At 39.3% G+C, this 72,089-nt stretch overlaps 3 protein-coding genes across 3 annotated transcripts; all 3 read right to left on the bottom strand.

Moving 5' to 3' along the window:
• Positions 1–4,000: 4,000 nt before the first annotated feature.
• rraga (Ras-related GTP binding A) lies at positions 4,001–16,896 on the bottom strand. The gene is made up of 11 exons (XM_060885092.1): positions 16,714–16,896; positions 14,402–14,500; positions 14,089–14,188; positions 11,756–11,822; positions 9,869–10,091; positions 9,494–9,589; positions 8,701–8,823; positions 8,270–8,361; positions 8,055–8,170; positions 7,347–7,471; positions 4,001–4,584 (listed from the first exon to the last, which is right to left on the bottom strand). Exons 2-10 carry the CDS (start codon positions 14,426–14,428, stop codon positions 7,368–7,370), a joined length of 948 nt encoding a protein of 315 aa, XP_060741075.1. The 5' UTR covers positions 14,429–14,500; positions 16,714–16,896; the 3' UTR covers positions 4,001–4,584; positions 7,347–7,367.
• A 6,197-nt stretch (positions 16,897–23,093) lies between these two features.
• LOC132856413 (fibronectin type-III domain-containing protein 3A-like) lies at positions 23,094–62,892 on the bottom strand. The gene is made up of 26 exons (XM_060886011.1): positions 62,428–62,892; positions 51,702–51,831; positions 44,875–44,950; positions 44,699–44,775; positions 44,323–44,527; positions 42,504–42,737; positions 41,094–41,158; positions 40,804–40,967; positions 40,424–40,483; positions 39,816–39,954; positions 39,627–39,680; positions 39,403–39,527; positions 38,988–39,171; positions 37,399–37,485; positions 35,367–35,505; positions 33,934–33,996; positions 33,658–33,776; positions 33,479–33,584; positions 32,601–32,776; positions 30,825–30,938; positions 30,582–30,731; positions 29,007–29,293; positions 28,713–28,916; positions 25,999–26,165; positions 25,434–25,555; positions 23,094–25,216 (listed from the first exon to the last, which is right to left on the bottom strand). The coding sequence occupies exons 2-26, from the start codon at positions 51,798–51,800 to the stop codon at positions 24,914–24,916; spliced, it is 3,519 nt and encodes a 1,172-aa protein (XP_060741994.1). The 5' UTR covers positions 51,801–51,831; positions 62,428–62,892; the 3' UTR covers positions 23,094–24,913.
• Positions 62,893–63,492: 600 nt separating this feature from the next.
• On the bottom strand, positions 63,493–69,069 carry cysltr1 (cysteinyl leukotriene receptor 1). Its single transcript, XM_060885832.1, has 2 exons — positions 68,847–69,069; positions 63,493–67,621 (listed from the first exon to the last, which is right to left on the bottom strand). The coding sequence occupies exon 2, from the start codon at positions 67,609–67,611 to the stop codon at positions 66,586–66,588; it is 1,026 nt and encodes a 341-aa protein (XP_060741815.1). The 5' UTR covers positions 67,612–67,621; positions 68,847–69,069; the 3' UTR covers positions 63,493–66,585.
• Between the last annotated feature and the right edge of the window lie 3,020 nt (positions 69,070–72,089).

Here is a 72,089-nt window from a genome sequence, read left to right as displayed (position 1 = left end):
CTGTGTTTATGCTATTAATAAAATGTAGCATAATCTGGCCAAAAAAATAACCTTTGGTTTTATTAATAAATAAATAAATGTTCATTTAAAACCAGCACCGAATATGTTGTTAAAAAGAACCATTCATTGACCATATCATCATGCTGAAAACTAAGAATTAGAATAATTGTAATGTGACGGTCTTGGTGTGGAGATCTTAACCAGAGTAAGTAAGTGAGTGGCGGGTTAAGGTGACGTTTGAGCTGCTGCATATCCTCTTTAATCGCATGCCCCGCCCCCTTGCTGTGCTCCTCCTTCACCTTTCTCCATAGTAATGTTGACTTTCAGTCAGAAGATAATTCATAATGCAACATTGTAGATGAGGACTGAGGAGTAGTAGCCACCAGGTGAACACATATCGAAGGGTTAATGTGTAATTTGTCATTTGACTGCTCACTTTGTCCCCCAAACGTCCAACATGGACTGTCCCTCTGATGTACTCGTTCCTAATCCTGTCCAATCTTGTCACACCCAAAGAGAACCTCAACATCTTCAGTTCGGCTACCTCAAGCTCTGACTCCTGTCTCTTCTTCAGTGACACTGTCTCTAAACCATACAGCACAGCCGGTCTCACCACTGTCCTGTACACCTTCCACTTGATTCTTGCTGATATTTTCCTATCACACAGAACTCCTGACACCTCTCTCCACCCACTCCAACCTGCCTGCACTCGCTTCTTTACTTCTTTCCCACTCTCTCCATTACTCTGGACTGTTGACCCCAAGTACTTAAACTCCTGTACCTTCTTCACCTCTTCACCCTGTAACCTTACTGTTCCACTTCCCTCCCTTTCATTCACACACATGTACTCAGTCTTACTACGACTGACTTTCATTCCTCTTCTCTCCAGCGCAAACCTCCACCTCTCCAGGTTTTCCTCCACCTGCTCCCTGCTCTCACTACAGATCACAGTGTCATCTGCAAACATCATCGTCCAAGGAGACTCCTGTCTGACCTCCTCTGACAACTGGTCCATCACTATAGCAAACAGGAAGGGGCTCAGAGCCGATCCCTGATGCAGTCCCACCTCCACTGTGAACTCCTCTGTCTGACCTACAACATGTCCTGCACCACTCTAACATACTTCTCTGCTACTCCTGACTTCCTCATACAGTACCACAGCTCTTCTCTTGGCACCCTGTCATACGCTTTCTCTAAGTCTACAAACACACAGTGCAACTCCCTCTGACCATCCCTATACTTCTCCATCAACATTCTCAGAGCAAAAATTGCATCTGTTGTGCTCTTTCTGGGCATGAAGCCATACTGCTGCTCACAAATTTCCACCACCTTCCTTAACCTAGCTTCCACTACTCTTTCCCACAACTTCATTGTATGGCTCATCAACTTTATCCCCCTATAGTTGCTGCAACTCTGCACGTCACCCTTATTCTTAAAGATCGGCACTAACACACTCCTTATCCATTCCTCAGGCATCCTCTCACTTTCTAATACCCTGTTGAACAAACTAGTTAAAAATTCCACTGCTGCCTCTCCTAGACACTTCCAGACCTCTACCGGGATGTCGTCAGGACCAACTGCCTTTCCACTTTTCATCCTCTTCAAAGCCTTCCTGACTTCATCCTTTCTAATCTTATCTACTTCCTGTTCCACAGAGTTCACCCCTTCTACTCTTTTTTCCCTCTGATTTTCCTCATTCATCAGCTCCTCAAAGTATTCCTTCCATCTCCTCTGTACACTCTCCTCACTTGTGAGCACCCTTCCATCTCTATCCTTAATAATTCTAACTTGCTGCACATCCTTCCCATCTCGATCCCTCTGTCTAGCTAACCTGTACAAGTCCTTCTCTCCTTCTCTAGTGTCTAACCTAGTGTACAACTCATCATATGCCTTCTGCTTGGCCTTAGACACCTCCCTCTTCACTCTGCGCTGTAACTCCTTGTATTCCTGTCTATTCTCTTCAGTCCTGTCCATATCCCACTTCTTCTTGGCTAATCTCTTCCACTGGATACTATCCTGAACTTCCTCATTCCACCACCAAGTCTCCTTATCGTCTTTCCTCCTTCCAGATGACACACCCAGCACCTTTCTCCCTGTCTCCCTGATCACTTCTGCTGTAGTTTCCCAGTCATCCGGCAGCACTACCTGACCACCCAGAGCCTGCCTCAACTTCTGTCTAAATTCCTCACAACATTCCTCCTTTTTCAGCTTCCACCACTTAGTTTTCTTCTCTATCTTTGACCTCTTCCTCTTACAGACCATCAGAGTCATCCTACACACCACCATCCTATGCTGTCTGGCTACACTCTCTCCCACTACCACTTTACAGTCACTAATCTCTTTCAGATTGCCTCTTCTACAAAGGATGTAGTCTACCTGTGTTCTCCTACCTCCACTCTTGTAAGTCACTCTATGTTCCTCCCTCTTCTGAAAATAAGTGTTAACCACAGCCATGTCCATCCTCTTAGCAAAGTCTACTACCATCTGTCCTTCAAGCTTCCTTTCCTTAACTCCAAACTTGCCCATCACCTCCTCATCACCCGTGTTCCCCTCACCAACATGTCCATTAAAATCCGCTCCTATCACCACTCTCTCACCCTTGGGAATACTCTCAATCACCTCATCGAATCCACACCAGAATCTCTCTTTCTCCTCTAACTCACAACCTACCTGCGGGGCATAACCACTAACAACATTCAACATCACCCCTTCAATCTCTAACTTCAGACTCATCACCCTGTCTGACACTCTCTTCACCTCCAGAACATTCCTCACAACTCCTCCAGGACCACACCTACCCCATTTCTCTTACTATCCACACCATAATAAAACAGCTTGAATCCTGCTCCTATACTATGAGCCTTGCTACCCTTCCACTTGGTCTCCTGTACACAGTATATCCACCTTCCTTCTCTCCATCATATCAGCCAGCTCTCTACCTTTCCCTGTCATAGTACCAACATTCAGTCCCTATTCTCAGTCCTACACTCTTACCTTTCCTCTTCTCTCTCTGTCTGTGCACTCTCCTCCCTCCTCTACTTCTTCGACTGCTCACTTATCTCTTGTAATTTGGAACAGGCCACATGATTTATTCATCAGTGAAAGCTTTTGGAAGTGATTTGTTTATTAGATAATTAGCTCACAAAAAATGTTTTAAGGAAGGGATTTAAGGAAATAAAATACTTCAGATCCCTTTCATAACATCCCATTCATACTCACCGGAATTAAATGAAATGCTTTGGTGAGGTTTTAATAAAGATACTGTATGCCTTTTTACATTTTAAACATACTTTTGTAAAATCCTTGGGGTTCTGTGATCAAACTCTAGAAAGGCAATCCATAAATCCATCCACATATACACCGTAATCCATTCATCCATCATGTCCCCCCCAATAACTTTCTGGGAGTGTATTTTACATACGTTTGTAAAAATCCTTGTGCCTGATTAAACTGATAAACTCTCTTGATTTAAGCCACCATGTCCAGGATAAAACAGCTACTGAAGATGAATTAAAAGAATGAATGAACTGCCCACCTGTACATTGTCATGTTAATGAACGTGAAGGTTTGTACCACATGAAATGCAGAAGAAGCTTATCATTCCTTTCCATAGGCTAGGGCGTTCGGTAGCCTAGTGGTTAAGGTGTTGATCAGAAGGGTGTGAGTTCGATCCCAGGTCCACCAAGCTGCCACTTTTGGGCCCCGTGCAAGGCCCTTAACACTCAGTTGTATAAAAAAAATAGATAATGTACGTCGCTCTGGATAAAGGTGTCTGCTAAATGCTGGAAATGTAAATGTAGTTACTGTATGTTTGGGTTCATTTAACTAGTTTGTGACTGCATTTTAGCTTTGGCTATCCCATTAATACAAACAGTTTTTCAGGTTTGAACATATTCCTGTTATAACCAGTTCCTCCATACTGAGTCTTCTAGCAAGCTGTGACCCCAAGTCAAGTGAGAGATTTATGTCATAAGTAGAAAAGAAAAAAAAATCAAAAACGTTGAAAAGGAATATTCTTTGCTTTTATTTGCTTTGCTTTTATTTATGTTGCCAATAAATAGGGAAAATAAACATCTGTATAGAAAAGGAGAGATGTGAACTTTGCTTGTTAAAACGTGGCCAGTGACCACTTTTTAACAAGAATGATAACTTTTTCAGAACAAACCAGACTGTTTCAAGCTGCAGAACAGGCAGCATTTATATAATGCTAAAGAAACACAAGTGAACTCAAAGGAGGGAGGAGGGGATGACAGGATAGATACGTCCACTGTTTGTGCGAGTCGATATAACTTTGCTCACTTTATGGCACTGATCATAGATTAAGGGATATTTAAATGTGCATCATCCTTAAAGTGTTTATTTTAATGGCTTAACATCTCACCCATTTACCAAGATTTTCATGATTAATTCCCAGTTCTTCATTAATCCCAAACAGCCTTATGTTCAAGTCTTGTAAGGAAAGGTGCCACAAAAAAGTTTCTTATCTAAAAATGGTGAGAGTCTCTAGAAAACCCCCCTGGATGCAGTGAAGTCAGCAGATATGAGGAATTCCCCAGGGTTCCATTTCCCTGGCACGCAAGCCCTCTAGCGGATCACAGGAAGAAAAGGAAAAAACAAGAACAAGTGATCAGACACAGGCTGAGAAGTACCCTGAGACACAGTGATGAAACGTTTGTACTTTTATGTCCTTTCTGATGTGTTAGACTTACATATATGACTGACATTTCACTGAATGTCCAATAAAAACAAACACTACAAAAAGAGAAAATATCAAGCCAGTTTTTTCCTGATATTCATAAAAAACTTTGAGTTTGTTTCAGGTCTTGGTATGGTGCGATAAAAAAAATGCACATTAATACAAAGAAAGCACACAAACAAGTGTCAGAAAACACACACACACACACACCAAAGCATCACTTAACATTTAAATATGGCAACTAAAAGAAATGAAGCAACTAAAATCTGGCTCCATGATGGCAGACTGAGCACAGAAGGCAATAAGACATTCATTCATTATTTAAAACACTACACTTGTCACAAACACTCAATTGTGCTTGGACATAAGTATGTCTTGGAGTATAAGGAGTAAGGACATTTTGAAATATCAACTCTACTAGAGCTTTACATATTATTACATCTGCAGACATTAGGTCAGGGTAAATACACACAGTGAGGATTTAAAACAACTGTATACTTGCTCATTTATGCAATTACTGAATCAAACAATTGTGTGGCAGCAGCACAATGCAATACATCATGCTGATACAGGTAAAGAGCTGCAGTTAATGTTCACAGTCACCATGAGAATGGGCTAAAATGGGATCTCTGTGGCGTTGTTGGAACGTATGAGCTGGGTTGAGAATTTCAGAAACTCAATCACCTCCTGGCATTTTCACACACAATAGTCTCTAGAGTGAGAAAAAAAAAAACTCCTGACAGTCAAGAATAAAACTCTGAGGAATAAAACCATCATGGACACAGAATCACCCAAACTAAACATCTGAAGACTGGAAAAAGGGCAGGTACATTTTAAGTATTCAGTTGTCTGGTTTTAGTGAGTTTGTGCCCAGGATTCTTTATTTGAGCCTAAGATGCTTGTTCTTGGCTGACAGAAGAGAAACCTGATGTGTTCTCCTGCTGTGCTCTCCTGATGTTTTGTCTGTTCTCACATGCATTTCAGTTCACCACGGTTGTAAAGAGTGCTTATTTGAGTTACTGTATCTGTCATGTTGGCCATTCTCCTCTGATTGCTCTTACCAACAAGACCTTTTACTGAATTAAATCCTTTATTCTCATAAATACAAGTCAATTGTTTTGTATTCGTTTTGTCGCGCATTTATTAAAATATAATCGTTTTGCATTCATTTATTGTTCTGAGACGTAAGAGCTTGAAGATTCTCGCTTTCCTTTTTCCATGCTATTACTACTATGTACCTAAAGGCCATGCTCCTACAATATACATGCGACTAGTCTAACCGGGCTTTCAGAAACAGCAGCTGGATTAACCGCAGTAGGGTAGCTATATTGTCTTCGATAGGAAAGATGCAGACATCGCAGCCTGTCGGACACTTATGTGGAAGTTGTCAATCACATGATTAAAGCAAAAGCACATGCACTCATCATGCTGCATCGTGCTCACAAGAAAAAAAGAAAGAAAGAATATAATAATACATGGCCTCTTAGGACTTCCGTAGTAAAGTCATGGAAACTGTTGTGTGTAAAGATTAGCAGTTTCTGAAACACTCTAACCTGCTCATCTGGCACTAACATCCACAGCACAATAAACCTCTATCTGCATGACTGTGTATGTTGTGCTTCTGTTGTACAACTGGTTAGTTAGGTAATTGCATGAATGTGTAAGTGTCGAGGTGTTCCTAATGAAGTGTCAGCAAGAGTATGTTTGGTTTTAATCTGGAATTAAAAAGCTCTTTAGTGTTCTAGTGTTTTCTCAACTTATCTGGAGCACTAAACGAGAGGAAGCATCTTCCTTCTGAGCTGCGAGTAATCCTCGTGATTAACAGCATGCCTGCCTGAGCTACACAAAGCTCTCAAGATGTGCTGTTCTGCTTTATATAATCAGCAAGATAAGCCAGAGCTAAACAATTCTTTTTACACATCATAACAGGTCTCTGTAGTCTGTAGACATAACTTAGTAAGCAGCCAGTGTTTATCATGTAAATAACAGAAAAAACTGGATGGTTGTTGAGGCAATCAGTGATGTTCAGCACTACAAGCTGAGCCCAGACACAGGGGTGCCAACATGACTAACATTAAAAACACTAGCAGAAATTTAATAAAGAAAAAATCGACAGCACAGATCCTTATGAATAAGTAAATATGTTAGCGGAGGTTACTTTTAGCACGCTAATACAGCAATATCATAAGGAAATTACCAAAAAAACAAAGAAATCTGAAAGAACCACACATTTTACTCTGCTGAACTGTTTATGTAAAAATATTTGCCCCTTTTGCTACTGGCTTATAAGACTAAGTTTTATGAACTGAGAGGACAAAGTTAGCCTAGACAAATTTAGAAGAAAGAAATAGCATCTGCAATGGAGCCTTTATGTGCTGCATCATTTCCCCTTCAGTGAATTGGCATTTCCAAAGGCAGGATTATATTTGCCTTTGGTCTGAGTGCTGCTTTAACTGAAAAATGCTGTTTTCCGGTGTCTCCCATGTCACTGTAGCAAGGGATCACAAATGACCCCTAACGAAATTCAAGACTACATTCCTCTCTGAATGTTGGCACATCTGCCTAGAGCTGCTGGTATACGGAAAACATTCTGGAGCAGAAACCCAAATGATTCCTCAAAAAAATTCTGGCCGTGTTCTGATCACCTTACCCGTGGAAAGGGTTTAGATGTCTAACGCATGCGCATGTGCAAGCTGTGCTTGGGGCCGTCCACCCTCTCCAGCTTCTCAAAATGCTTCCTGGCATTACGAATGTTGATGAGGGTTGCAGCAGAGGCTAGATGCAAAAGAACAACAAGAAGAAAAGAGAGGAAGGGGAGAGAAGAAAGAGTGAGAAAGAATACAAAACCCAGAAAACTACCATTTCTGCATCTACAAGCATCATATAAAATCTTACCATCACCCTGCAACACCCCAACACACACCCAAACACCCCAACACACACCACCCTTAAACACACACAAGCACAGACTCCCACCCAAACACACACACTGTCCCTCACTGGCCCCCAACACATACACCCCAACAAAGACTCCCACCCAAACACATACACTGCCCCTCACTGGCCCCCAACACACACACCTCAACATAGACTCCCACCCAAACACACACACTGGCCCCCAACACACACCTCAACATAGACTCCCACTCAAACACTGCCCCTCACTGGCCCCCAACACACACACCCCAACATAGACTCCCACTCAAACACTGCCCCTCACTGGCCCCCAACACACACACCCCAACATAGACTCCCACCCAAACACACATACCACCCCTCACTGGCCACACACACCCACACCCACACACAACAGTTTTCTAAGTGAAGCCCGTGATAACCACAGCAGAGTAGCTCTTACGGATGGAAGGGTCGGACATGATCACCATGACGTAGGTGTTGGAGGTGAACACGTCAATGAAAGCAGCAAAGTTGGAGTTGCGCACTTCCATGCTCTGGAAGGAAGCAGCCAATTTACTGTGGGATTAAAGACAAAAATGTTCAGTATCAAAACCATCACAATGTTTATAAGAAGCAGAGAAGGCGAATAAAAATGTAAAGAACCCAAAAAGTCACCTGCAGCTCAACTTAAACTGTTTAATAATGTTGCTGATCTTCTCAAAGCGGTGAGCGTCCCGCTGTTCCTTGCACTGATAGTGAGAGATCACCTGAAAAGTAAAGACGAACATAAGAGAGAATCTGAAATGAAAGAACACAGCTCCATGCTGTCCTTTAGCTGTCACTTATGTTACAGATCAGATTGTTGCCAGATGTCTGTGACTCTACACATCAAAAATTACCTTTGTTGCTTGCCTTAACTGTTGCTACAAAATACCACCCTTTACCAAACGGTCAACATTCGCTCATACGGAGATGTGAGAATGTTTCTTATCTTTTTTAAGCTACTATTTCCTAACTATATCTACGGCTTCACCTAAACACAGCTATAAAAGCAGTAAGTCAAGAAGAAGAGAAGATAAGTGACTTGAATTGAATGTCATGCTTACCAGAAAGGTGGCTCTTTCAAAAAGCAGGACCTCATCTGCTTCAATGATCTGGGCAAAATTGCGCAAATTGGACTCAAGCTGCTGTACATTTGGGATTAGCTGGTAGACAATGCTGGACCACGCCTATACACACACACACACACACACACACACACACCAGTCAAAAAGACACAAAACCAGTGGTCATGTCAGCATAGCTATACATGCTCACATAACTGCACAGGAAGCAAGCAGCATGTCGTCTAGAAAATGAACACTCAATCCAGACATTAGAGGAAAAGCTTACAGAATGTAGGATTCTGATGTGATAATGGTTGTGCTAAAGTTTATTGTAAGACATTGATATAAACTACAAACTGATCTATAGGAATTATGGGGTTGTGGTCAAGCATCAGCTGTGCACACAGAGGATGAGGGTCATAGAGAACTGAACTCAAGTCATTTTAGTCGAAGCCAGATGGAGATGTACCTTCTCTTATTTAACTACAAAAAATACAGCAAGGCTTTTCAACTCTACTTCTAGAAAATGCAGAACAGTCAGGTGTGTTTTTGCATTTTGGTGTTTAGTCAGTTTATCTTCTCTCTGAGGATGGATGTTTGGAATATGTTAATTGTTGTTGTGTCTTTATTTAATCCTGGTTAAATACTAACTAACTAATATACAAGCCGACATGAGTTACTCTAGTGTTTAATGTTCTGCCGATAAAACTTCTGAACATATGTGTCCTGTAGCTACAGCACGCATGATCAGACGTGTCGGAGTTGTGAAGCTAACACGGAATTCGAATGTTACCTTATAGAGTGTCTCATCCCAAATGGAGGTTCTAAAGCAGGTACATAACAGCGGGCGTGAAAGTCTCTTCAGGTCTTCCTCACGTTCTTTAAAGATCTGCAATAACACGTGGTGAGCACAGTTATTGAGACTTGATGACTTAATGCCATAACATTACTGTGATCAATTATGTCATAATACAGTGCTGGTATTGCAGCATATTTTTTAATACATAATTAATTGAATTTGTTTCAGAAATTTGTAGAATTAAATTTTTTTGCCAAATACCCTCCCTCCTTTTCAGCGTTATATATTTTGGATGTTCATTGGTTGTTATGATACATTTTGAAATTGTATTTATTTATTTTGTATTGTTTATGGAGACAGTTTCCTAACCAGGTCCCTCTGATCTTCCTGAACCAGGTCCATTTTGTGCACTAAGCAGAAGACTTTAGCATCAGGTGAATTCTGAAGGATGGCTTCCAAGCAGGACTGGTAGTAATGCATGTCCTTCTCCAACTCACGGCTCTCCACGTCAAACACGTAGATCAGCACCTCCACGTTGCGGAAGATATTATCTCTCTGACTGGTGAAGTAGTTCTCCATGAAGGTATCCTGCCTACAGACAAAAAAATGTGTGAGCAAATGAAAACAACGTGTGCAGCTACACACTGATCATATCCAGCACTCTACAAAGGTAGTAGTTGTCCTAATAGAGTGGAAATCAACACCCTAAATTTGGAAATTTTTGGATTTACGGTCATTGTTTATTTAAACAACCTAAAATATATATTTTCCAGTGTAATGTGATTCCACACAGTAGTGATGATGCTTGTCTGATTCAACAAACAACCCGCTATTCAGTAATGAACCTGAGCAATGCAAACAAATCTAAATGTCTTTTATTCTTCAAGAACACAGAAGAAAAAATGCACCACAATCATATACTTACACCATAAAAAGTACATGGGATTTGGAATTTGGATTTAATATCAATAATATAGAAAATATCAAAATAAGAGAACAAATTGGAAACACTTTTCTGGAATATTGTTAACCTTTATTGTGCAAAATGTGAAGGAATATTAGCTGTGGGTTTTAAAACTGATCTACTAGCATGTTTACATAAATAACCAAGACACCTGAGCAAAGGCTTTCATGTTGCTGGAAAACACAGCGATAAGAACTAGAGCACAGTAACGGCTGCGGCATAAAAGAAGATTAAGAACTCAAACTTTTAAGGGTTTCAAGCTGTAGAAAATTAGCAGGAAGTGTAGAAGTCCTTGTTTTCATTAATCCTTGTCATCACTAGTTTCCTACACGGCTCTGGTGTGATCTTGGTCCACTCTTCTTCTAGTCTGTTCCACAATTCAGTAATTTTATTGGGTTCATTAGCAATAATTTTGTTTTTCCATGGACCGATTTTGTGGTTTTAATGTTACGGCCGAATGATGAAAATTTAAAAGTTTATGTACTAGAACAGTAACAGCTCATGAATGAAGTTTATATAGTGGCATAATAGTGAGCTTGAGAATCTGTTTATACAGTGATATATTTTTTATATATTTATATAGTGAGCTTGAGAATCTGTAACTAAATGATACTTTACATGTTTAATATTTTGGCTTGGTTATGTTTGTCACGTATTAAGAAGCAACAGTAGTTTCAGTGTTACATTTCTGACATGTTTTTATACAAATAATGCAATGCCATAGAACTAGTCTGATGTCTCCACAATCTGGCCTTCGTTTTTAATTTGCCAAACTTTATTGTGGCATTTTATGCCAAAGATTTTGCATAGATTTTTGATTGGGCTTATATCAGGATTCTGAATTGACCACAAGGAACTGCTTTAGTTGTTGCCAAAGGAACTTCTGATAGATGTTTTTAAACCATCAAATCTCCCAAACCACTCTACTGTAACTATTAGTGCAACTGTGAACAATCTTACTATTATTAGATTACATTGAGGTACTGAGATACTAGCATAAAGCCAGAAAAATCTGACATTTTAAAGGAAAAAGAAACTTGACTTTCACTACACCAATTTTTTTGTAATGAAAAAAAAAAAAATAACTTGAAATAATAATAAAAAAAGACCACCCATGTGTCCCTGCTCGGTGCTCTTGCTAAACAGGAATTTGTTGGAAAAAAAAAGAAAATCTTTCAGGAGCTTATAGCGGTGTTGTTAAGTGTTTCACAAAAATGTGCAGGCATGTTTAGCAGGTATTTTATCTTAAACCCAAGAAGCAGTCTTCAACATCATCGAGGCGGTGCACTCACCCTCCACAGTCCCACAGGTTCAGCACCAGATTGCCCAGAAAGCGCACATGGGAGTGCTCCACATCAACTGCAGAGAAAAGCAAGAAGAAGTGAGCATGTACCTAAAGTAACACCTGAACCTGCAATGGAACTGGAAAAAGTAAACAGATGAGAAATAGACGGTTAAGACAAGATATTAAAGATCACAGGCTCCTGCTGCAGTCCTCGTTCTTAATACAATGATGTGGTGATCTGGAAAAACCTGTGCCAGAATTGTAGCCAAAAATTCTTACCAATTTTCGTTTTAGACACCAATGTGATTTATAAAAAAAAAAAAAAAAAAAACACAACACTGACTGATTTTTCTATTTAAATGATGCAAGCAATAACACAACAGTCTGTGCCGTTGTATAACAAATTTTATTCCACAGCACCATGTTCATCATTAGATTACAAGTGCTGGGGGCATTGAGTTTATCAGGCCATGCTCCCAAGCTCATATCTTAATATATGCTTGAATATTCAGAGGGGTTTATATAGTGTTATTTCTTCAGTAGCTTCTTTTATGTTAGAAATATATTTTAAGGACTTTCCCCACTGATGTCATCGAGTCCAGTTCTACTTCTGTATTTATTAATGGTTGCCATTACTGTGTCTATGCTTTTTAACTGTTTATATTTCCATATTTAATATAATGGAATGTCTCAAAGGTAAGTTCATTCATCTTACCGATGATATAACAGCAGCTATAAAGAGCTGGTCCCAAGCCAGCCCCTCTTCTCTCTCATCAAGTCAATTATAAAACTCTCCTTTCCCCTGAAGACTGTCTTACTGTCTCAGAAGTCTCAGTGTCACAAAAAGATCTCTGTCAATCGACTGACTCCCTGATCGGTGTCTTAGTTTCAGAATCAGACATCAGGCCCACGTACCTCTGATGCATACGGCAAACAAAACTGTTTCAAAGTCATCACTTGATTGGCTGGATTCTACACCATTTCTGGGTGCAGTGCGCGTCAATTTTTTTAACGACCTGACTGGAAACAAAGCGGTTGTGGCGCTTTACTTCAGTCATAGAAAAAGCTGTAGTGTTTACTGTGACACTGAGCGCTTTATGAGGATCATCTGGATTTTCAAATGATTTCAAGTTCATGGTAAAGACTCATTTGATAATGTTTCATTTGCACAATTTCATTGCTGTTACAATCTATAGTTGCACATCAGTCTGTTTCTGTAGTGATGTTAACAACGTAGAGACATTTCAACACCCCCTAAAAATTGATGTTGGACAAAGCAAACTGTGATTGGTTGCTTTACATGTCACTCTCTTTGGTGATCCTTAACCAGTAAAAGCTGCAATGGAGTCCAGACCTTCTAAAGTTCTGGCTAAGCAGGTCTATCCGTGCCCTGACTACTGAAGTGAAGAGCTGATTGAGATGCAGCTGAAATATTAATCCACACTCTCTGACCTGAGATATTAAAACATTTAGCCCTGCTGTGGCATAATATCTGCACTAATGTTTAATTAATTTTTCAGTTGTAATGTATGTTATAAAACATTTTTAATGGACATTTGCACTGGCCACTTTGCACATCCTGCATTAATGTACAATTAGTGTTGCTATTATTATTTCCTTCTAATTGTTTGTTTTTTGTAAATCTGTATGCTTATACACATTTATTTTTTATTTATAACCTTTGTTTCTTATATTTATGCCGTTCTATATTATTACTATGCACCCACACACCAAGACAAATTCCTGAACATGTAAACCCTATAGTACATGGTGATAATCCTGATTCTGATAACAAAAAACAATGAAAGGCCCCTTTGCTTTATCTTGATAATAGAACAGTTCCACCAAGATTTTGCAATTTTGTGATCTTAGAAATTAATGCAAAATCAAGCAAATTCAATCTTTCAAAATGACTGCAGCTTTGGGCCAAGAAACACATTACAACTCATGTCACATGTTCAGACAAAGCCACGTGTTGAACATAAGGACTGCTTTCATTTCATGTGTCAATAGTCCAATAGTTTAAAAGAAGAATCCTGTGCTTGTAATTTCACCAGTTCAAGCAGTTTTTCCATAAAAAAAGGCTCAAAAAACACTCCTTCAAAATCAAGCATTTATGGTTGTAACAATCATAAAAAGCTCAGTGGGATCCTGATGGGACTGATCGAAGCTATTCTGTAGCGTGTAGAGTCTGTTAATCATTCAGATCCAATGAAACCATGAACAGGATTTTGACTGAAAAGCTTTAAACTTGTTAACACTGGTACAAGAGCCATAAGATTATGTTTTCCAAAAGAGGAACCAAATAACTAGTTGGTTGTTCATGTTTTACTGTCTTACTTGTGGCTCCCAGTCGGCGAGTGTCTCTGGCAATGTAGTTGGCGAAGATGATTGATCTCATGCTGGTCTTTCCTGAACCACTTTTCCCCATCAGTAACACCTAAAAACATGAACAACTCAGCAGGCAGAAGCTTCATCTGTGTCATTAAAAAAGCTTCTCATTTATCACTATGTAAAAGAGACATACAGATGCATTTTATTCCAAAACTTCTGCACTAAATTGTGTATTATTCAGAGTAAATAATTCTCTTTTTTCTGATTTTGCTCACTGGTTTGTTTTAATTTCTGTGTTAAAATGTTTGTGTAAAATCACCTTTTTCTTCATGGCTGTACTTGACATCTCCCCTGTCAGTGAGCTTACTGTGAAAAGTACCAACCGAGAACAAGAGAGAATCTCCTGCAGTCTTCAACACTGCAACAGAAGAAAAACAGTAGTGCAATCAGAGAAACAGGTCGAATCAGCTTTTTTAACCGCAAAAAACAAATTTCAGCATCTACACAAAACACAATGAGGAGATGACGACCGCAGACCAAAAACGACACCATTCACCACACTATACAGCAGGTCGAAAAATTCAGGAACCAGTCAAAGTAAAACTCCACAGACTTCAGTTTGTATTTATTATTTAAGACATATGTGTTCAGTCTTTCGCACTACATGTCCTCTCAGCTGCTTAAAAAAAGCTGTTCACACATTCCTTTTGATTTCCTGACTTTTTAGACACCCTGATGAAGAAACTCATTTTGTGGATTTTGCAATTTTGGAGTCACTTTATCATCCAGATCCAAAAGTCTTTCCACAATTCACTTAACCCCAAGCTACTGACGTTCTAAACTGCTTTTAATCCCGGGCAGAAGAATGTTTGACGCTGTAAGTTAAAAGTGGGCTCAGAATGGCTTTTTAGTCAGGGTTCTGAAATCCTGCTCTGAAGTGTTAATACTGCGATGCCAAACGTGTATGGCGTGAAAGGAACAGAAACCCAACGAGAAACTGAACAGTGTGTGCCTCATCACATGCTTTGTACAGTCACAGAAACCCTGCGTGTTGTGTAAACAGCATTTGAATTATTTGAGGGGAAAATAAAAATCATTCCAAAGTTGTTTTTTTTTAAATTTCAGTATAATTCTTAAAGATTGACCAAATGTCAAGTCAGTATTTCTAACTCCTGTTCAAGTGCAAGACAATTTGTTATTTAAAGCAGTCACGCTCTGTATTTATCCAATCATGTTTGATAAAACTAAAACCAGAATAAGAACATTAACCAATTAACCATTAGCCAACTCCATGTGGTCTTTTGCATCTATACAACATTTATCAGACTGTATATTTATAATCACACCCTCCAGTGTCACCCACATGAGGATGAGGTTCCCCTTTGAGTCTGGTTCCTCTCAAGGCTTCTTCCTTTACCATCAAGGGAGTTTTTCCTTGCCACAGTCACCTGAGTCACCTCAGACTTGCTCATTGGGGATAAATACAAACACATTTAAATATATCTAACATTAATCTTGAATTTTTTATTATAATTAATCTTTATAATAACCTTTTGTTTTATGTTTATGTTCTTGTAAAGCTGCTTCGAGACAATGTCCATTGTAAAAAGTGCTATACAAATAAATTTTAATTAAATTTAATTAACCCTCTGGAAAGTCTGAACATTGTGAAACATCAAAGAAAAAAATAATAATAACCCTGGATTCCCGTAACATGGGGTTAAAAAGTAAATTAAATAAGTTGCAAATAATTATATGGCTGGAGAATGAGTTCATGATTTATTTAAATACAAAATAAAGGAAGTCCCAGAATCTGCCATGTTTGGGAGCTCCCACTGTAGAGTAAATCCAATGTAAATAAAATCCTACAATGCAATAACTTACATTGTCTATATAGTCTAAATACCCTGTCCTAGCGAGACAAAAGAATACCCAGAATGCACTTTGAGTTTTGTAGCGTTTGAGGCTGAGTTGAGAAATAGCAGTCACGTGACGACACGATCACAAGTTGGCTGTCGTGTGACAAAGTTGTTAATCATCAGAGTATTGACACACCGAGAATGTTATGCAAAAAAAATAAACATATCTTATCCTAATATAACGTTCTAATTACCCGAGTCTACATCTAATTATGGAGTCGGAGGCCGTTTCTAAAAATAAGACGGAAGCCATAATAAGAGTGTTAGGCTGAGTATAAAGAAGCTACAGCTAGCTTAGCGAGATGGCTAGTTAAAAGCACAGTACATTGTTTTTACATTAAGTGTAAACCCAAGTGAAACTGGGAATCGGTCGAAATTACATTTATTATCTCGATTATTTAAGATAATTTAAGTTAACGTTAACTTACAGCATTAGCCAACAATCAGCTTGCACAGCTAGTTAGCTCCTTATTCTACTAGCTACCATTAGCTAAAAGTCTTCGTTATGTTAATTTAATATTAAAACAAAACCGTTAACTAAAATTCTTTTTTTAAAACTACATTCCTTTATATTACACTATTACCTGGCGGTATTACGAGGCGTAATGAACAGGTTATGTGTTTAAACTGGTTAGTTCAGTTAGCTATGGAGCTTGACATCATAACTGTTCCTGAGAAAATCAGACATACACGAACGAAAATAGACAAGTACCTTATCCTCAGTTGCTGGATTCTTCTTCCTATAAAATAGCATCCATAAACAGCTCGATTGTTAAAACCTTAAAGCCATTAAGATCCCCATTTCATGATTTATTTAGGCTGTAAAAGCACTACTCCAAAAATTGCCTTAAAATAACCAGAGCATGTGACCAATTGTAAACATGGGGTGCGTTTAAGGAGCCAAAGGGTGCGCTGATAAAACGCAGTAAGAGTTCTGCGCAGACCCACTCAACCTGAAATAATATTTACCTATGAAAAGGAAATCCCTGAACATCAATAAAAACAAATCCTTCTCAGTTATCATTGGTGCAACAATAAATTGACAAATTGTATATATTAATTTTGCAGCAAAAATCAGTATGGGGTATAAATATTTAGCTCTGGGCTGTTCTGACTGCTTTGACTCTCACACTGTACCTTACTGATCTGTCATATATTCTGTATTCTTATTTATTACTCATACTGTGATGTCTTGTACAGTCTGTTTTGTCTTGTCTTGTATAGTCCAAGCTAAATGTATAGCATAGTGTTATTATTGTCTGTACTTTTGAGAGTCACAAACTGGAACCAAATTCCTTGTGTGTGTCAACACAATTGGCCAATAAACCTGATTCGGATTCTGATTCTAATAAGTGTCCTACACAACAGATGTACTTAAAGTATGAATAAGGTGACTTAAGGTGACTTTTAATAAAAATGTTAATATTAAAATGGAAAACTCCCTCAATTACAACTAAAAGAGGTGTGTCTTATTAATCTCTTGTAGTAATACAATTCTGCTTAGGTTTCGAGTCACTGGGTATGAAACGGGGGATCCTAGTTTTGTATCATTTAATTGGTAATTTATTGACAGTCCTTTTTGTATCATTTATTCATCATGTGATCATGGCATGGAGTTTTCTCATTCTTTTCTTCTTTCATTTTATTTATTTATTTACTTACTTACTTCAAATATTATTAAAAAATTTAAATAGTTAAAATTCTGCTTTCCTAAATTCGGTGTTGGAAAATTATTATTATTTTTTTAGAAGGACTAAATGACGTCCCAGTTGGAATTATACATACATCTCTCTAAGCATGCTTTGGATCCTTTAAGCTGTAATATCATCCATTCATGCTCATTCAGTGTGACATTTACCAGATGTCATATCCTAGGATCTACAAATCAGGTTTAGAATTTGGCAAAATTCCTTTTGTTCCCAACAATCTTCTGTTAATTTTGCTTGACCATCATGCTTTATCGTTTTGTTTTGTTTTGGAACACACCAGTCCAGAATTAGTTCCCCATTACAGTTATCATAACCTCCACTCTTCTGGGAAGGCTTTGAACTAGATTTTGTAACATGGCTGTGGAGATTTGTTTATTCAACCGCAAGAATGTTAGTGAGGCAGAATCCTTCGACGGGCTTGGAACAATGAAGGGAAACTGTAATACTACAGCCTACAAATATGTCTTATACAATTGTGTGCTTTCAACTTTGTGGTAACAGTTTGGGAATCACATACGTATGTGGTGTGATTATCAACATTTTGACCATATCAGAGCTTTTCACACTTAAAACAGTTCAGTCTGAGTGATTATTAACTCTGTGTAAACAAATTCCTGAGTTACCTTCTTTCATGGATACTGCTCATACTGTACTTAATTAATGGTCCTGGCTACTTCTAATTTGACACATATTCCTAATGTGTACATTCCTAAACATTCCTAAATATGCAAATTCTCATTTGCATATTTGCTTTGTCAAAAATCATGACTAGATTTATACATCCTTCAAACGATTTATGTAATTAATTGTCTTGTGTTTCACATGAATGTGTTTATCCTGCCTGGCTGTTTGAAGCCTTCTGAAACACTCAAACGCAGGAAAACAAAGACAAAAACAAAGACTTTTCTGATCATGACTGTTAAAAAATAAAAATGTTTCCTCGAGTAGTTCCAGATGATATGTTTTCTGCCAACATCTTACTTTTTATTTCCTCAAGCTCTAAAGCTATTGTTTACAGCATCTAGGTGTAACGTTCCAACACAGCATTGTACACATTTAGCACCACAATGCAAGGTTCATACCACTAAGGCTGCTGAAAGAAATCCTGAAAAACAAACAAAGAAATGGTGAACTTGCTTCTAAATTACAGCGTGAAATTAAAAGATAAAAGTTAACTGCAGAGTTTAGAAGAATGACAGAGCAGCATGAAAAAATCTTTTAGTAAAGTTATGTTGTTGCAAAGACAGACTTCCATATCATTCTATCATTTTCCCACTCTTCCATTTTGAAGTTTTTCCTATTTTCCCCAAAATCCGCTTTCAGAATCCAAGCATCATTTACCGTATTTTAGGAAGAAGAAAAAACACCAGAACAGAATTTAGAAGACACAATTAATACACAGCATGACTATAATTTATTGAACATATTAAATATATTATCTATGATTGTTACAGTTATGACATACGGTACATGGCAGTCTTAAATGTGAGTAAAACAAAACAAAAAACAACAGATAAATATTTTTTGGAATGTATCTTTTTTTGTATTTCAAAATAAAAAAAATGTTCAGTATCAAAAATGTGGTCTATACACACTGGCATGACAAAAAGGTAATTTGGAGCTGGTAGATTAAAATAAAGATGATTCCATGTACATGCTGGCACACAGTACAGCTACTGACTGCTTCATGTGTTCGGGTTGCCAGTCTATCTCCCTAGTTTACACACGACATTCTAAAACACTGAGATACTACTTAGAGCTTAAAAAACATTTCATAAGCCTGTTTATTTTGTTAGTGTTTTTAGCAGCGAGCCAAAGATGGAGAGACCATGATAATTCAGGCTGTCCCTTATGGCTTCTTTATGCTTTATGACAGATTTTTTTCCTTTTTCTTCTTCTTTTTTTTTAAATCATGGCAAAACTGTGAAATGAAAAGCAAGACAGTGTGTGCACAGTAACCTCGGTGCCTGTTAACAGTCTTTGTACTGGCTTTGGTTACATTGTTGGGAAACTGAAATGCTGTGAGAAACTTGCACACAAACCGAAAGCAGCACAGAGGTCAGTAAGCCTCAGGGCTACAGCTACAAACCAAAATGTTATTTCGCATTTTATATAGAAAATTGTATGAGAAAAAAAACAGCCATTTTGTTGGAAATCTGTAATTCAGTACGCCATTCTTGCGTTTCCGTGTGGTTTAGCCGCTCGATTCACACAGTACAGTGAATTACGAGTCCCACAGTTTGTTTGGAAGAAACACAAGGTTGGACCGATCGAAAAGAATAATCAATAAATCAAACATTTCATGAGGTTTAAACATGCATCGTTGGCATTAAACCATATTTAAATATACTGCAGCAGTAACATCTTTGGTCCATGTCTGCTCCTAATATACACTGTTAAATGCTATTGTTTTATTTGTATGTTTTAAAACTCTGTACTTGTGTAAGGTATATAAACTACGTTCAGCTTTTGGCTTACATTAAAGGATAAACAGTCCAGTCTCTGGTAGCAGCAAGAAGGTAGGATTTACAAAGAGAACACTTTTACATGAAGGTGAAGTAAACCTACATTAGTTTACTGAATTACTTAATGCTAACAATCCATAAACCTCAGCACAGATCTTAGGAAATAAATCAAGTTAATAAAGAAACATTTAGGACACAATCCCACATCACTGACATGTTAATGCAGTCCCTCCTGAAGTTTTTTAGTGATCGTTGTGGACAGAAACGCTTGATTTGCCCGAGATTTTGTGCCGTTTTTTTTTTTTGTCGCCAAAAACTAGTTGAATTGCTAGTGCAGAATTCTTTTTTAAAGATACTGCCGAATGAAACTGGGGCATAGAGTCTTTATTATTGCCACATATACATTACAGAACTGGGGAATTCTCTTCCTCACATATCCCCAGCTGAGTGGCAGCTTGGCACTGTTGGGGCTTGAACCCCTACCTTAAAATCAACAACCCAGAGCCTTAACCACGAGCCACCACTGCCCCAAGACACAGCTATAACTAATTTCCATGATAGCTGATAGCTGTGATGATGACATACAAGACATCTTGGCCCAAACCTACACAAAATCTGCAGAAAAATAACAAGATCCTCAAATTATGCGAACCTCTTTAAAATCTTCTTGACTTAAAATATCACAAAGTTTGTTTGATTTTTTTGTTTATTGCTGTGATTGAAAAATCCTAGAAGGATTAATTTAGAGATGCTATGTCTTTGGACTGGACGCTCAGGGAGAACAAGCAAACTCAAACAGGATGGAGGCAGGAATCAAACCCACAACCCCACAGGTGCTAAGCACTGTGTCCCCCATATAAGCAGTACAAACAGATTCATTAGCACATAAGTTTAAATTGGTGTTTATGAGCTTTGGGTTTTTACTAAAAGATGGAACTATACTATAGATGGAATGAAAGCATATTGCAGATGATCATTATTTGGTTCATTATTTAAAAAGAATAAAACAGTAAAAACAAAGTCAGAGCTGCAACACAGTCAGAGCTGCATCACAGTCAGAGCAGCATCACAGTCAGAGCTGCAACACAGTCAGAGCTGCAACACAGTCAGAGCTGCATCAAAACTGTATCCGAGCTGTATTAGAGCTGTATCAGAGTTGTATTAGAGCTGTATTAGAGTTGTATTAGAGCTGTATTAGAGCTGTATTAGATCTGTATTAGAGCTGTATTAGAGCTGTATTAGAGCTGTATTAGAGATGCATTAGAGCTGTATTAGAATGGTATTAGAGCTGTATTAGAGATGTATCAGAGCTGTATTAGAGCTGTATTAGAGCTGTATTAGAGATGTATTAGAGCTGTATTAGAGATGTATTAGAGATGTATCAGAGCTGTATTAGAGATGTATTAAGAGTTGTATTAGAGCTGTATTAGAGATGTATCAGAGCTGTATTAGAGTGGTATTAGAGCTGTATTAGAGTTGTATTAGAGATGTATCAGAGCTGTATTAGAAATGTATTAGAGTTGTATTAGAGCTGTATTAGAGATGTATCAGAGCTGTATTAGAGTTGTATTAGAGATGTATCAGAGCTGTATTAGAGATGTATCAGAGCTGTATTAGAGCTGTATTAGATCTGTAACAGAGCTGTAACAAAGCTGTAACAGAACTGTATTAGAGTTGTATCAGCGCTGTATTAGAGTTGTATCAGAGCTATATTAGAGCTGTATTAGAGCTGTATTAGAGATGTATCAGAGATGTATTAGATCTGTAACAGAACTGTAACAGAACTGTAACAGAACTGTATTAGAGTTGTATCAGAACTATATTAGAGTTGTATCAGAGCTACATTAGAGCTGTGTTAGAGCTGTATAGCAGCTTTAATTGGTGGGAAATTTATACATCATTAAATCAGATCAGATTCGTCTAACGTCATCCAAGTGGGTACAAAAGAATTCTGACTATACACTGAAAAAAGACTGTAAGGAGGCACAGCCAACCAGGAGAGAAAGAGAGAATGTATGCAAGTAAAGTAAGCAGGAATGAGAGTTTCTGACACTAAAAAGCCATTACTGTGGAGGGAAGATTCCAAATGAAAATAGTGCCATTATTTTAATCAATCAGCAACGCAAACAGAAAATTCAAATAGCAATGAAATACCCGACCTGCACACACACTACAATTTCATGACCCCAACTTAAATAACTTAGTATCTCATGGCCTTATAACAAACTAGACAGCAAATAACACAGTAGACAGCAAACCAGACATCCCAGCAAAGGAGTGCAAGATAGGGAACCAGCCTCATTAGGAAATTTTCTATAAGGGTTTGCAATGACATTTTTTACCAGATGAAACTAGAAAAAAATCCAAAATTTCAAAATCTTTATTCGTAGTGGCTTTAATGTACCTTTATGCAAGATTTTACCAAAAAGGAAAAAAAAATCTCTCATCCCAACAGCTTCCTGCTACCAGCACTTTTTTTTATATGGAAACTCCCATTATAATAATCTAATAAAAATCTATCACATTCAATATGACAGAAACCTTGAGCTACTTCAGGTCCTATTATGAAATTTGCTCCGACGCAACGTGCACAGGTCAAATACGGAAAAGCCCTTAGGCTCAGACCAACCTGAAGAAGAAATAAAGTGAGTGACAAAATGAAAGAAAAGCTGTGAGACAGAATGGCTTTTGTGACACGAAAGAGGTATAAAGACCGAACATCGTACAGCTCTACTCAAGTTCCAAAAGAAGGAAGTTCAGACAGCAGCTTTTCTTTTTCGTAAATAAAATACAGCTCTTGCAGCTCTCTCTCTCTCACTCTCTCTCTCTCTCTCTCTCTCTCTCTCTCTCTCTCTCTATATATATATATATATATATATATATATATATATATATATATATATATATATATATATATATATATCACTATGTTTGGTAGTGAAACTCAGCTTTGCGTTCGCAGGAGAAGCTCACAAATAGGCCTCGCTCAAAAGCCTTCGAGAATACATGATTAAGAATCTCTATTAAAGGTCCTTAATAGAACCAAGGCAAAGAAAGGCAAAGTTCCAAGACACTGATGTACTTGCAACTTACACAGTGCCTTTTCAGATAGAGGCTCCACACTCTGGGTCTACTTTATCAAGCATTATCAATTAGGTCTTAGACAGGAAATGATTCAATTGGAGGGAGGATATAAAATCACATTAAATTATGGATCTAATTTCAATAACAATATGATGACATATCAAATAACAAATCTGCAAAAGCGATGTGAAAAACCATTCGCTTCAGCTGGACTGAGCACCGGGGAAGAAACCAGGGTGGTTGAGTTTACTATATTGATATAAATATAAAAGAAATCTTTGAGTCATGGATTTAAAATTCGATTTGTGTCCTTTTAGAGACCTACAGTATGAGGATGGGAGGAAAGGAAGGAGAGAGGGATGTATACTCCTTTTGCTGCATTCAAGCACCAATTCAAGAAAATAGCAACATAGGAAGGAGCAACTTCACTGGCACGGGAGCTGAGGTGTGCTAACATTTGCTCCACGGAAATCTGTAACCTTTGAATGAGATATCCATTGGCTAGTCATTACAATTACGTACAGAGAAAATATAGTGTTAAACAAATGTAAAGCTCAAAATAAAACTCTTCAGCATAAAGTAGAACTCAGAAAGGGACTACACTGCTCAGTTTGAGCTAAATAGAGACATTTATAACAAATGCATATCCATATCGGCTATCTAAGCAATACTGCCATATCTGTATGTACATGAACATAGCTAGAATGTATGTATAGTCTATCATAGAAGAACACACTGGCGACAGCAGAATTAAAAAAAAAAAAAAAAAAATCTAGCTCTCCCAATGTCTTGGATAAATGAATGGAATTATTATGGAATAATGTGGTTATGTTGTTATAAATTCTTAAACATAAAAAATATGTCTTCTCTGCAGTTGAGAGTACAAGAGACTCCAGTCGTATATGAGTATGCTCCTTTGTATATGTCTATGAAAGCTTTGGCACGATCTTCCTTTTAACACTTATACTGAAAAAGGTGATACTGAAAAAGAAGAACAATTGGAATACAGCCTACATGATATGCGCAAATAAAAAAGCCCCAAAAGCCTCCTATTATTATTCTAAGGCAGCAAAAAGCGCTCAGCCTATAAGACTTCATCATTCTATAGCGACAGAAACTTCACTGATGTAAAAATCTTCAAGGCCGTTCCAGAAGAAATCACATGACCTCGAAACTGAGAATGAGGTCCTTTAACATTTGGAAAAGGCTGCTGTGTACAAAATAGCAGCCAAGTTCTTGCGGAGTGATGAGTGATCGTCCTTGCCTAGAGACGTTTCTGTGATCTAAAAATAATCTGTATTCATGTGAAATAATAATAAAAATCTGGCTGTTACTGTGAAGTGACCTTCTAAAAAGTACCCCGACGGCACACTGAAGTCTCAGTCGTCACAGTTTACATAACAAAGTACCTACTGATGCCATATATAGATTTCTTTCCTCCATGCATTAATAGTCATTAAAAAAGAACAACAATAATAATAATAATAATAATAATAATAATAATAATGACCATTGTAAAATGCTCTGTGCTAGCCAGGGCGGCTATGTGCTTCGAGGCCTGCTCTGCTCTAACACGCCGCTTTTTTGTTCTTTCTCCGTCTTTTATCGTATACCTTGCTTCCTTTCCTCCAACCAAATTTCTCTCTTCATCTCCTCACGGCACCTCGATGATAAAGTACTGGATGAGCACAGCGAACAGAATGGCTAGTATGACAAAGCCCAGAAGCAGAACACTTGCAAAGCGCTCATCTGCAAGAGACCAACTCTTCTTGGGCTGGGGATTATGGGAGCTTGAGATCCGGGGTGGTTTAGTTGCAGGGAGGGCCGTGCTGAGGCTGCACTGACCCCACAGCTCTCCACCATCTGTGCTCCGACGCCCTGCACACACACGCAGGCGACACGTGCTAGTCGCTGTGGAGTTATGCCATGTGTATGAGTTTCCAGAGCCCTTATACAGCTGGAAAAGACACAGGAGTTTTACTCATAAGATTTCTTTAAGCAAAAAAAAAGGCTGATGACAAGCACCTGATTATTTTACACTTATAATGAAAATCTAAGAGCAGCTGAGTAACATCTGAGAACATCTTTTATATTTCCGTACGTACGTACGTAGGTCCATCCATCCATCCATCCATCCATCCATCCACACTTAGACTAGATGTTCCTTAACATACCTGCTCCACTTCACGGCCCCTTAGCAGCTGCAGCACATAAACAATTGGGTCTCCTCTCATGGCCTGAAGAGCCTCCCATGTGACTGTATACCTGTTCCACTCGACCAGTTCAACTGTTGGTGCTATGAAATGGACATGACAGTCAATTTTTTACAAACAAGCAGAAAAGCATCTAATGGAGAAATACTGTATTTGTTGGCATATACTACAGTTTTCTTTGCTACTTTGCTAAGTACAACAGCATTTAACACCAGAAAATGTCCTTTTGTCCATTAACTACAGGTACAAGCCCAATGATCTGGAACCAACAGGAACTAAGTGCACTTAAAGATGAGGTTGGAGATAGCAACACATATATTTTTTTCTTTGTCACCTGTCTATGAGTCTTCTTTAAGCCAAGTTCTTCCATGTTATGTTGAAGGTATATTATTACGGTGTCAAATGACGACGTTGTTTCGAACCATTGGCAGCAATGTCTCCTGTGTCTTGATTTTGAACTTACAATTGAAAAATGGTCCTTAGGCACGCAAGTGTAACAAGGTATAATAAGATGATCAAGGCTTACGTTTGAGCTGAGGTGGTGGAGAGCGGGTAGTGCTGAAGGTGTAGGGCAGAGAGAGGGGGCCCATGCCTGCTGCACTTTGAGCCTGAATGCTGAACTGGTACTCGGTAGCTTCACACAGTCGCTGCACTTTAAATGTGTGGCACGGGCCGCTGTAGATGCAAACCAACCTATAACACACAGATGCGCGTATTCTAACCATCACAATACAGTCATGGCCAAAATTGTTGGCACCCCTAAATTTTTTCCAGAAAATGAAGTATTTCTCACAGAAAAGTATTGCAATTACACATGTTTTGCTATTCACATGTTTATTTCCTTTGTGTGTATTGAAACAACACAAAAAAAAACAGAAGAAAAAGCAAATTTGACATAATTTCACACAAAACTTCAAAAATTATAAAAATTATAGAAATTATTGGCACCCTTTCAAAATTGTGGATAGAAAAGTTTGTTTCAAGCATGTGATGCGCCTTTAAACTCACCTGGGGCAAATAACAGGTGTGGGCAATATAAAAAGCACACCTGAAAGCAGATAAAAAGGAGAGAAGTTGACCCAGTCTTTGCATTGTGTGTCTGTGTGTGCCACACTAAGCATGGAGAACAGAAAGAGAAGAAGAGAACTGTCTGAGGACTTGAGAACCAAAACTGTTCACAGTGTGCAACATGATCAAGAAGTTTGTAACCCATGGCACTGTAGCTAATCTCCCTGGACATGAACGGAATAGAAAAATTGATGAAAGGTTGCAACGCAGGATAGTCCGGATGGTGGATAAGCAGCCCCAAACAAGTTCCAAAGAAATTCAAGCTGTCCTGCAGGCTCAGGGTGCATCAGTGTCAGCGCGAACTATCCGTCGACATTTGAATGAAATGAAACGCTATGGCAGGAGACAGAGGAGGAGCCCACTGCTGACACAGAGACATAAAAAAGACTTCAGTTTGCCAAAATGTATGTGAGAAAGCCAAAATCCTTCCGGGAAAACATCTTGTGGGCAGATGAGACCAAGATAGAGCTTTTTGGTAAAGCACATCATTCTACTGTTTACCGAAAATGGAATAAAAAGAACACAGTAACTACTGTACAGTCAAATATGGTGGAGGACCAAAGATGTTTTGGGGTTGTTTTAGTGCCTCTGGCATTAGGTGCCTTGACTGTGTGCAAGGCATCATAAAATCTGAGGATTAGCAAAGGATTTTGGGTCAGAATGTAGGGTTCAGTGTCAGAAAGCTGGGTTTGCGTCCGAGATAATGGGACTTCCAGCAGGACAATAACCATAAACATACTTCAAAAAGCACCCAGAAATGGATGGCAACAAAGCGCTGAAGAGTTCTGAAGTGGCCAGCAATGAGTCCAGATCTAAATCCCATTGAACACCTGTGGAGAGATCTTAAAATTGCTTTTGGGAAAAGGCGCCCTTCCAATATGAGAGACCTGGAGCAGTTGCAAAGGAAGAGTGGTCCAAAATTCAGGAAGTGGCTCCAGGTGAGAGGTGTAAGAAGCTTATTGATGGTTATAGGAAGTGATTGATTTCAGTTATTTTTTCCAAAGGGTGTTCAACCAAATATTAAGTTAAGGGTACCAATAATTTTGTCCGTCCCAGTTTTGGAGTTTTGTGTGAAATTATGTCATATTTGCTTTTTTTTTTTTTTTTTGTGTTGTTTCAATACACACAAATGAAATAAACATGTGACTAGAAAAACATGTGTAATTGCAATACTTTTCTGTGAGAAATACTTCATTTTCTGGAAAAAATTAGGGGTGCCAACAATTTTGGCCATGACTGTATGTGTTTTACTTCATGCAAAGCTTATTATATGAGTTTCTGTTGTTGGCTTCTGGTTCTAGTTATTCTTCCCTTCGCAGGACATCTAGGCCTCGTTAGGCATCTCATAGACATGTGAACGCTGGACCACCAACTGAAATAAGAATAGTCATGCTAGCAGCACATAATAACACCATCAAGTGTTGGCACTTTATCATCAGGATATGACAGGAATGTTTACAACCAAGTGGGTTTGTTACAATTCTAATGGCTTTTATTGTGTATAATCAGAAGCTACCTCACCGCTGAAAATGCCATTTTATAATATATTTCTATCTACTCTTCCATATCTATTTACACCATTAAGTTGTCATCCCTACACTACAGTAACATCTGGTACACCATACAGGGGGCACTGAAAAGCCTTTGGCTGTGTTTTGCTCTCCTAGCATTTACTGGCAGAAACTCGCTACTGAATAAATCATATAAAAATCCTGATCAGGACATCCATTGAGACAAAAAGACTTGGTGGACCCTAACCCTAACCCTAACCATATTTGGTAACGTAACCATTTAAATACTATAAAACATAATTTTAAAAAACAGTAATAAATCCCTCTGAAACAAGCTAGACTTGATGGTCTATGGTGATCACCCAATCATGTAGATTTGTCCTGTAACACATAACATCTTAATTGAAACTCCTTGCTGAACACCCCATCATCTACCAATGATCTAAAAGACATTGGTATGGTCTGCTGATCAAAATCAATTGTGTGTTGCATGCTAAAGTATCAAATATCCAAAAAATCACCTGCAAGGGGTTAGAGTTTAGAGTTCGGGTTAGAATTTGGGCCAGGGGTTGGGGTTAATGGCTGGGGGATAGAGAGTTTAAGATTATTAAGATTTCTCATGCAGTCAACTCAGATTAGAGGCATAAAACTTGGCCTGTACCTGTCCGTGGCAGCTTGCATGTGCAAACAGTAATGAGTGCCATGACTGTTCTGAAGCCTGTCTCCCCATTTCAGCTTCAGACTCTGAGGTCCAGCCACCACACACTCCAGCCCTGGGGGTTCAGGTGGCAAGGGTCGTGTCCTGAGCTTTAGCACTGTGCTAAAAGGACCAGCACCGATGCAATTCACTGCTTGCACTCGTATCCTGGAACACAGCAATACAAGTTGGAGCTTATTAAGGACACAATTATCTTTGGTAATATATGCTATGGTTATATTTTCATGTAGGTTATACCTATACATAGTGTCCGAATGAAGATTTTCCAGTATGTGGTAGTTAGTCCTCCCTACAGACAGAGGCTGCTCCTCTCCAAAGTCTATGTTGTATGCAGAAATCTCTGCTCCATGACAATTAGGTTCTGTCCACCTTACAGCCAGACTGCTAGCTGTACTGCACACTGTACCAGTAGCCAGAGAATCTGCCCTAATTTCCTCCACATGCTCCACAGCTGCTGGTACTGATGGTGGGGTCTTCACTGTGGCAAAATCGCTGAAGAGGCCTGCCCCAACAGCATTGACTGCCTGTTTGTTTGATAAGAAAAACACAGTTTTTTTTTTTTTTAGATTTCTCATCTTTTAACCCACAAATATTTACACCCATTCTGACTTTTCATCAAATCTCTACTTATATAGATAGATTCACTCAAACCATGAAGCGTTTTCCCACTGGTGTGGCCAAGACTGTTTGAGCCAGGTTTTTGTGTGGTCCAAGTGCACTAATAGAGTGATTCGACTGCAGTGAGAAAGCGATTCCAGCCTGAACTGAGTCAACTAAATATAAACTGTATTTGGGTGGCAGGCATCATTTTCTGTAGACGGGCTGCTTAACCGAGCCATGAGACAGTACCAGAGGCACAAACTTCTATCTGTTGTAGTCAGGGAAGTGCTTCTGCTCCCATAAGGCAAACACAGTCAGAGTGAGGAGGAGCTTCTTCCTGCAGGCCATTTAGACCCCAATGTAAAAACACATTGAACTTGGACTTTTCTGGTCTCGTCTGCACAACATTGAATAGTTCAAGCTGATTTTTCATATTGGAAGTAAAATTACATACATCTGCACTTTATTCTTAATAGTCATGCTTTTCTGCCACCAGTTAGTATTATCTCATATATTATACTTTAATATTTTCTACAGATTTCTCCATTTATTTTGATTCTATTCTTGGACTATTTTGATTCTATTTTGATCATTCAGAGATTCAAAAAATCCTTTCACTGCGAGTCGTAGAGTATATGGATTTAAATGTGTTGAATAAAATTGGAATTTAAAACTAAGTTAAAGCTCAGCGCAATGCCACTGCAGAAAAGTGACATGTTCTGGATATTAGAGCAAAATGGAAAAGGTAATTGAAACTCTGGAATCTATTAAAAACTAGTTATTTATATACCTAATTGTTTGTTTAATATCAGATTTGTGTTCTTGAGTCATTTGTACACACACTTGTACACACTGGTCTGTTTACTATTTTGCTTCTGATCAACAAATGAAATTTCACATTTGTGTGTGGCAGCTCAGTGGTTAAGGTGTTGGACTATTGATTGGAAGGTTGTGAGTTCAAATTCCAAGTCTACCGTGCTGCCACTGCTGGGCCCTTGAGCAAGGCCCTTAACCCTCAATTACTCAGCTGTATAAAATGAAATAAAAATGTAAGTTGCTCTGGGTAAGGGCATCTGCCAAATGACAGAAATGTTAATGACAAAAGTGTCCGTTTTTCTCTGATTCAGATCAGACAAACAGTGTTCTTAGCAACAAACCTACTAATTGCTAGCTATTCCTTTCAACACAACAGAAAAACAAACCAAATCCTACCTGCACTCTGCAATAGTACTGTGTGGCAGGCTGCAAGTCTCTCACTTCATACTGAGATGAAGACCCAGTATACAGCACATCCAGGGCACTTTCCTCCGGACCCCACTCCATCTGAAACTCATACACTTCTGACCCATTACAGGGTGGGCTCTGTAGTAACAAGGATAAAAAAAACCCCTCAAATTAATTGATTTTTCAGACTTTTACCAGTCAAAAGACAAAGTAAAGTATATGGCAGCTCACCTCCCAGGTGGCCAGTACGCTGCTGCAAGAGCTCAGTGTAAGATTTGGGACACTGCACTGCTCAGGGCCTCCTGGTGTCGTGGAGGCTTGGCATACATCTGAAAGTGGACCCCACTGCAGGGAAAGCAGCAAGAATTGGTAAACGATTGCTTAAAATAATATTTAAAAAATTTGGGATACATTTAAAATGCTGTAATAACAAATGGTGTCTAAGTTGATGGTTGAAGATGGCAGCTACTGAATCAAACCTATAGCTTTGACCCCATTCCATCCACTATTTCTTTTACCAACTGGATATGTGATTGGTTAATTAATCTTTCCATCTTTCCATTACTCTGACACTGAATAAAACTGAGAGCAGATTCACTCAGAATAATGCATTAATTAACAAATCACCAAAACAGGTAGTGGTTAGCTGACCCTGTGCCCTGACCCCAACTTCCTAAAGAGTTGGGATAAGCGAAGAAAAGAATGTCATTGTCATTGTATTGTACAAAAGGTTTTCTTTTTTGTGGGACTAATATGTTTGTCTGTCATCCATCCATCCATCCATCCATCCATCCATCTATCTATCTATCACACCCATATGTGGCTCTTCCCCAAACTGTTGCCACAAAATTTGAAACATACAGTTATCACCAATTATCACATACAATTTAATGCATTAAAATTTCCCTGGAATTGAGTCCCAGACCTGTTCCAGCATGTTTTACTGCCTCTGCACACAAGGCTCAAGGATTGTGTAGAATTCCATTAGCCTGAGCCCTGACCTCAGCCCCACTGAACACCGCCTGTGCTGCAGGCTTTCTCTCTTCAGAGTGTCTGACATCACTAATGCTCATGGGGATGAATGGACAAATCTCCATGTTCCAAAATTTAACAGAAAGCCTTCTCACAAGAGTGGAGGCTGGTATAACAGTAATGAGGAACCAATTCCATGTTAATGCCTTTGGGTTTGGACTGGGAACATGTAGGAGTGATGGTCAGGCATCCATATACTTTATAATGTTTAATGAAATGACAATAGATAAAGGACATTAAAGCTGCTAACAGTTTTTTGTGTCTGGGATTTCTTTAAAATAATAAAACGTCCTTTTTTTGGAAAGCACATAAAGTCCACGCAATAAAAACAATTTCAAAGCGGCCATTAATTGTGTCATGGATGTTTACTGTTTTCCATCTTCCGCTAGTTCTTTGATCTTTATTTTTAGTGTTTTATTCATGTAATAACTCAAACAGATCTGTGAAAGCGTCTGTGCAAAGCCCAAGCATGTGATTTGCCCTGAGGCTCAATTTCTCAACGTAGCATCTCATGGTGCCTTTCGTAAGCTAGAAATGTGACTATTAATCAAGTGGAATAATTGAGCGAATAAAGAAAATACAAATATATGTATGTGCTTTCTGATTGCCATTTACACACTGACTATGAATGACATTATCTACATTTTAGTACTGCAAGCTTCTCACACACACAGTTACAGTAATTATAACTCAGTGTTATTTTCTATTTTACTTGTTATTCCTTTATAGAGAATTTACTGTTTTTGTTAAATTGTTAAAGCAAAGTTTGATATTCCAAATATATTAATGAATAAGGAAAATGTCAGTGGAAGAATTTATACAGGATCAGGTTTGACCATACTCTAGATGATGAATAAAAGCCATAATTTTACAGCTCCTCCAGGAGAAATAAAACTTTTTACTCACAGATAACCATCCTGCATTGCAGTTGTATTGCTTTACCCATCGTCACGCAGCTCTCTAGTATGTACCTACCCCTGCTGCATTGTAAGCTTTCACCCAGAACAGGTAGGATGTGCCAGGAAGCAGTTGTCCCACAGTGCAGTAGGGATCTGAACCCTGGTACACCTGCTGTGGAGAGTCTCCCACTGACCGAACCATTTCCAAACAATACTGAGACACTGCAGCCCCTCCGTCAAACACCGGAGCATCTGCAACAGACACAATCTGTATTTAAATCTGGATCTGAATTTAAAGAGGTGAGTAAAAAACCTCTAAGTAAATAAAATCAACAAAATGTACATTTATGACATTTAGCAGATGCTCTTATCCACAGCGACTTACATTTATTTCCATTATACAGCTGAGCAACTGAGGATTAATTGAGTGGCAGCTTGGTGGCCCTGGGATTCAAACTCATGACCTTCTGATAAGTATTCCAACACCTTAACCACTGAGCTACCACATCCCCACAAAATGATTTATATATTTGATAATAAAGGAATGTAAAAAAAGGATGCGAACTATATAAATTGTATCTTATATTTGATAATAACGCATAGGTAACAAATCAAAGCATAAAAATAGACAGATACGGTAAAAATAGATCATGTTGACGAGAAGCTTTTAACAATAACTTCCAAACCCACTTCACATGAATTATCAAATAAAACTAAGTTAAAGGAATTAAATTATATTTAGAAAGTAATTTTGTAGCCATGGATATATTGTCTCATTGTTTGTTTTCGTGATCTGTATACCGTGTTATTTATCTACAAACTCCTGACCTTGATTATTGGGTTATGATTTTTCTTCGATACAATTCTTTGAATATGCTTAAAGTTAAAGGCAGAAGGTAGGTGGAATTCATGTGAAAGACGTTTGTGAACTCGGAAAAATGTAAGAAGCTTCACCCCATGATAGTAAAATCTCTGAGGATGTGGCTCCCTCTGCAGGGTGTAAGGCATGGCATGGTCCAGGAGGCAGAGGAGCCATCTGCACACAGAGACTCTCCGACACCTGAAGAAAAAAAGATGTTCTTCAACCAGGATCAAAACAAAACACCATGAAACTCAGAATGGAATGCAATTACCTGGCTCTGACCTCCCAAATTCTCACAGTACACCCGCAGTTTGTACCATCTGCCCTCCTGCAAGCCCTCACACACATGCTGTCTAAGAGGCCCACGGTACACGACATCCCAGTGGTGGTCTACACACACACACACACACACACACACACACACACACAGAAAATCAAACATTTTATCAGATTGTATGTTGCTAAATATGTTCTGGGTCTAATATGATGACTTGATGGCTTGATGGTGGTATGATTGAAGTGATTGAAGGCCAGAAGCTTCTCTCACCGTTCTGACTGAGTTCCAGTATATATAGAGAGATTGGCGAGCCTCCGTCATCATCTGGGGCCTCTGGTGTGCAAGCAATGAAAGAAAACACAAAAATAAGCACTTGATATATCAGGTAATATGTACAGTATGACAGGTACGATGATTTATACACATTGATTATGTAAAGAATAAAAGAAGGCAGGGCAAACACTGGCAAAGAAAGAATCAATGGTAATTATATATTTTCTAATAACAGCACTTCCTGTAGTGTTTAATTTCCTTTCATACTTCAGTAATCTGTCAGTGATTACAGTAAAGTAATAAAGTTTTTTGTGCTTTACCAGTGATAGTTACATTTACTAAAAATAATTTTATTCAGTTATGCTATAGCCTCTGGCCTTTCTTTTTTACGTTAGCAAAGAAAAAAAAAACAATGCTAGTCAACAGCAAGGCCAAAGACCTGAAGAGTATCTTCTGTCTTTCAAATGCACTGAAACCCAAGACTTCTTCCGTAAATGTTAAATAAACAAATACTTACTCAAAACTATGTTTATGCTTATCATCAAATAACGATTTTTTTTGAGTAATGTATATAACATATTGTAATTATAGATTCATGTTTTAAAATGAACTGATTAATATGATTTGGACTGTGAATTCACCAGTGTTGTATATTTATTACTGTTCAAAAGCATGTAATGGTATTTGTTTTCTTGATGCATATTATCTACACTGAGGAAAAAGCGTTCTTCAAGAGTTTCTGCAATCATTTAATGTAGCATCAAGTCTACGGTGACTAGGTCTATATGATTATATGATTAATACTAGTACTAAGATTAATACTAACACTAATACTACTGTGTTATCTGAGGAGCATAGTCTATGGCATTTTTATATGAGATACACTCATTGGGATGCTCCAGGATTCCCACTTCACACCTGAGCCTGTCTAACTGTTCTGTATGTTCTTCCTTTCACCGTGTCTATATGGGTTTACTGTGTGTGCTCTGTTTTCCTCATGTATTTCCAGCTCAAAACCCCTGATTACCTCTGAATTCACTGGATTCACCACGATAGTATAGTTATTGAAGATGATGAGAAATAGTACAGCATGGAATATTAACCAGGTCTTTTATAATCCCTCATACTCCAAAACTGCAAAACGCTGATTCATTCCTGTTTACACTCTTTCTGGGATGTGCTTTCGGTTAAACATTAGAACTGTTCAAAGTCATTGCATGGGTTTTAATGCATGATATAGAAAAGCTGTGTGGACTGGTGGTGCTATAAATGCTATATGTTACCCACAGCTCATGCTTTCAACATGCTTTTTACCTTTAAGGCCAGTACTAGTAAACCTTCTTGTATTGGAATACACTTATACAACTATACTTTCAACTGAGCCCGGGCGTAATCTGTGATTAGAGAACAGACTATGAATAACTCTTTACCCCAGACAACATGCAGGCTGTGTGGTTGTACAGAATTGTACACTGATGGTTTTCCTGGGCTGCCTGGTTGGTCTGGCAGTGTTCTATAATCCACTACTGCACTAGACACACTGTAACCCTCTGGTTCAGCCACAGACACCTGTTTGAACATAAGAAAATGATAGAACAGGGGGGCACGGTGGCTTAGTGGTTAGCACGTTCGCCTCACACCTCCAGGGTTGGGGGTTCGATTCCAGCCTCCGCCTTGTGTGTGTGGAGTTTGCATGTTCTCCCCGTGCCTCGGGGGTTTCCTCCGGATACTCAGGTTTCCTCCCCCGGTCCAAAGACATGCATGGTAGGTTGATTGGCATCTCTGGAAAAATTGTCCTTAGTGTGTGATTGTGTGAGTGAATGAGAGAGTGTGTGCCCTGCGATGGGTTGGCACTCCGTCCAGGGTGTATCCTGCCTTGATGCCCGATGACGCCTGAGATAGGCACAGGCTCCCTGTGACCCGAGGTAGTACGGATAAGCGGTAGAAAATGAATGAATGAATGTAAAATGATAGAACAAGAACCACTTAAGCAAACAGAGACATTAAGTTTTCATTTATAATATCTTTCTGTTTTTTTTTCTTGTTTTTTTTTGGTGATAAACTCTTAGACATTTACATGTATGTATGAAAACGTATCTATCTACATATACATTTGTACCAAAGTGCTGTACAATTACAATAAAATATCATAATATTAGGAAATTAAAAACACATCAAACACCACAAACAGTCTACCATCTATTTCCAAACCTAATAATGATTATAAAGCTGTAAAGGCTTCATTAAAAACACCCTATGAACATTAATACACTTTTGGGGCAACAAGAGAGAATGTGCTATCTCTTTTACCCTTTAAGCATGAGTATCAAGAAGCAGCTGATTGTTAGATCTAAGACATCTCTAAACGCAGTGGAAAATGTAAGTTCAGAAATCTGGTGCTAGTCCATATAGAGCTTAGACAATGAGCTCAACAAACAAATTAGGTGGAACCACATCAGTGTAAACATGTCACATCACATCACATTGAATATATGTCTGTCTATTCAGTGTGGCAGTGGTGCCCTTGAGAAAGGTCCTGTAACCCTCTGCTCCACTGGTACTGCATCATGGCTCAAGTATATAAGGAAATTTCACTTTGCTAGGAAGGTTTTAGACTGTGTTAGGTTTTTTTGTTAATCTGACTCCTAATGCAGATTGGCTTTATAAATGAAAGCTGTTTAAGTTTTGTTTCATATATGCAGGTTTTTAGTTGAAATCAAGCCCCGGTGCATTCACCACAGTGATATGGTTTCCATGCACAGATGTCAATTTCACGAGTATGGACAAAAATAACCAGGCTGACATTGTTTCTCAGTCTGGTTCATGTTCAAAAGAACCCAGGTGCAGTCTGACTGCAGTGAGAACACAATTCAACACTGATTCAGTCAGTCCACAGGAAATAACACGCATCTCAGTCGCTGAGTGTTTGGGGTTGTAGGCAGCATTTCATCATGTGAGCCACTAAAAATAAAATGGTTCTGTTTTTACATTATTTAAATTTTTTTAATAAAATTTTATTTAATTCCGTGTAGCCTTTTGCAGCAAAAATAATAAGTAAAATAATTTTCACTCTAACATTTATCCATCCAGGTTTTGTATCCTACACAGAGTCTCAGGGAACCTATTGTGCATACTCAGGGGACAAAGTGGTGAACACCCTGGACAGGTTGCCAGGCCATCACAGGGCACACAATCACACACTCCGGACAATTTAGAGTTGCCAGTCAGCCTGCAGCGCATATCTTTGGACTGGTTGAGGATCTTGAAGTACCTAGAGGAAACCCCCAAGACACAGACAACAACAAACTCGTAGAGATGGGATTCGAACCCTGCACCACATAGGTGTGAGGCAAAATTTCTCGTCAAATGGAATAACAGCTGAAACTGGTATTTTTAGACAAAAGTTGATTACAGTAAATTAAATGACATTAAACAACATTAAAAGCTTCTGCCATAGCTCACCCGGAAACGATAGGAGGTGTATCGCCTGAGCTCGCTCACTATACATGACTGCTCCTCTCCACTGTGCTTCGGCTGAAATCCACACCCCTGTACAGAAAAAACATCCTGCCAACATCATTTCATAAATATTTCACAAACAACATGACTATGTTACTAGTCACTTCCTGGCCTTAAAAAAAATAAAAACTCATAACAAGTTTGTTATTTGTGACCTTTAACCTTTTAATTTTTTTTGTGTTTTTTAACCTTTAGCATGCCACTGTGCTTGAGCAGGATTAGTCCACAGACAGATGTGTGAGAAGAAAAGTATGAGGAACAACACATGAATAGCCTCAAACATCTGGCTCTAATTAGGCACACTGCACCATGTTCTCCATGGACACTGCACACGTGTGCTGGGTTCATGTATGTGAATAACTAAGGCTAGGGTCAAGTATTCCTGTGCATCAGTACATCTGAATGGTAGTTTTATTCACTTCACAACTTCTTGACACAGATGGTCCAGTTCAGTACATTCTAACAAAACTCTGTGACTGGGAGATTAGTCATAGAGGGTAACGCTCAATATGATACTGCCACAATCATGCTCATGCGGTGTGTGGATAGTTTTGCATATCTGCCAAACATTGCCACATGTTTGTAAAATGTAGCTGTGTGCAAGGTTAGGGATCTGTTTGACCTGTGAACAACTTATACTGTATAATCAGAGCTATGGATCTTCTCTATTCAGAGCTAAGGATCTTCTCTAATCAGAGCTATTAATCTTCTCTATCAGAGCTATGGATCTTCCCTAATCAGAGCTATGGCTCTTCTCAGTCTAATGATGAATGGACTTTTTGCTTTTTTGCTTGGCCTACTCTAGACTTGATTTGTCCTATATCCTTTCTGTTTTATTATTTCTTTTAATAATAGATCTACCGTTGCTTTGCGGATGGAGATTTATTATTCTTTTTTTTTTTTTTTTTTAGAACCAAACCCTGATCGATATTATGGCTCTTTGAGTTTTTATTACAAATATATGACACTTCAACTGCAGACAGGTCGACTACATTCAACTAATGATGTGACGTCTGATGGCAACTGCTAGCAATGTCACTAATTTAGCGGTTTCACAAGCAACAGGTCTGAATACATATGCAATCACAATTGTGCAAATAATTTTAAATACTATTCAGTGTTATAGGATGATTTGTGTAGATTCTTAACATATAATCCCAGTTATTCTATCCATTTCAGTGTCAGGTTATAACACTGAAATTCCAGTTGGGTGATTTTTCTCCTGATGGACAGAGAAGGCTGTTGGACAGAAGTCAGTCACTGGCTACAGAGGAGATTAGTCATAAAAGCCATCGAAGAGGGCAAAAATAATGCTCAATAAAAAGCTACCACCATCATGCTTCACTGTTGGGGAGGGTATTCTCAGGCTGATGCTGGGTTCCTTCTTAAAAGAAAATATTTATATTTAAATAGTGTTAAATATAATGGGAAGCTTTGTGTAGGTTCATGAAATTATAAAATGTTGAAAAGTTAATACTGAGTATCGTGTGTCGTCAACTCCAGGAGAAATACATTGTTCGCCACACACTCACCGATCCAATCTCTTCCATCTCCAGTATGTAAGAGTGTGCGTCTTGGCTAGCCGTGCCACAGGGGGTGCTCCACTCGAGACTCAGCCATGTTACTCCAGCCTCCATCAGACGAGGTGGAGGTGGAGGAGCAGGAGGAGACACGACACAGCTGTCTGTGCAACAACTCAGAACAGCACTGAAGGCACTGGAAAGCACAGATACATATACACACATCTTGTTGAGCTAATGATTAAGCATTTGAATCCTAAACCAGGATTATAAATAAATGCAGTATGTGGGGCGATTTAATGAAAACACATCAAATTTAAATTAATTATTACATTCTGCAACTTGTCCTAGAATGCTCAAGAATGTTAATAGCCATAATGTAATTGAAGGAATATTTAAGTGAGATCTATAAGGACACAAGACATACCTCATTCCTACATCGTTTTTAGCAGCAAGTCTGAAGGCATATTTTGTTGAAGGCATGAGGTGCACAACTTTGTACTGCTTGGCAAGGCCACTGTAAAGCTCCTTAAATGCACTTTGTTTTCCCTGCTAATCATGGCAAATGCATAATCTTACACACAGAGCACACAGACATGACCTGAAAAAAAAAAACAGGCTTTTATTGTGGAAAAGATAGGAGATTCTTACCTCGTGGTATTCCAAGCAAAATCCAGTTATTTTTGAGCCGTTGTCATTGGGCGACTGAGATAGACAAGCAGGAAGAAACAGAGAATGAGCTATATGATTTTTTAAAATAATATAAAGTGATTATTGTTAATGTTAAAGTTATAGAACATAAAGGTTTGGCTCTGTAATAGCTGAAGTTGAAAGGCGTACTCTCCACTGGAGGCTTATTGAGCTCTTGGTGCGCTGGATAAATCGGGGGACTGCAGGAGTGTCTGGGACACTGCACAGTGTAGTGAAATTTACACTCTCTGATGGGGTGCCCTTCATTGACCTACAAGCCACACACACCCTTAGACACAAAGAAAGAGATCAGTATTGTGTGCTATGGGTTATAAACTTTGACCATTCATAATTCAATGCAGATTAGGTTTTAGTGTTATGGTTTATTATTAAAATGCCATTGTTGCCAAACAAGTACATATAGTACTACTTTATTGTAAAGAGCAGTCTGTTTGCTTTTTTTAAACGGACCTTGCTTGAAGGAAATGTTCCACCCACTAACTGCTGCCCTCTGTGTCCCGATCATGGGTGTATCACTTCCTGTTAAAGTTGGATCGTGTTTCCGATTCGCAAAAGTGTTGGTGAAATGTCACCATCTTGATCTTTTCACACACTACTCATTACAAAAGTTTAACTGAAATGTTTAACTGTTGAAATTTAACTGGTGTATGTGGCAGCCTCCTGATTGAGCTCTGAGTTACCACTTTGGAATAAATTGAAAAGAATAAATAAACAAAAAGAGGGTGTTCAGGTCTCACCTGGCGTAATAGTGTGTCGCAGGTCTGAGCTCTCCCAGTGTATGCGTAGTGTCTTTCCCTCTGGAAGAAAAAGAGATTCAACATTACAAAGTCTGCCAAATGCTGTAATGTAAAATGTAACGTAACAAAGGATGCAAGGAAGTCGGACAAAAACTTTGAGACAAACAAAATCTTAAGCCATATTTTGGTCATTATTGTAATGCATATTGTAATGTTATGTATTTTTTTGGTATTTTTGTGAGCAACACCACAGAGCGATGTCAGAGTAAGAAGGGATTGGAATTAAATGTTTACAATGATAAGAGCTCAAATTACAAGCTTTTAGCCATATAGTGTACTTACAACTTTGATTTTGGATCGTGGAAGCAATTGATACTCACTGGTACACAAGTTTGAAATCTCCCTCTGTGCCACTCTGAGACAAGGCCAGCTCGTAGCTGAGCGGCAGAGTAGGGTGTGAGTGTAAGTGTGTGTCTGCTTCTGACAGTATAGGGAGTGGAGGACGCCAGGAGAGAACTGCAGAGTGTGATGTGATACTGCCCACCTGAGAGAGAGAGAGAGAGAGAGAGAGAGAGAGAGAGAGAGAGAGAGATGAAGGATCATAATAAAGCATCTGTACCTGAAAACTGACAGTATGTAGATGATTACTACATTAGTGTAAAACACTCACTGTGGGTTTGCATACAGTAGACAGCAGCTCTTGCACTCGCCTCATTTCCTCTTCAGGATCTGCAGCTGTAATAATTCCATTATTCCAAATGTCATTTCCCATGATATTTTAAATTACTATTTGTTTTTAACTTGGTGTGTTATAAAAAAAAACCCTTTACATGTTTGAGTATCCTACTGATGGAAGGTGCAGTTGTGAAGAAAGAGAAAGACTGTGTAGAGAAAGACTGAAAAATAAAGTGACATGCGTCATGCGACACTTGTTATATTCATATGTCTAATTCATGTTTCCAGACTTTTGTGTGTCTGTTGTGAACATTTCTATTGCAGACTACTCTCAAGTTACTCTAAATCTAGAGATTTACCAGCTCCAGTTTAACTCTTCTATACTAAAGAGGAGATGTTAACTCCATGTGGTCTTTGAGGACAACAATCTCCTCACCAATGCAACATTTATCAGACTGTATATTTATAATCACACCCTCCAGTGTCACCCACATGAGGATGAGGTTCCCCTTTGAGTCTGGTTCCTCTCAAGGCTTCTTCCTTTACCATCAAGGGAGTTTTTCCTTGCCACAGTCACCTGAGTCACCTCAGACTTGCTCATTGGGGATAAATACAAACACATTTAAATATATCTAACATTAATCTTGAATTGTGTATTCTATTAATCTTTATAATAACATTTTGTTCTATGTTTATGTTCTGTAAAGCTGCTTTGAGACAATGTTGATTGTAAAAACTGCTATACAAATAAATTTGAGTTGATCTCTCAAGTCAAAGTGACTTTGTTTAATATAACTGTGTAACTAACTTTACACAACATTACACTGCCATGATATACAGTGCTGAAAAGTACAGCACAGTGTTGTGTTCTTTAGTTTCTTTTGGATGACCAGTTGTTCTCACCTGCCCAAACAAACCAGAGCAACAAGGAAAACGTACAGGTCAAAAGCTACAGTTAATGATCGACCATGAGAATGAGGAAGGTTGTTGATCTCCTGGAATTTTAATACATAAACTGGTTTATAACTGTGTTGAGCAGAACGGTATGTCAGCTTGCACAACACATCAAACCTTGAAGTGGATGAGCTACAACAGCAGACGATCACATCAGGTTTCTCTTCTGTCAGCCAAGGACAAGAATCTGAGGCTGTTGTGGCCCAAACTCACTAAAACTAGACAGCTGAAGAGTGGAAAATGACCAGGAGATTTTTTTTTATCTTCTAAGCATCCTGGTTGGGTGCGTCTTTTCATTTTGATGTGAAAATAAACTGAAGCTTTTCACAGCATGATTTTAAGTACTGTACTGCTGCAACATGATTGCCTGGTTAGAGAACTGCAGTATAAGCAAGCGCTCTGGTGTTCCTATTAAAGTGGATGTCAACATGTACGCGTGTGCATAATTCACCTTTAACCTCATAATCACTTGGAGGAGAGCCTCTGTTCCGGACTGAGTGTTTAAGACGTGGTGGTGTTGGAGAAGCAGCCATGCCTGTCCGAACTTTGCCGTGTCCATTGTGGGTGAGTGGCATGCCGTTAGCAGCACCCAGATGCCCGCCTTTCAGCCTCCGCTGTAGCTGTTCCTGCATTTTTACTGCACGTTCATCACGAATGGGCACTGACACACTGTGGCACATCATATCTGTATGCATACACACACACACATATCTCATGAGTAAACAAATTTACTATTTAGTTCACTGAGCAAATAGAAACTTCAGTGTGCTGTCCCAAGTTTTGGTTTGTAAACAAGTCATTGAATTTATAGCATATGGCAACCCTGTTAAGTGCATTAAGCCTCAGAGTTTCTGAAATAGCGTTTCATGTTTACACAACTGAGTCGGTAAGTCTCTGGTGAATGCTTTAAGATTTAAAGTTCTGTCCTCTGAGCCTACTTGTCAATTGGACAACTTTAAATAAACAAACGACAGTCCAGACATGTAATCTTTGTGTCTCAGGCATGCAACCTACTGATCTGTCTATCCACATATATACACAACGATGCCTGTCATTGTCAGGTTACCTTCTGCCCACCTTTGGTCACAAAAGTACCAAAATGCAAAATAAATAATGAAAATAAAGGTTGAGCTTCAGTTAATATTTAAATCAAACATCAGAATTGTAAAAAAAAACCACAATATATATTTTCGGGTTGCCAAAACTGGGATTTTCACCAAAAATCTTTTAAACATCAGTTGTGTAGGCTTGCTGGTGAAAGAGGAGGACTATGGCGAGGCTAGTTTGAGTGAGTCTGAGGTTTCAGTGGGCACAGGCTAACCAAAACTTTGGTGAAAATCACGTAGAAAAACACAGGAACGGCTGATTGGATAATTGCAAGTGCTCCTAATAAAGTGGACACAACAACAACATACATTACATGTACATTTACAGCATTTGGCAGACGCCCTTATCCAGAGCAACGTACATAAGTGCTTAAATCTCTATCATTGGATACATTAATGCTGGCTCACTAGGTTACATATGTGCCAGAACAGAGAAGAGTCTTGTAGTATACTTGCCTCTTACCCTGAGAGATGGTGGAACATTACAATGTAAAAAAAAATTTGGTCTGGAAAAATCATCATTTAGAACACAGTACTCTTAGCAGGAGTTCGATCATTTATCCATCGCTGCATCCTGGGGGATCCGAACCTTATCCCGGGAACACTGCACACCAGACAGGAAAACACCCTGGAGGTCTGCAGTGGAGGTCAGTAATATCTAACTATTCCTGCCATGGAATAACCACTATGTGGCCAATAATGAGTCATACTTTAGTGCATATACACTTCTGCATATACATTTCTGCTTGATCCTACACATTTACCAGACATTATCCCGAGCGACTTTAATTTTAATCTCATTTTATACAACTGATCTACTTGCTCAGGGGCTCAGCACTGCCGAATGTGGGATTCGAACTTGCAACCTTCCTACCAGTAGTTCAACACCTTAAACACGATGCAACCACATCCCACACAGGATTACAGGAAGTCTGGAGATAGGGCAGGGAACACCTTGGACAAGGTATCGAGCCATCACAGGGCACACACTCACACACTGGTTCATACACTACATACAGTTACAATCAGCCACTCAATAGGAAACCGGAGTACCTTGAAGAAACCCCTGAAGCACAAAGAGAACAAGCAAACAGGGTTTTGAGGAAATATGATGCGAAAAGGCCCAGTTCTGCCCACTCTACAGTATAGGTGTGTAATGCTCACCCTGCTCATTGTAGACAGGAAGTGCAGGCAGCTGGTGTATGTAGTGAGGAGAGAGCTCAGTGGGGTAAAAGTGTGGGTGGTGCAGCATGGCTGGCTGTGGTGGGGTGTACAGTGGGAGATGTGGAGGTACAGGGTGTAAAGAGGGATGAAATTCCATTGTATGAGGCAGAACCAGCACCTTCCACATGCCGTTCTCCTCCACCACCTGAAGGAGACACACAAGACCACTAAACATTTCTGCTATTTATTACATCACCAAGAAACATTTCTGTTTGAAATATCTGTTCGTTCCAAATACCGTTCCGTAATGATGGTGCATTCATTTTAGTTGTAAAATAAAGCATAATAAATCATGATAAAGATGTCAACGGTGTACCTGAGATATGTAACCTGGAGGCACAAAAATGGGCGGCACGGTGCCATTAGGGGACACCATGGGCACCTGCGCAGGACCTGAACACACACAGAATGTAGAGTCTATTAAATACCACTGACTAAACCTGGATATGCACTGGTGTGCATGTGATGGTGTGTAAACAGGTACGTGTTCACCTGTAATGCACTGAATCTGGCCATCATCTGTGCGTACAGTAAAAGTCTCTCCTGGATTGACCTGCACCAGGACCATCTGGAAAAGACAAACAAACAGATGCACCGTGACATGAAATAACAGTTCTCTCTTTAAATCTAAATTTGTTTGTTTTTTTATCTTTACTGCCAAATAAAACACTTTTCACTTCTGTGTATGAAACGCCACATTTATTGGAAAGGGTTTCCAGGATGTTGTGCGTGATTACTCACTCACTCTCACTCATTTTCTACCGCTTATCTGAACCACCTCGGGTCACGGGGAGCCTTTGCCTATCTCATCAATGCAGGATACACCCTGGAAGGAGTGCCAATCCATCGCAGGGCACACACACACTCTCATTCACTCACACAATCACACACTACGGACAACTTTTCCAGAGATGCCAATCAACCTACCATGCATGTCTTTGGACCGGGGGAGGAAACCGGAGTACCCGGAGGAAACCCCCGAGGCACGGGGAGAACATGCAAACTCCACACACACAAGGTGGAGGTGGGAATCGAACCCACAACCCTTTAGGTGTGAGGCGAACGTGCTAACCACTAAGCCACCGTGCCGCCCTTGTGTGTGATTAGATTCGATGTTTTATACAGTCAATATTTTTCATTAAATGATTTTAGGTTTATTACTGAAATAAAGTGTGATTTGGCATGTAACTGTAAAAAAAGTTAAGATTTAAGATTTTTTAAGTCTTCTTTTTCTAAAGTATTGTCAGGACTCTTACGCTTTCTTGGCACCACAAAACAAATTAGACTTTTTTCCCCCCCTAAATCTGGATTTAATGTGTTTCTCACATGCAGGTGGTGAAGCTGATTTTGTGTCTTTTGCTGGAAATCAGGAATTTTTTCCAACTCAATTCTGATAATAAAAAATATAAATTTTATTTAAATGTATTTATTTAAAAAAAATTATTTGATCAGAAGCACCTAATGGACAACAAACCCCCCCTTTTTTTAAATAATAGATTTTGTAGGCAGGTCGACTCCCACATACTCAAAGAACTCAGTTTCCCAGAACAACCTACAAACATGGCTGCCCTTGACTACACTTCCCAAAACACACCTTTTAATCATACACGCCTGCCTGTGTAAAGCCTCACACACACACACACACACACACACTGGATGTAAAGTAAAGGCTCAGTGTTCTGTATCTCACTTTTGATCGTGTATTTTTGATTGTCACAGTAAAACTTTCTCTGCATCGATTCCGGCCTCCCTTTTCTGATAGAAGTTGTTTATTGTGACAACCACAATAAGCAGAAGAAAAAGAATATTGGATATTTGCTTCTATCCAAATTCCAGCATGTGTGAGATGGTTTCCCAGCAGAGGTGAGGTCCAGCTCAGTGCAAACACTCGTCCACACACGTCCAAGAGCACGTGTTTGTTTCCCCCGAGCCTGTAGAGTGTGTGCACAAAGCCCTGACCCCGTTTGACAAACTACGCCTCCATGGGAAATGTACACTGGCCTGGATGTTACATAAGTCTCCACACACACACACACACACACACAGACACACGCTGCCTGCCTGCACACTGACACCATGACAGTCGGAATCATGGGACAAAATATATCAGTGACAAACAAAGAAATAATAAAAAAAAACATTTTACTTACAACTACTAATGGTGTGCAAGAGTCAAGGAAGAAGGTGAAAGAGAGAGAGAAAGAAAGAGAGAGAGAGATAGGGAGTGAGTGAGTGAGTGAGTGAGAGAGAGAGAGAGAGAGAGAGAGAGAGAGAGAGAGTGGGGACAGAGAGAAAGAGAGAGGGATAGACTAAGAGAGAGACAGAGAGAGAGATAGACAGAGAGAGAGACAGAGAGAGAGAGAGAGAGAGAGAGAGAGAGAGAGAGTGGGGGAGGAAGCGGACAGGGGCAGTATGTGAGGAATGCACGATACAGACGATGGAAGGGGGGCAGAAGTATGAAGTATGCATGGAATGCCCTGACCAGCCCCCAAAGCCATTGCCATCCCTGGGAGCCAAACCTCAGAGGTGAAGAAAGAGGGCGGGAAAATGGGGGAGGAAAGAGGGAGGAGGAGGTGGAAAAGAAAAAAGCAAGGCACCTAGTTTATCAATACCTGATTTACAAAAAAACCCCAAAACAACAAGCACAAACTACTTTAGTTGTACCACAGCACTTCTGAATTCTCTAATCTGATTGGTCAGGAATTGTTGACTTGTTTGCTATAACATCAGTGATGTCTGTAATACAAACCCCTGCTTCCTTTAGTTAGAATCCTGATCTGTTTTCATTTCTCTTCTAGCAGCTCTCACGGATTTGTATGGCACATGCTCCACATTATCTAAGACTAAAAATAAACAGATTAACACTGTGGGCTTGTGTAACAAAATCAAATATGCAACAGTCCCTCGTGCATTTTGCGGAGACTTTTTAGCGATTGTTGTCACCAAAAGTGCTTCTATTGCTACTAGGATTTTTGTACTCGAATGAGATTAAGGCGAGCATCATTTATGTCCATGTCATTTTCAGGTGTTTTATTATTTCAAAATATGTTGTTGAACCCAGTAATGAAACGTTAATTCAGAAGATTTTATTAAATCTAAAACAAACAACGACAGAGGGCGATTAATTTCTTGTGGGTTTCAATTTGGTTGAAAGAAAACCGCGGGTTTTTCTTGGAAGGGTACCAACAAATTTGTCCCTGGTTGTATCAATGTAAAGGAAAGTAGCACGTCATCATTACTACATTACATAAATATAAAGTGTATTTACATTTTGTTCTGTCATTGCGTTACAGCAAATTGTTGCATTCACACAAACACACACACAAAACCTTTTTGATTAAATCAATCCAGTTGAATATTTAACACACTAAAGTAATCTAAGTGTTATGTTTATTGTTTTGTAGAGTTTATAGTTAATTGTGTAGTTTGATAGTCTGTCACTGTGACTCTAACGTTACAGGAATGAGAGGAATGATGAAGTCTGCTTGACTTGACATGATACTGCGATGGTGTGTGTCATTAGTGTATCAGGGGACGGCTCAGAAAAAAGAAAGCTCAATCTCTCCGATGTACTAATCAAACTCCACCACACTGGGTCAGATCTTCCTGGCATTGAGGATGTGTGTGTGTTGTACTGTGAGTCACAATAAAAACAAAGCGAACCCTGATAAATTCCCCCGACAGGAATACACTAGTCAAGAGTTAAAGGAATAAGAGCAACAGTTAGGACTCAGAACTGCAGAGACATCCAAGCTTTGTCCGATCTGATCCCAAAAACCACAAACGACGTCAAGCAGCTGCTTGGTCTGTGCCAAAACAAAAGCAAACAATCCCACAATGTGTATGGGCTGAGGAAGCAGTTTTAAAGGCACAGGGTAAATATTTGGACTTTTTTCCTACTTCAGCAAGACGACGTAAAATAAGGAGCAGTCGGTGCTGTAGCAGATGCCGTACACAGAGGGCAGAAAAACAAAAAACACAAGCGGTTATTTGGTCTGAATTTATCAACGAGCACAAAGTGAAGGAAAAAAGAAATAGCATCTGATCCGCAGTGTTAGTAGAAACAGCTTCTGGTAAAGTGTGCGTGGGAGTGCTGGGAAGTTCAGTCACTGCCCGGGTTGAGTCATTCACCCCAGTCACTGAGGCTTAATTAGGGTGAATAATCGTATATCCGTATAATGCCTTTCAGCAAAGTCCAGCTCCGTTCGGCTAATGAATAGCTAATTGCTTATGTACATTCACTTCATCAGGTATGCTTGTTCCGGTGTATGGGAAGTTGTTGGAGTTGTGTTGTGGAGCTTGGGGATGGAGAACGTAATGGAAAACTACAAGGACTGAAAGCTGACGCTGGCTCTCCTTCCTCCCCGTGTCAGGACTGATGGACAGCGTGGTAAGGCGCGGTGACCTGGACTGTTCAAGGCTAATCTGCCGGTCGCTCTCAAGGAGATAAAGTTGCTCAAAAGCCACGTCTCAAGCCGAGCTCTCGTTCCTGCTCTTTGTGTGGCCTTTGAGCTCGCAGCACGCTTTGATCTGGAGGCCAAACGATGGGAAAGCAGGCATGGAATGTGGCTTTCTTTTTCAAGGGGGAGCCATGAATGAATAAAAGATTCCCCCCACACTGTTTTTCTTCCTTCATGGGGCTGTGCTTTTTCACATGGCGCGAACGCATCGGGCCACAATCACACATTACTTAATAAACCTAGCTTTACCATGTTTGCTAAGGTTTACTGAATGCAAATAAAAGACTTTTTATTTTTTTTTACACTTGACGTTGTGTCTAAGTGCGATATTATATTGTTTTGCTGTAATCTGTTTCTACTCGACGGGACCTTTATTTTATCGCTGAAAGTCTACTTTACACTGCTTTATCTCCTAGTCTGTGAAAATCCTTTGTAATAAATGATGCACAGTGAAACTCGGGCACTTTTATTTTTCACTAAACTTTTTGTAGAAAGTCTGTAAAACAATAAACGCTGCAAAACGGCAGAGTAACTATTGCTTCACACGCTGATGAGAACAACTGTGAAAAAGAAACACATGCTGAGAAGAGCACACCCCCACACACCCCCCACACAACCACTTTCTGTCTTTCTCTCTCTCTCTCTCTCTCTCTCTCTCTCACTCCCTGTCTCTCCTCTCACACACAGACACAATCACAACCACTCTGTGTTTCTGTGTGTGTGTGTGTGTGTGTGTGTGTGTATGAGAAACAATCACAACCACTCTCTATCACACACACACACACACACACAGCCACCCTCCCATCAGCGGAGGCTATCAGGACCCGAGTTCCGGATGTGTACACTTCCAGCCCCTTTCCCCCCCCTTTTCGCCTCCTCTTCCTGGAAATTCTGTTGGCAGAGCTTGGCTGTGAGGAATGCAGACACTTCGCTCCTCTCCTCTCTCGTCTCAGCTTGGCTACATTCGAAGCACTCAGATGACCTGGAGTTTTGTCTCAAAACTGTTCAAATAGCTGCTTCTTAAAATTTTTAAAATGAAGGAATCCACTGTGGTTAAAAGCAGAACAGACTGATAAATTGATAAAAGTAAAAAAAAAAAAAAAACAACACACACACTAAATATATGTATCTGTATATATAAATACAGAATGGTGAACAAGCACTGCTCCAGTTTACCACCCACACAATCAAATCCCACTGACAGACATGAGCCGCTTCAGCTGGTAATAATTCATGTTAGAATAAAGTCTGCTTTCCACTGTGGGATTTTCACCCTGACACGCTACACTAGAAATCTTTGCCAATGACTTGAGTTCAGTGGTCTGAGAATGCAGAATGTGAAAATAGCTGGAAACGATCAACACGCCCATGTCTAGTCACAGACGGTTTCTGTAGCTCGTGTCGCTCTCTGTAAGGACGAATGATCTCCGGTTGCTTCGTTGGTGCGACTCGATGTCTGTACGAACGACACTGCTGCTATTACACTTGTGTAGAAGTGACCAATAGGAGAGCGGCGTAGGATGACATAACAATCTCAGGACAAATATAAATCTAGAAATGTCAACAAAACGAAACTAAAGAACAGGCAACAATCTCCTTATTACCTCAAGGACATTTTGAACTAGGCTTGTGCAATATTTTATTATTTCTAGCCCCAATTTTGAAGAATTTTTTAAAATAATGTGATAAACAATTTAAGCCTAAACCCTGGCAGAAAGGGAAAACTAGCATTTCCACTACTTGTTTTAGGGACAGTACAGACAGCAGTGTGGAAAAACATTATCAGCTGTGCAGACGGAAACTGGGCCGAGCGCAAGAGCTCAGCTGGACGGTGGTTTTCTAGAGCGATTCTGCAGTAAAAAAAAAAACACATCTGTTTTACATATGAAGCTTTAAATTATCAGCTGGTGTGATGCTGATGCTGTGTAACATTCAGCTTAGGAGAGTGAGTGAGAGAGAGAGAGAGAGAGAGAGAGAGAGAGAGAGAGAGACAGAGAGAGAGAGAGTGAGAGAGAGAGAGTGAGAGTGTAAGTGAGTGAGTGAGTGAGTGAGAGAGAGAGAGAGAGAGAGAGAGAGTGAGAGTGTAAGTGAGTGAGTGAGTGAGAGAGAGAGAGAGTGAGAGTGAAAGTGAGTGAGTGAGTGAGAGAGAGAGAGAAAGAAAAGACTGATATTATTTCTAAAATCTAGAATTTGATGCTTTGTTGTAGATCTTTAGATGTTTTCCTCTGTAAAGTCGCAGAAACTCCACATAAATATTTTTATTTGTTTATTGTTTTCTTGCCTTTGTAAGTCTCAGAAGCCATACTCACTGATGCAAAAGCACGAGACAATTTAAACTGATCCTTCGTCGTATTGATCCAGTCGTGGTTGTTGACACCGCAAATATGCAAACAAGTGCGTTAACCTGGTGTTTAGTGATGTACAGTGTGAAAAATCAGACAACAAATTAACAGGATTAATAGTATCTAAAGTATGAGCAATGTGCACCATGGAATCAGATAAAAGCTTGTCCAAAGTGCTGCTACAAATTCGGAAGCACACGATTGTCTAGGATGCAGTCGTCTGTGTATCTTCGTAGACGCAGCAGCTTTGATGCCACTAAAAGTCATTGGTTTGCCAAAATATAGGAACACTTGTATTATATACACTACATGTATATGTAGACTGAGAACAATGTACACATAGTCTCCGTAATTCTGTATGATTATATTGAGTATAAATACATATGTATACGCTCAATAATCGCAGAAGGAAGATTTGAATGCATTAGGAAAATTATTCTGAGTAAGCTTTGGCTTTTGAAGAAGCAAAGAGCTTGCTATCTGAAGATCTCTGCCTGCTTTGCACCGCCTCACTCACCTGCTGCATGCCGTCTCGGCTGAGCATGTGCGGGTAGAGGTGCATTTCAGCCAGCATGGGCGTGGCCTCCAAATGTGGGAGGTGCTGATCTGTCATCATAGCTGAAGAGAGAGTTCATTGACATCAACTCCTATGAGATGAAAAAGAGAAGAGAAAGAAAGACGTTTAATACATTGGAGCAAAACACAGGACTAATTTTTTTCTTTTTTTTTTGGAGATCTGTGTATTATATGTTTGTGGCCTCCATTTCATCTTCTGAATAAAGTTTAAAACGTGTGGCACACTGAGAACCCTTAAGAAGATATATTTCATACGATATACAGCTGACAGCTGCAGAATTTCCATAGGACAAGCCAGGCAGCGTCACAACACGTGCAGGGTTAACAAACAGCAGCCGTTTATACGAACAAGCACACAATGATCATACAAATGAAATGAAATTAAAACATAATAGTAATAAAAGTAAACATCGGAAAGATGATCAATATCTGTACGTAGCTGAATCGGGTACGTTGTCAAACTGTTGGTAGTGTTTGTACCACAGCATCACGCATAGTCTGTTTTTGACTTTTTTTTTGGATTTTTTCCAACTCAAACGTTTAGTTGTTTGCACTTGCTCTGCATTCACCACCCGGTTTGGAATAATCTCTTCTGTTGACTAAAGTTCTTGTTAGCAATGTTTTACAGAGCCATTAAACCGTTTCTTTTTTAAATTGTCCTCAAACATCAAAAGAGTGTTCTCAGAGTGTACACACACTTCATCCTGTTCTGATGCTGATCCTGACGTGTGGATGTTTTGACAGCCGACATCACATTACTAACTCGTTTCCATAAGATTATTACGGTTCGATGATTTGCTATAGACCCTGGACGTGTTGAACGCAGCCTAATCTTAACTGTGAGAGGAAATTGCACTTAGCAACCATGTTTTTATTTTTTTACGGATTTGTTTAAACGACAGTGTTCGTTAAACCGGCTTTCGGCTTATCCTGGTCGGAAAACGTCCGAGACAAGCTGAGATAGTCGTCTGAATAAATAAGTTTCCGTGACTTTGGTGAAATAACAGGAACTGGCCAAAAGTTTCATTGCTTTTTCTTTCTGTTTGAAAAAACTTTCAGTTTCTCCATTTAACCATAGCTTCTTTTAGTTATAGTGAGGTTTCACGCTGTTCATACTTTACCCAGGTTTAACAATTAACCCTGGTTATTAATAATCTTTTCACACTATACGTTTCACACTGTACTTTCCTAAACCCTGTCTTAACATTCTCAACAAACCCAACCATTAATATAGTTCAATGATCAAATAAAGGAGAAATACAGATAGCAAACCAGTGTAGAATTGGTTTGAACACTTTGGGGGTTTGAATGGGTTTGCTTCATGATATTTTATTAATTAAATAAACAAAATAAAAATAAAATCAGTTTTGATATATCTGCATTGTCATTACACAATTCACCTTTGCATATAGATCTTTCTATCTATTTCCATCCATCCGTCCATCCATCCATCCATCCATCCATCCAGCCAGAAGAATCTCTAATCAAAGACAGTGTGACGTGACATCCATCATGAACGCTGTTGATGCTGATAACAGAAACTATTTGTTTGAATGTAGCTAATAGAACACAAGGCTATGTTTTCTGAACTTGTTACTGACAGCTAGCTACAGCAAATGAAGTTAGCTTCATCATATTAACCATAGCATCCTGTGTGCTTCTGAGCATGATTGATTTTTTTTCCCACTCTGATCAGTGATCTTGTGAGCAGTGCTCGTCTTCATCTTTGTGAAGCTCCTCGTGTTCTCCCGGTCTCACGCCAGCGATCTCGTGCTGACAAACTCGTACACGATTCATAGCAGCAATAATGTTTCAAAATACATACTTTTACATATTTTTGCGATGAATATCGATGGGTTGAAGTTGCTAGTACTGGTTAGTACTTCTGAAACTTACCCCCTGTATTAGCTGCACTAAGAACAGGTTTATTTCACTACTGAAATTTCGTGTCTCTAGATATTTCATGAAGTTTATGATTTCAAGAATCATTTAAACATGCACTTTTCCCTAAAGGCAAAGAAGCAAACTGATATTCCACATTGTGATCTGGGTTTGAAATCAGCCTAGCTTTTATACACAGATTGAGAAATCTCCCAGTGGGGGTGAGGGGAGGTTTTGTTGTGTGTGATGCTGAATTGTTTCCTTCATATCTGAACATATTTGACCTTTATACAGTCTTCTGCAAAAGTCAAAGCCTTCTTCACAACTGGAAAGTCTGATTAAACAGAGTGCAGTGATGTGTAAAGAGTCTTTTTTTTCTCTGTCGCTCCAAACTCATGCTAGGTTTCCCATCTGGAGTCAATAACTCCACACTCGTCAGTAGAAAATTCATCCCAGGCTGTAAACAGGAAACAAGGGGAACACGCGCGATGTGACATAAATGCCTGCATGACGCCAGAGCACCAAACAACCTGTGCTTGTGCACGCTGTAGAGCTCGGACCACACGCACGTCCCTGGTGGGTATCAAGCACAAACTAATCTGCTGTCCTATAGGATGCTGAGTGTGGGTAGAGAGAGAGAGAGAGAGAGAGAGAGAGAGAGAGAGAGAGAGAGAGAGAGAGAGCGAGCAGGCCAGGAGAAAGTCAGGATTCCTATCAGATTTATCAATATCTAATTGTCTAAGCTAATTTTCTTCTTCTGTTTATTTGGTATGAAGTGTACAGTATTAAATAAATGTAACCTGCGAGGAATAAATGACACCAGTCTGAGCTCTTACGCTTACGTTCTGCACTCCCTCCAGGAGGTTATCATTTTGCGGCCGCAAATGAAAATAATCTGCATTGTCATGGTGTTTTGGGGAGTTGTTTCCATAAAGCTCATTATTTTCCAAAAAACGCACATCTTGAAGTACTTTTCACTTCTACCACAGCATTCTCACAATGAATTAGACATTTTCTTTAATTATTAAAGAACACCATGTGTTTATCCATTTATAGATCTGTTTAATTTTGTGTAACTCCCTCAAAAACACTTTACTTCCTGTTATCGCTTACATTATAGCAGCTATAAATAGCCATTCCCCTCTCACACCTCTCCTACTTATTAAGACAAAAATATGTGCTGTGACAAAAAAATCTTGATCTCTCCAGGTCAAGCTTTGACTCTGACTGTTACAGAATGCTGACACTGGAGACTATAGGCTATAGGAAATGTCTGTGATGTCAGTTGTTATATGGTTGTAGTAAGAATAATAAGATATAAACGAGTGCATTGATAGAAAAGCCGTGTTGTTACAGGCATCAGTCGACGCCTTTTGACCGATCGGCACTGAGAATTCAACAGTACTGTGGTGTAGCAGGTTTTAAAGTTAGGCTAACACTCTGTAAAAAATTCTTCTTCTACTTTCGGCTTTTCCCGTTAGGGGTCGCCACAGTGAATCATCTGTTCCCACTTAACTTTATCCTCAGCATCCTCTACTCCTGCACTAATTACCTTCATGTCCTCATTTAACACATCCATATATCTCCTCTATGGCCTTCCTCTTGACCGCTCACCTGGCAGCTTCATGTCCAAAATCCTTCTACCAATATAACCATCTCCCTCCTCTGTACATGTCCAAACCATCTCAATCTAAACTCTCTGACCTTTGTCCCCAAAACAGTCAACTTGAGCTGTCCCTCTGATGTGCTCGTTCCTAATCCTGTCCATCCTCGTCACTCCTAAAAAGAACCTCAACAACCTCATCTCTGTTACTGTCCCAGTCGCTAACCAATATGACTAAATTTGTAAAGTAAAATAAATTACAATCAATAACTGTAGAAATATTTACAGTGAAGTAAATAATACAAAATTCAGTTGCTCAACAAAAGAGCTCCTTGAAAGAGCTTGAACTTTCAGATCAGTTGAATCCTGCATTTGTATGCCACTTAAAAAGTGAGGAAATGGCTAGTAGATATGTTTACAGTATATTTTTGATTACTGTATCCTGCTGGCATTAAATGACTAAATGTACAGTCGTGATCTATTCTCCATCGTGAATGTACATAAGCTGGCTATAGCACAGCTCCGACTCCTGCAGCTGCTGAAATCATGCTTTCATAACGGTTTTGACATTTGCGCCGTTGCAAAAGTCAACTTTTGAAACCGTAGCAAGAAAAATTTCATGTGTGGTTATATTAGCATATGGTTGAATAGTGTCCACTGCTAATATCAAGGATAAATTCGGCTATGAAAATGTTTGGTTCAGTTGTAAACGAGATTCAGTTTCATATTCCTGTTTTTTTTTTTTATTATGTGAATTATAAAGCCTCGGTACCTGTGTGTCTCTTTATCTTTCGGTTACTCTCCCACTAAAGGAGGCCCATAAGTGGTGAGAGCTTAGTGTGGGATTGTGGGTGAAGAGCCCTGGCAGTGCCAGGCACCCCTCAGCCAAGGGCACCAGTGCTACACAATAACTCTTTGACAGTGGCGTCCGCTCTTTCGTTCCATTTGCCTCTGTTCAACAGATGCTCTTGAATGAAGCACCTCCAGCCCTGTTCAGTCCTGCGTAGACTTGTGCCAATATCATAATATTATTGATAGCTTGCCATTTTGTTGATGAGTGATGACTTTATTGATCCTTTATTCTTTGACACGATAATACATTTGGGCTTGTTGATGCTCACTAGCTTTTTGGCTTCTTAAAAATCACATCTGGGCAAAGAGTGAAGTGACTTGTGTGACAAAATAAAATCAATGTTATGAGAATGACTCAATCCAGTTCAATGTGACACTCCTGAAAGCGTAGTCAGTGCTTGTGTAACGCTGACCGACTCACGATAACAAGCGGATGTATGATAAAAGATCCCGAGGACGTTTTCACCACCACCCTATACACCTGGTAATCTCTGTAGACAATTAGGTTCAAACTAGGGGTTGAATAACTAAACATAGTATTCATCTTCAATGAGAGTTCTATCATTTAAAAATAATAAGAAACAAATAAAACTACATTGGCAAAAATATGGCTTTTCCCCAAACTGCAAAGTTGCCACAAAGTTGGAAGCACACAATTGTCTTGAATGTCTCTATATGCTTTAGCATTAAGATCCCACTTCACTGGAACACAGAGGCTTAATCATGACATTGCTCCTGTGCACCAAGCAATCTCCATGAAGACAACTCAAGTGGTTAGCACACAGTCCTGACCTCAACCTCACTGAACACCTCTGCCACGAATTGTGACGAACACAAATCCCCACAGCCGTCCTCCAAAATCTGGTGGCAAGTCTTCTCAGAAGAATGGAGGTTATTAGAGAAGGAGAATTAATCCAGAATGGGATGTTCAATAAGCACATATGGATCTGATGGTCAAATGTCCAAACACTCCTGACTCATCTAATGTACATTCACTAGACACAGACTGCAGTCGAGACACACGGACAAAAACAGCTGAATTTGTCAGTGTGCAAGACTAAACTAGGAGATGAAACAAAAATTTAATTGTTTGGCCACAATGATGTAGCTTTTATTTGGCGTAAAAAAGGAGAAGCCTTCAACCCTAAGAAACCATCCCCACTGTGGTGGTGGAAACCTGATGTTTTGGGGGTGTTTTTCAGCTGGTGGACCAGGGAACGTATTCACAGTAAACAGCACCATGAAAGGAGCAATACATCAAAATTCTCAAGAACAACATCAGGCAGTCTGCAGAAAAAACTTGGCCTTGGGCACCAGTGGACATTTCAGCACGACAACGACTCAGAGCACCCAAAGTAAAAGTGGTGAAGAAATGGTTAGCAGACAAAAACATTAACGTTTTTCAGTGGCCCAGCCAGAGTCCTGGAGGGAGCTAAAGATCAGGGTGATGGCAAGGAGACCCTCCAACCTGAAAGAGTTGGAGCTCATCACTAAAGATGAATGGGCAAAAATACCAATGGAGAGATGCAAAAAGCTGGTCAGCAATTATAGCAAGTGTCTGATTGCTGTAATAGCCAATAAAGGCTTTTCTATTGACTATTGAGAAGGGTATGAATAATTTTGGACATGCCACTTTTTGTTCAAATGTAAATAAAAGATGAGCAATATTTTTTTCCACAATGATGGCTCTTGTATATCGTCTTATTATCTTCTGGGAGAAGCCTGTGTCATTTCTAATCAAGAAAAAACTTGCTGGTTGAATAAAAGTAACTTTAAGTCAGAATCTGCCAGGGGTATGAATAATTTCGGGCTTGACTGTATCTACAATGATACTTTGCTTTAATGGAACTTTATTGTAATTATTAGATACCAGTTTTATTGTTGTAGAGTTTTAGACAAGTTGTTTTGGAATTCCTTCTGCAGAAATTTCTGTTATTTAAAGCTAACCTTTTCGATAAAAGCCTTACACTGTATTTAATATCTGCACACTAGTTCATTCACTGCCACATTTCCTGATCCACTAAGCAAGTTTAGTCTGACCCAGACTCTTTTTTTGACGCTGCTGAGGCTGGGGCTGAACTTGATGGGAAAAAAGTCCCAGTTTACTGCTGTAGACACAGCCACACTACATCCAAAGAAGACTAGTGAATGAGCTATAAGAAAGGCCTCTATTGACAGACATGAGATTCCACACTGCACGTTCTCAGTTTCAGATGCAACTGGGCCTCCAGGTCATCAACATGAGTGTAACTCAAAATTAGCAACCACATGATGTAATTCTGTGTAACTTAATGCACATATTGATTATTTTGTACATTTATTGCACTGATTTATTTCTGTCATTAATAGTGCCAAAAACACTAGCTGCCAAATGGCTTCTACTACACATGATGCCCTATGTACTCTTCTGTCTAGTGTAGGAGTTTTAAAAATGTAGTATCAGCTTAAATGGAACATGTTGTTCCATATATTTTTAATTAACAGGAAGTAAAATCCCAGGATATAGCATTTAGCAGAATGTGGTAAATTTTTAAACTAGACTGTCTTCGGCCATCTTGAAAATGTTTCCTCGTCCAGCATCAGCACCTGGTAGCCCTGCCCCCTAACACTATATATGAATGAAGTGTCTAACGTTGCAAACCTTGCTTTTCACTTCAATAAGAGCATCAACCAAGTATTTAAAGTACACTTCATCTTGTTATTACTCACACTATTTATAATGCAAAATAGTATAAACAGTGCATGAATAGACAACTTACTCAACACACCTACTGAAGCTGGAAATGCCATTTGTAGCTGTTAACTGAAGTGCGGTTGGACACATTCCTTGCTTTTGATTATCAGAAATTAACTGCACTAATAAAACAGCCTAAAATAGTGATGCTCTGAAACGGTTTCGGACGACTCGTCAGCTACTATTTTTTTAATTACTAGTCGACTACTAAAAATGAATAGTACAAACCCCTAGATCATATCAGCTTTACTGAAACATTACAGTTGTGTCACAGGGAGGGAACAAGGGAAGCAGAAAGAATGAGATCAGAGTGTGAAAATGCCCTCGGGGCATCCAGAGTGAGGCCAGGCTTTGAAGGGTGTGACACCAAGCATGGGGCATGGAGGAAACCAAACCCCTGTCTGACAAAAGATGCTGAAATGGGGAATCTCGATTTCCTGTAGCCACACCTCTCTCCTTCCTTCTACCCTCTTCTGGAAGACATCATTAGTCATGTCCAAAAATAACCCAACTTTATATCAAGTCTAAGATAAATATATATTTTTTCTTTTCCCAATGTAAGCTGCTGTACAGAGAGTCTCATGGTCCTGGTATGGAATTAAACTGATCAACTCTGTAGTCAATAGGGTTGGGTATCAAAAGGAATTTTCCGGTTCCGATTCCGGTTCCAGTTCTGCCTTACGATTCCCGGTTCTGATTCCGAATCCATAATAAAAGAAATGTGTAAAATAATGCAGAATACTTAAACAATTCCATTTGTGTTTATTAATCACTCTTTAAATATTTTAAACAGAGCATTTCAATTCATATCAATTTAAATTTAAATAAATCCAACATCAAATTTAACATCCAGAATTACAACTTAGCAAAACAGTTAGCAATTTTTCTGAAGAAAAATTAACATGTCTGCTTTCTCTGGGAGAAGACGAGACCTTTCCTGGCTTATTGTATCTCCAGCTGTGGAGAAAACCCTCTCAGAGGGACTTAAGTAAAGTTGGCTCCATATTCACAGATTCGAGTTTCCCGAGTCAATAACTCCTGACCTAAACACTCTTATTACACAAATAACGCCTCTTTTTTATTGTAGTAATGTAGAGAGGCAGCTACAATGCAGCTACAACCCAGGTTTCCTCAATATCAGCTTTCCTCTGCGTTGGACAAAATACATAAGTGTCTATGTGCGAACACCTAAGAGACAGATTCCAAGGGACCGTCAGCAAAGTGCAAAACCCGAAAAGCGAAAAAAAAAAAACAGTCAATAACTTTACTGTAATACACTGTACTGTCACCAAACTCAGATCACACATCACTGATGTCCTGAGTGTTGTACTACAACACTTATTTGGGATAAATGTGTTTTTGTTTATTTTTTATGATTTTTCATAATATTAAAAAATCAATAACTTTACTGTAATACACTTTACTGTCACCAAACTCAGAACACACATCACTGATGTCCTGATAGTTGTACTACAACATTTATTTTTGGAAAATGTGTTTTTGTTTATTTTTTGTTTTTTTATGATGGGGTAGATTTGCTTTCTTGTTGTAGCTTTGGAAATTAATCCACACTTTAGACTTTTTTTTAGACATGTTTAACACAAAGCGTACCTCAGCACAGCAGCGCGAGTGACTGATTTCTGTGGTAAGCTGCGTTAATTTGGTTGCGTGACTGTAAAACAATTAATATTCATGAGGTAAGACATGGCTATTTAAAGTGACCGCTCCCAGCGCTTTGCCCGTCATCGCATCGGAACCGCATTTGGAACCGAAACTAAAAAATTCCGCGCGGTTCCGGTTCCTGTTAAAAAACAGAAGCGGTTCTGAATAAGAACCGGTTCTCGGTTCCCAACCCTAGTAGTCAAACACACACACACACACACACACACACACACACACACTCCTTTCCTCTGACAAACACACATTTTCCCTCATATCAGACCTGTACAAGACCTCAGAGACCTGCAAAACAAAATAACAGGGTCCACAGCTCTGAATGAACACCTACAGCACACATCCATCTGGACCTAAATGAACACTGTGCAAACTAATATACCCCTGTAGGTATCAATTCAACCTCCAAGGGTTCATTCAGTGGGAATTTTTACTGTGTCAAATCATTGCCTTGGAACTGGGATGATGACAGAACAGGACTTGACATGTGTCTAAGGAACGATTTATTAACACTCGCATTGTTTTAAGAGTTTACTAAGCTATTCCAAGCACTATTCATGCTACTCTATAGATATGATGAGAACTGATAATTATTGTATTATGTTATGTATAATAACATTAGTAGGTGGATTCACGCTGCCTTGAATCTACCCACTGTATTTGCAGAGATGTGAGAACAGACCAAACTGAAATGATGTACTACCTGTTGAACCACCATTTTTTCATGTTGAACAACAGTCATTGGGGACTGGGGTTCTGCATTTTCATCCTTGTTTTATTGTTTTATTGGTGTTTCAACAGCTAGTACATCATTACAGCTTGTTCATGATACTGATGAACATTATCATAGGCTCTTCTTTAGCAGATCTGCTAAATATGACAATATAATATTGATATTCTTCTAAATCGTCAGAGTAAAAGTTTCCGAGTTATCATCAGTATTTTTATCCTTTTTTTTAATCTTTTTTTTAATCAGTATTTTTTATCATCTTTTTTCATCATCAGTATTTTTTTAACTGTTACAAATTATAATTGAAGTCTGCATTACATTTTAATGCAAATATTGCTTCCTGAAACTTTTAAATTGGCATGAATATTCAGTTTCCTCTATATTCTTGTGTGTTAAATAAACGTCTTCATGTATAATGGTGCAATATTGATGTAAAAGCAAATCCTTTTATTTGCTATATAACACAAGCATTTGAGTGTGTCTTCCCCCATTACCCCCCCCCCCCCCCCCATCATTATGGCTCTACTGTTTAGTTGGTGATTTATTAGCTTTGTTTAGCAAAACTTGTCTTCAAGTATCACAATTTCAGTAGAACAAAACTATCCTGTACGGTCACTACTGATGCTAAAACAATTTTTATTTATTATTATTAAAAAATGAATGAATGTAAATAAACACACAACCATTAAAAACCAAGCTGAACTAAAACACACAGCTGGTGTAAAGGTGTTGACTTGGTCACTGAACAGAATAAATACATGACTGTAGCTGCATCCAGTCAATAAAATAAACACAGCGTTGCCACGTCCTCGGATTTAATCCGTGTACAGCGACACAGTACACTGCTGGATAGAAAGAATTACACTCGGAAACTAACTAACGTTTTTGTTTTTGTAACGTTGTAACAACAAACAGATGTCGTGTTATAAGTTAAAGTTAAAAGGAAATAAATAATACTCATTAAATGTTTTTTTTTTTTTGGTTTGTTTTTTTTCCCCTGAAGTCCTCGGATCCAAGCGGAAGTTGGGAAAATGATGAGGGTCAGTTAATGACGAACAGGGCGTAGTCTGAGTCGGTGACCATAAGGAGGGAGCAGTGTGGAAATGGGAATTGGACAGGACCCCAAACGCGTCGCTTTTAAAGCCGCGCCGTTTCGATACATGTGTGAACAGAGGAAATAGTCGTTTGCCTACCGCAATAGTGCCGGAACGGAGAAGACATGGACGACGCAGACGCTCGCATGTGATTACACGAGGTGGCGATGGGTCGCAAATCGATTTGAATCCGTCCCCGAGATCCTCGTTATTCCGTTAAGTCTACTTGATTGCGTTCATCCCCACCACAACCGCCACTTGGCTGAAAGAGGAGACATCTGAGGTGAATTCCCGATCTCGCGCTTCTACATCGCCATCAGGTTCTGCAGGCGCATGCGCAGTGCAGGCGAAATTCCGTAAGCCTGACCAGGGTCTTCCCATAGTGGGAGGAAGGAGGAAAGTCTGAAGAGAAAACGCGGGCGTCTGAATTTACAACGTTTCACGATTGCTTTCAGCCTACCGCCTTATTTACTGATTAAACAATGCGATTTGAGCCTTTGTGTTATGCCCTGTGATGTAGGCCATCGTGTTTTTAATAATAAATACCATGTAATCTTTTAGGGGCAAAAGGTCTTGGCAAGGAAGTGATGTCAAATGTTACTGACTTATTTTAGATGTGTCGGGCCTAATAAGACATTTTCCCTTTCTATGTTAATTTATAGAATTATTGAAAATCAATATTTTTCCTTAACAGAATAAAAAAAATAATATCTAAAAGATTTTTGTGGTGTGTGTAATGTGGATGTGGTAGCCTAGTGGTTAAGGTGCCACCAAACGGAAGGTTGTGAGTTCGATTCCCATGTAGTGTTAATTTCGTCAGACGAGACGAGACGGAATATGTTCGTCAACAACCTTTTTTTCATGACTAAGACGAGACGATGACAAGACTGCCTCACTGTCCAAAAATGCTGACTAAGACTAAATTAACATGCATTATTGTTGACGAAAAAAGACGAGACGAAAATGTTTTGTATAAAATAAAAACTAAGATAAAATCTCTCTTCATTTTCGTCTACAATTGTCTCTGCTTTTTCATCAGCTGTTACGCCTTTAAAATATTCACGAGTTCGCGGCTTCGCGCTGTTGCTCAAGTTACAGGTCCGCGAAGCGGATCCCGCTTATTATATTGCTACCTACCAAATAAATCAATAATTTGACACAAAATGATGATTTAAAAAGGAGTTTATTGATTTAAAAACAATTGTATTATTTCCTCTAAAGAAAATAGTGCGCTCCGTCTCCACGGTTAGAATCCTGTGTGTCTATGGCAACGCTCTTTTTCATGGCAACGGTGTGTTATAGTTCGCAGCGGTCTGTTATCAAGAAATAAAATAGTGTGTGCATAGAAAGAATTCGTCCACACGCCGCTCAAAAACAAACAAACAAACAAACAAAAAAAAACTCCTGAGCGTAAGTCCACCGTCTAGGTGGCTTTTTGTGTTAAATTATATTTCCTGTCGCTGCGCAGGCTCTTTTATTGTACATGACAGCTTATGTCCCGATGACCGGTCTTTGCATTACGATTAAAAGCAGCATCAATAAAGTAAAAAATGTCATGTGCAGTCAAGTTCGAGTGTATGCACTGTTTAAACGAGTGTTCTCAACTTCTCACTGATACTTTTGTGATTCGCGGAGTTTTGACAAGATTTATAGCCTTGATATTGTTTCTTATTCAAGAGTGGTGACAGAAAAAACTCAGCACCCCCAACCTGAAACCTCTTCCCACGCCCCTGTCACAATCACATCATAATCAAAATTAATAATTAGGCTTAAAAACAAATGTATATGTAAGGAAATCAAGTTTAACAATTACATGTAATATTGCTCCAAATATCATCAATAATGGTGTGTGCAATACATACATATACACCTACAGTTTTGATCTTAGGCTTTTCATTAAGTTATTTATTTCCACTGAAACACTTGTGTTCCTGATATTATTGCATTTAATGAGGCCTCGTATTTATTCTTACAATAGATTCCAGATGTTGTCAAGCTACAATTTTTTGACTAAAACTAGACTAAAATGACGGGACTTTTAGTCGACTAAAACTAAGACTAACAAAAAAGATATGTGAATGACTAAATATGACTAAAACTAACAAGGACATTTGGCACAAGACTAAGACTAAGACTAAATTAAAAATAGGTGACGAAATTAACACTATTCCCATGTCTACCAGACTGTCACTGCTGGGCCCCTGAGCAAGGCCCTTAACCATCAATTACTCAGTTGTATAAAATGAGATAAAAATGTAAGTCGCTGTGGATAAGGGCGTCTGCTAAATGCTGTAAATGTAAATAAAATGGAATTTGGTGGGTTTAGAGCGTTTGCCTAGCACCTCTGGGGTTGGGGGTTTTATTACCACCTCCACCCTGTGTACACAGAGCTTACATGGTTTCCCTGTTCTTTAGGAGTTTCCTTCGGGGACCCTGGTTTTCTCCACAGTCCAAAGCAGTGTGTGTGGATGAGTGTTTGTAATCGTGCCCTGTGATGAGTTGCCACCCTGTCCAAGCCCATTGTCCATCGATGGGCTTCTGGCTCTGCAAGACCCTACATAGGATAAACGGTACAGAACATTGATAAATCCTTAAGATGGTTTTGTCTAATGTTTCAAGTTTTTATTGCCACAAATAGCCTAATAGTGTACAATATTCAATGGAGATCTTACTTGTATGTTGTTTCTTTCACAGCAACAGTACAAAAAACACAAACAAATGATCTACAATATTTGCAAATGTCACAGTAAAATGAGAAACAAACCAGTCTTTTGGAAAGACTTTTAGTTTTACGTTGATTTGTTTGACCTTTCAAATAAAACTAAAATAGCATACGCCATGTTAACAATTTTCTGAAGTTGTGAACTGTGACAACTAATCAGTGGACTTTAAAAATAAAAAATCAAAATCCTTAAATATTCTAAATTACCAAAACAATTTAGTAAGTACCAGAATATTTGTGTTATTTAAGGCAACGGATAAACCCCAAATTCAGACCTTCTAATTAAAGCTACGTTATAATAGACTAATTACTATCAGCTATACTAAATAGTATGACATATTATACTGTTCGATTGAATTTTAGTACATATATTCAAGAAAACATGTATTCAAAGAGCACTAAGGCTAGCAATCTGTTGATTTGGGATGAAGGAGGTTGTATGGGGTTTTAGACGTAGGGAAATGTACCGTTCAAATCTAGAATTTTATGGAGTTACCATTTCAGCCACTAGATGTCGGTAAAATACAACCTGAACTTAATGATGACGCACTAATAACAGTCCACTGTAGTAATATAACCTTTTGAACTGAGTTGCCAGGTCTCAGCAAAATTTCCAGCCAGACTACTGCTTAAAATCCACACCAAAAAAAACTCATACTGCTCCAAACCCTTCCTTTCCTAACATTTAGAATATACCTTACAACAGAAATGGTTTACAATAACAGGTCAATGTTAGCTTAAGATCCAGAGACCACAAGTCTTTTTTTTTTTTTTTTTTTTTTGAGTTTGGCTTATCTTACAATACCCATGTCCCAAATAACATGGGAGGTTTATGGCATCTTTGATTTGACCCTAGATGTGAATGAGGCTGTTGGGTATCTGGTATAAAAAAGTTGTATATAAATATGCCTTGAGTATTTGCACAATGCATACACAAACCATTAACATTTGCAGTCATTAACATATGTACAGTAAATACATTGTAAAATATAAGTATGATAGCCCTAATCATTAATAATAAGAACATATATTAATAGAACACAAAAAAGCAGATTGACCAAACAATCTGACACTTACAGTTTGAAAGCTGCATCAATAAATCAGTATATGCATTATTTTGTAAGCACGCTACTGTTTTGTGCATTAGTCTGTTTATAATTAGTTATATACACTCTGTATAAGCCTTTATCTTCATTTCAATTTAATTTTTTTGCTAATTAAAATACAGAAAATGAAAGTTCAATAATCCTGTTGAATGACTTCTTAAACCATAATAATACTGCACTTCCTTCACCGACCACCCTACCTTTAACTTCAGGTTAATCCTGATTTACCACAATAAGTAACAGTTCAACGAGTCTCTTTAATTCCATAAGGGAGCCGTTTTTACAACTGAATTCGTATGAAAAGGTTAGGGTTAAACTTAATGGCAGGGTTAATGCCATTTATTAATGACATCAAATAAAATCCAACCACACCCTGCTTTCTCATTGCTTTCCTATTCTTTTAGCTAGGAGGCACTGTTATCTTCATTTCTACCCCAGTTTGCTCGAGCTAATGCATTTCTCATGCTCGCTCTGCTGTAAAGGATGGGCAGATGATGGCAAATTGCGGTTGCGCTTCATATTCAGGGAATTTACTGATGCCTTGCGGAAAGTGGAGAGCCTATTACGGAAATTCTCCCCCGAAAAGAAGTAAAGCATGGGGTCGAAGCAGGAGTTTGCAGCAGCCAGGCACAGTGTGATCACCACTGACTTCTGCATGGAGTTGATCTCATCACATGAGGCACCTTGCTTCTTAAAGTGGAGGTGTACAGTGCGTTGCACATGGTAGGGCATGAAGCTGATCAAGAATGCAAGCATGACAACCACAATCATGCGGATTGCTTTGGTACGTGTGTTTTGCTGCCTCTTCATTGCATTAGTGTTGCCCAATAATGCCCGCACAATGCCAACATAGCAGACCAGGATTACTAGGAAGGGCACGAGAAACCCCACCACCAATGAGAAATAATTGAGCACCTCCAGCTTTTTTAGGCTGCTAGATTCCTCTGGTGGCTCAAAGCATTTGGTTTTGTTCGTTTTTGGATCAAAGTGCTGACCAGAGAGCAAGAACGGAGAGCTGGTGGCACAGATGAAGACCCAAATGCCAGCGCAGACCACTCGAGCCCGTCGCTCAGTGCCCATGCGCAGATTCTGCACAGGGAATACTATGGCCAAGAAACGTGTAAAACTCATAGCCATCATGAAAAAAATGCTGCAGTAGAGGTTGACATAAAGCGCATACGAGCTGATGCGGCACAGAAAGTCCCCCAGTGTCCAATGGCCCTTATGCACATAGTAAAGAACGCGGAAAGGCAGCGTGCACACACACAGCAGGTCCGCCACTGCCAGGTTCAGCATGTACACATGGAAGGCAGAGGATTGGCGGTAGGTCCGGATGAGCACCACCAATGCAAAGCCGTTACCCACCAGGCCAAAAATGGTGATGATGGAGTAGGCAGTAGAATAAACTTGGTTGCGGAAGTCATCAATTGAAGGACAGGTGGTGTTGTTTGCCATTTTCTGTGTTCTTTAACACAAAACAAAAAGAAAAATGAATGGCATTGAAACAAATTATTATATAAATTACACACAAGTTATAAACATCAGACAATACAGCAGTATAAACTATTCAAGTAAAAAACATAAAAATTTCATCGGGAGTAGGTAATATAGGCATTGTACAGCTCTAGAGTCCAAGTTTCTATCCTGAGTTCAGGTTACAGCCTGTGTGAGACTTCTGTGAATGGTCTCTCTTATGTCTCCATGTGGTTTTCCTCCAGGTTTGTCTGGTTTCCTCACACCTCCCAGAGAAATGACAGCAGGTGACGGCATATGTCCGATTGCTGTGAATGAGTGTGTATGCATGGTGACCTGTAACTGACTGGCATCCTATTCAAGGTTCAATTCAACAAAATTAAATTGTGTATCAATTTTAACAAAGGACATAAAACATATTTGTATGAATATATAAACTGTATATAAACATTTACAAATGGGGGTTCATCTAATGCTCACAGCACAACTCTGAACAGGATAAAGATGTTAATTATTGAATGACAGAATGAATGAAAAATACTCCGGGTTAAACATTTTACCCATGTCCCCAAGTGACCTGGCTTCACCTAAACTGTTACTAGGTGTGAATGTTTGTAAAGAGAGTGTAAAAGAGTGTGTACATGGTGTCCTGTGATGCACTTAAGATATTCATGTTTACCAATGTTAGTTCTGGCACCTCTTCAATTCTAAGGAAGATCCAGCACTCACAATGTGATGTACACAGGTGTTTTTTTTTTTTTTTGCCTTTTCCTCCAAACATATAATCATTTACATGCCCATGTTTCACTTACTGTTGACATTTTAGCATTAAACACAGGAAAAGCTTACAAGAAGTCTACAAGGCATACAAATCCATTCAAATCTGTACATCTATGTAGTTCGAATAAGGTGTAGAAGTTGAAACTGATCTTAAGGATATTGGGATTTAGTCTTAAACCATATAGATTTATGGTCTGAGGCAATGGATGAAGAGAAATGTCTACAAAAAGTTCACTATTTATTTTCCTTCTCGACCCTATTTTCTAGTCTGACATAATTACAGGATTGCCTTTTATAGATTGGATTAGCTATATGTTTACTTACATGCCAGGCTAATTTATAACGATGCAAATATAAATAAACGAGTTATTCAACATGCAATAACTGCATAAACGTTTTCCTTCTAATGGTTAACCTTAAGAATGAGAAATGGTTACCCAAAGTGCTGATGGCTTCTCCAGATATTCCTCGGTGTGGTTGTGCCAGATGATTAGAAAAGCTTTCTTTCCCAAATCAGATCGCATCTGATTAAAGACGGTGTGTGTCAGATGTGCGCGTGTCACGAAGGCGAGCCTGCTGCGGTGTGTGCGCGCGCAAATAATAACGTGTGTCAAATAATAATGTGAACCACGTGCTTCATGCGAACCCTCGCGCTGTTCAAGCTTCAACCACAACTCCTTTTACTGTAGGTCTGTTTAACAACCGTGTCAACAGAAGTGACTTCGCGTGTAAAACGCATTGTTTAAGCTCAATAATTCAATTCAATTCAATTCAATTCAGTTATTTGTATAGCGCTTTTAACAATTTCCCATTGTCTCAAAGCAGCTTTACAGAAGTATGGAATCAGAAGAGAGAGAAAAGAAATAAATATATAATAATAATAATAATAATAATAATAATAATAATAATAAATATAGCTGCAAGCAGCGATACCGGGGTCAAGCCGATCAGATGCGCTCAGAACATGTCGCTGATGAACCATACCAAGTTTTGTAGCGATATGGCATTGCATTCGTAAAATGTGTGTGTGTGAGTGAGTGTGTGTGAGTGTCTGTGTGTGTGTGTGTGTGTGAGTGTGTGTGTGTGTGTGTGCATGTCTGTGTGTCTGTGTGAGTCTGTGTGTGTGTGTGAGTGCATGTGTGTGTGTGTGCATGTCTGTGTGTCTGTGTGAGTCTGTGTGTGTGTGTCTGTGTGAGTGTGTCTGTGTGAGTGTGTCTGTGTGAGTGTGTGTGTGTGAGTGTCTGTGTGTGTCTGTGTGTCTGTGTGTGAGAGAGAGAGTGTGTGTGTGTGTGTGTGTGTGTGTGTGTGTGTGTGTGTGTGTGTAAAAATGTGTGTGTAAGTGTGTGTGTTCCTCGTAAGTAAAAACATACTTGGCAATAAAGTGTGTGTGTGAGTGTGTCTGTGTGAGTGTGTATGTGTGTGTGTCTGTGTGTGTGTGTGTGTATGTGAGAGTGTGTGTGTGTGTGTGTGTAAATGTGTGTGTATGTGAGTATGTGTGTGAGTATGTGAGTGTGCGAGTGAGTTTGTGAGTGTGCGAGTGTGGAAACTTGGTATGGTTCATCAGCGACATGTTCTGAGCGCATCTGATCGGCTTGACCCCGTGTGTGTGTGTGTGTGTGTGTGTGTGTGTGCGTGAGTGTGTGTGTGTATGTGTCTCTGTGTGTGTGTGTGCATGTCTGTGTATGTCTGTGTGTCTGTGTGTGTGTGTGTGTGTGCGTGAGTGTGTGTGTGTATGTGTCTCTGTGTGTGTGTGCATGTCTGTGTGTGTCTGTGTGTCTGTGTGTGTGAGTGTGTGTGTGTGAGTGTGTGAGTGAGTGAGTGTGAGTGTGAGTGTGAGTGGGTGTGTGTGTATGTGTGTGTCAGTGTGTGTGTGTGTGTTCCTCGTATGTGAAATCATACTTGACAATAAAGTGTGTGTGAGTGTGTGTGTGAGTGTGTGAGTGTGTGTGTGCGTGTGTGTGAGTGTGAGTGTGAGTTTGTGTGAGAGTGTGTGTAAATGTGTATGTGAGTGTGTGTGTGAGTGTGTGTCTGTGTGAGTGTCTGTGTGAGTGTGTGTGTAAATGTGTGTGTCTGTGTGTGTGTGTGAGAGTGTGAGTGTGTGTGTGAGTGTGTGTGTGAGTGTCTGTGCGTGTCTGTGTGTGTGTGTGTGTGTGAGAGTGTGTGTGTGTGAGTATGTGAGTGTGCGAGTGTGAGTAAGTGTGCGAGTGTGAGTAAGTGTGTGTGTGTAAATGTGTGTGTAAATGTGTGTGTAAGTGTGTGTGTGTGTCCCTCATAAAGACCTTTGTGATTCTGATTCTGATGTTGCAAGAATTTTGCCTCTAGGCCTTACGATTCAGCACAAAATTGGGTTTTTGGACTGTTGGTGGCGCTAGACGGTTTGAGCTAGACACACCAAAGTTGCTACAGTAACTTCTAAGACTGGCCTCTACATGTGTGCCAAATTTCATAACTTTCCTACGTACAGTTCTATGGGCTGCCATTGACTTCAATGGCGGAAGACGGAAGAATAATAATAAGAAATATAGCTGCAAGCAGCGATACCGGGGTCAAGCCGATCAGATGTGCTCAGAACATGTCGCTGATGAACCATACCAAGTTTCGTAGCTATATGGCATTGTATTGGTAAAATACTGAACTTAACGTGAAAATTCAAAATGTGTGTGTGTAAGTGTGTGTAGGTGTGAGTGTGTGTGTAAGTGTGAGTGTGTGTGTGAGTGTGTGTGTAAGTGTGAGTGTGTGTGTAAGTGTGAGTGTGTGTGTGTAAGTGTGAGTGTGAGTAAGTGTGCGAGTGTGAGTGTGTGTAAGTGTGAGTGTGTGCGAGTGTGAGTGAGTGTGAGTGAGTGTGTAACTGTGAGTGTGTGTATGTGAGTGTGAGTGTGCGAGTGAGTATGTGAGTGTGCGAGTGTGAGCAAGTGTGCGAGTGTGAATGAGTGTGTGTGTGTGTGTGTAAATGTGTGTGTGTGTGTGTGTTCCTCGTATGTGAAAACATACTTGGCAATAAAGTGTGTGTGTGAGTGTGTCTGTGTGAGTGTGAGTGTGTGTGTGTGTCTGTGTGTCTGTGAGTGTGTGTGTGTGTGTGTGTGTAAATGTGTGTGTATGTGAGTATGTGTGTGAGTATGTGAGTGTGCGAGTGAGTATGTGAGTGTGCGAGTGTGGAAACTTGGTATGTTTCATCAGCGACATGTTCTGAGCGCATCTGATCGGCTTGACCCCGTGTGTGTGTGTGTGTGCGTGTGTGAGTGTGTGTGAGTGTGAGTGTGTGAGTGTGAGTGTGTGAGTGTGAGTGTGTGTGTCTGTGTGTTTGTGTGTCTGTGTGTGTATGTGTGTCAATGTGTGTGTCAGTGTGTGTGTGTGTTCCTCGTATGTGAAAACATACTTGACAATAAAGTGTGTGTGTGTGTGTGTGAGTGTGTGTGTGTGAGAGAGTGTGTGTGTGTGTGTGTGAGTGTGTCTGTGTGAGTGTGTGTGTGTGTGTGTGTGTGAGAGAGTGTGTGAGAGTGTGTGTGTGTGTGAGAGAGAGTGTGTGAGAGTGTGTGTGTGTGTGTGAGAGAGTGTGTCTGTGTAAATGTGTGTGTATGTGAGTGTGTGTGAGTATGTGAGTGTGCGAGTGTGTGTGTAAATGTGTGTGTAAGTGTGTGTGTTCCTCGTCTGTGTGAGTGTGTGTGTCTGTGTGAGTGTGA

Source organism: Tachysurus vachellii, chromosome 13 (assembly GCF_030014155.1).
Source record: "Tachysurus vachellii isolate PV-2020 chromosome 13, HZAU_Pvac_v1, whole genome shotgun sequence".
NCBI classification, from domain to species: Eukaryota; Metazoa; Chordata; class Actinopteri; order Siluriformes; family Bagridae; genus Tachysurus; species Tachysurus vachellii.
This window is presented reverse-complemented; position numbering and strand designations above follow the sequence as displayed.

Bases quoted from the DNA above. Each gene is read 5' to 3' on its own strand.
- LOC132856413 (XM_060886011.1), bottom strand. From the start codon at position 51,800: ATGATGACAGATCAGCACCTCCCACATTTGGAGGCCACGCCCATGCTG. The intron at 33,997-35,366 runs GTAAAGAGTTAT...CTTGCACACCAG, and splicing joins CAGCCTGCATGTTGTCTGGG to AGGCCCCAGATGATGACGGA. The intron at 33,777-33,933 runs GTGAGAGAAGCT...GTGTGTGTGTAG, and splicing joins ACTGGAACTCAGTCAGAACG to ACCACCACTGGGATGTCGTG.
- cysltr1 (XM_060885832.1), bottom strand. From the start codon at position 67,611: ATGGCAAACAACACCACCTGTCCTTCAATTGATGACTTCCGCAACCAA.
- rraga (XM_060885092.1), bottom strand. From the start codon at position 14,428: ATGTCAAGTACAGCCATGAAGAAAAAG. The intron at 11,823-14,088 runs GTAAGACAGTAA...TTTTCTCTGCAG, and splicing joins TCGCCGACTGGGAGCCACAA to TTGATGTGGAGCACTCCCAT. The intron at 8,824-9,493 runs GTAACATTCGAA...GTGTGTGTATAG, and splicing joins GGGATGAGACACTCTATAAG to GCGTGGTCCAGCATTGTCTA.